Here is a 67,841-nt window from a genome sequence, read left to right on the forward strand (position 1 = left end):
GTGTAAAAATGAGATGGTGGCTAACCCCCCCTCCCCCGATTTCACAAAAGTTAAATTGTCATGCTCTTATGTCAACTAATGGAAAATACATTACAGTCTTCCTTAGCCAAAGTGCGGGAGAAATGTACGTAGGTGGCCTCGGAGGCGTTCCTGGCTACTGACCTACTTGAGCGAGGAAGGAGTTGTGGAGCTAGTTAACCGAGAGTCCCGTTCCAGGGCTGGAGGGCCTGCTTTTAAAGCCCACCTACCAAAGACAGCAGGAAAGGAAAGCAGGCTCTCACAGGTGGTCACCCAGCGTGCCTGTGGGCAACCTGGGATTTGACCTTTCAGGTTGGCCTTTCTCCACTGTCACCTTGACAGAATCACAGCATGAGGGCTGAAAAGGGCCACTTGGGTTCTGGGGAACCCCTGCTCTCCCCCGCAAGATTGTTCCCTCCATCTGAGCAGGAAGGGCTGCTCACCCAGGAGGCCCGAGACCGCCTTCGGCCCCACACCTCCTGTGTTCAGAGGCCGGGCTGGCGGGGGCAGCCTGCGCCCTTGCTCCCCCAGAACGCTGTTCTTCCCTGTGTCCCCCGAGCAGCAGGATCATCCCGAGTACCAGTGCTTCCCTCCTTGTGCGTCTGGCTGAAAGCTACAGCGTTGTGAGGGCTGAGGCACGGACCCACGCAGATGGCCTTGCAGGGGCTCCCAGTGTTTGTCCCATCGGCCTCTCCCCACATAGGTGGTCCCCCCCCCAACCAAGTTCATCAGCAACTTTCCCACTGGAACCCCTCCTTAACTAAGAATTTTGTTAAAAGCGCTTTGGTCATGGTCATGCACATTCGAAGACGGGAATGGTTTTCACACAGAAGAACCCAGAGGACAGGCAGGTCTGTGGAGACAGGTCCTCGCGCGTACCTGGCTGCGTGCTGGTGTCCATGAGGGCTTGAGAGACTGGGTCCGAGGGCTCCGCTGCCCCCTCAGCCACACTCCGGCCGTTTGCCCTTGGTGCGGCCCTGGGGAGCGCCCTGGGCTCCGAGAGCAGGCTTGCCACGAGGCAGCCTGGCTCTCCAGGGCCTTTTCTGTCTGCCGTGTTCACGGCCAGCATGGGCAGGAGCAGGGGCAGGGGGCCGCACCATGGCCATGGGTCCCGTTTCCTGGAGCAGTTGCCTTCATCCCCTGTCTTCTTAACTGAAGTCTCCAGGGAGGTTGCGGAGCGTCTCGGACCCACTCTCTGCCTCAGCCTGGAAGTGCTGGCCTGGCTGTCCTCTCGGGGGAAGCGTCCCGTCTTCACTGAGGGCTCACACTTCAGACGTAGCCCACCGTCCACCATGCTGCTGATTGTCACCTTGCCGGCCCCGGGCCTCCGCCCACACAGGCCGAGTGTCGCTCCTGGATGTGAGCTTTCTGTTCTGAAAGGTGTATATATTTTCTTACTGTACATACAGATGTTCCTCGGTCGGGACAGGAAGCACCGCCGCTGCAGGGCGTGCTTGCCGCTCGTCTGCGCCTTCAGACCCAGCCCTCAACCTCCTCCGTGGGACAGGCTGACGTCCGTCTCTCGGGACTCACGGCACCACATAGGCATTACGTTTTTAAACGGGTTCCGAGCCGATGCAGAATACTTAACCAAATCTCTAGCTCACAGAGGTTTCTGTGGCCCATTCGGGGGCTGCCTGGGGCCTGCCCCAGAGGCCGGGAGCTCGGGCTGTGTGGCCCATCTGTGGGGTCAGGCTGCTCTGTCGGATGCCATCGTTTAGGAAAACGGGGAGCCCCCCCCGGAAGGCTGCACCCCCTGCGCGTCTGCACTTTCCCGGCCCAGCTGCCGGCTGTCCAGATCTGAAACTTGGGGTTTGGCCCCTTGTGCGTCTGGCCCTTTAGAGTCGAAAGCCGTGTCCCCACCTATCCCTGAAAGCCCATCTAGAAGCAATGTTCACTTTCAAAGGTACTTTTTAACCGCTCAGTTTTTGACTATTTTAACAGTTTGCTGATAGAAACGTCCTGATAATACTTGCTACCATGTTTTAACTGCTTGTACAGTTAACCTTTAATTTTATTTAGTAAAGTCTATCAAATTAAGACTTTTTGAATTGTAAATAATGTGGTTTTATTAAATAAAAGTCATGTAAAATTGTTACTTACGTTCACTGTAGTTTGGTTTCCAATTGAAGTTCTCACCTTCAAGTGTGGAACAATTCGACTTCGAACATCGTGTTATTTTTTCTTAAAGATTTTATCTGAGAGAACACAGGGAACGGCAGAAGGCGAGGAAGAAGCAGGCTCCCCGCTGAGCAGGGCACCCAACACGGGGACACCGGGCTTGATTCCAGGACCTTGAGACCATGACCTGAGCCGAAGGCGGACGCCCCGCCTTCGCCACCCGGGCGCCCCGAGCATCCCATTATTTTAGAACCCGCTTACTATATTCGGTTACGTTAAAAAGGTGGTGGTTGTGTTAATTCGGTGCAGGGATTTGGGAGCTGAGTGTGTCCCTTGCACATCGAAGGGGGACCACTGACTCGCTGACCCCTTCCCTGCCCCCGATCCCAGCTCTCGAGGTGAGTGCCCGCTCCCCCTGCACCTGGTGGGCCACAGGCTGCCTGCAGTGCCCCATCCAGCCTGCGGGTGACCAGGGGCACCTCTGTACCCAGCTCCGGGGCAGACGTCAGTCTGGCTGTCTCAGCTCGGTGGCAGTGAGCACAACCGGGTCTGAGAGGTCACTTGGCGCCAGTCGGAGCCAGTGCTCGTGTGCACTTGTGTGTCACCCATGCTCGTGCCAGCCGTTCAGCCAAGTGCGGTAGGCCCGGCCAGGAGGTGGGGGCCCTCAGGGCTGCTCCCTCTCTTGTCCCCTGGTCCCCCGGGAGAAGTGGACAGTGCTGCCCTCCTGTGTCATCGAGGCTGGAGGTCTGCACTGGGCCACTCAGTACTGTTGAGCCCGTGACTGGTCTCCCCGCTTCTCTCCCCCAGAGACTGTGCAGCTCCGCTCTGGGCATTTAGCTCCCAGCATGAGGCTTCTGTCTGTCTCACCAGGGATTCCGAGGCTGCTCTCCAGCTGGCACTGGCCGGGAGGTGCTATGGCTGCTATGGCTGGCAAGGGTGGCCGTGCTGGACAGCGGTCGCGTCCCGGGGCTCGCTGCCTACTGCACCCACAGCAGGCCCCAGGCTGAGTTCTGTGAATGGCCTCATTTCTCTCCACAGCAACTCCGTCACTGTCTCCATTCCAAAGGTGTGACGCAGAAAGCGGATCTGCTTAGGCTCCTGTGGCCAGTTAGCCGCGGGGCTGGGAATCTGATGCTTCCCCTGTGGCTCCTGAGCCCTGGCTGACCCCCTCCCCAGGGAACAGGTGTGCTCTGGGGCTTTTGGAAGCCTTTCTCCTCTTGCTTGGTCCTCAACCGCCAAGTGCAAGGTTTGGGGCAAGGCCTGGATTCACTCACCTGGATGCCTCCTGTGTGCGAGGCACGAGCCTGATGGCCGGCTTGAGGAGGACCTCGGGGTTGCCCCAGCTTTGGGGGTGGAAGCTGTGGACCATTTTCCCAAGAGAAACCAGGGAGCCAGCTGTTCAAAAACCCATCCCCGGAGACGTGGAGCCAGCCGCAAAGGCCCAGAGAGGGAACGAAATCTCACAGTCCTAGAGGGCAGGGACCAAGTTGGACCTTGAGAGCAGCCACTGGTCATCAGAGGATGGGCGTGGCCAGCAGAGGGAAACCTCAGAGCCCCGGCAAGTCCTCAGTTGGGGCCACGAAGGAGCTCACTGTCCCCTGGTCCTTCTGAGAGGTCTGAATCGCCGGGCTGGCCCAGGAGCTCGGGTTCCTCCGTGAGCACTGCCTCGCCTGCAGCCAGCTGGCTCAAGGGGGCGGCTGCTCCACGGGCCACGGCCACGCCAAGGCCCCTTCTCTCATAATGCCTGAGCCTGTGGAGGGAGAGGCGGGAGCCTTCTCCGCAGGCAGCACGAGTCACCCACACCCCAGCCTGTCTCTGGTCCTGCGACTTTTTGACCGCACTCCAGAGCACCTGGTAGAAACTGCTCCAGCCAAAAATAACTCCTGTTTCAGCTATCGTTTAGTTACAGGTCAGATCAGGAGTATTTAAATTCTCTGAGCCTTCCGTTTCTTTTCTGTAGCCAGACCTTAAAACAGGTACCAGCATCCATCCACTGGCTTGTGAGGATTAAAAGAAGATGTTGAATTTTGTCATTAAGAGAATCTCCTCACTAGAGATAGAGTCATACCCTTGACATGTGAACTTTTAGTATCTGAACTCTTGAGGAACTTAGGGATTTTGAAAATTGGTATTTTTCCTCTAGTTATTACAACTGCATGTTCATTGTTTGCAATTTGGAAATACAAAAAATAGAAGCCATAATTTCACCACCTAGGGAAGAGATACTTTTTCCATAATGAATAAATTTGTTACCCCATTTTATCAGGGAGCACGTGGAGGTTTAAAGAGGTGGAGTGTGTGTCCCAGGTCACAATCAGAAGAGATCAGAATCCAAGTCAGCCTGATTCCAAGGCCTTATTTGCAAGCACGACACTGTGTCTTCCCCCTAGAGGCACCTTTATATTCAACTTTGGCATCCTTTGGGCAAAATATTAGAAGCCAGCATCAGTTAAAAAGCTGGGGCATGCATAAGTGTATTCATTCAAACCCGCGCCTGTGTAGACAGGGTTCCAGCAGGAGCGGGCATGGTGGCCAAGCAGGAGGTGTGGACCAGGAGCAGTGCCCAGCCTGCGGGCCCCCGTGCCCACCAGCCGCTCAGCTCAGCCGTAGGCCCGCCTAGAGTCCTTGCCGATCATGCCCCTTGTGTGACTCTTCCTTCTCCCATGAAGACGGTCCTCAAGTTTAAAACCCACGTTGCAGATCAGGGTGCATTAACTCCGATAGGATTTGATCAGATAGGCATTCCTGACCAATGGCAAACACCTAAATTATGGCTGCAGACCCACTTACAAAAAAAGAAGGCATGTTTCTCAGCTTACGTCATTGAAAAACCTCAAATGCAGTTTGAAGCCACCAGCAAGGATGTCCCCCTATGCATGAAAAGCATTTCCTTTTCGATGCCTTGTACTCTACGCACAGGGGGTGCCCGATTCCCTCCTGCCTGTGCTGCCCAACCACCCAAGCCACCTGTGACACGGAAGGGGACACTTCTGACCCCAACCCATTTAGAAAGAAGTCGTGTTGCATAACATCTTAGATTGTATTGTGCCTGCATTTTGCAGGCCCTCCTTTTTGACAAGCTCTTTTTTTTTCAGATTTTATTTATTTGACAGAGATCACAAGTAGGCAGAGAAGCAGGCAGAGAGAGAGGAGAAAGCAGGCTCCCCGCTGAGCAGAGAGCCCGACGAGGGGCTCGATCCCAGGACCCTGGGATCACCACCCGAGCCGAAGGCAGAGGCCTTAACCCACCGAGCCATCCAGGCGCCCCTTGACAAGCTCTTTAAAAGCCTTTGAGGTCAGAGGTCTCTGATCCACCCTGGGCGCCCCCTCTTCGTCTTCCTAGAGGGAGGGAGGCTGCCTGGAGGTGGTCTCCGTCCCCTGCTAGAAGGGACCATTATGTTCCTCAACGCTTCTACTTCTAGAAAGCTCCTCTTTCTGGCCTCTGCTTATTTTCGAGTCTGCTATAGGACTTAGCAGCGTCTGCTTCTCCTAGGCATCCGAGCAACACTTATTGCCCGAAAATGAGAATGCTGTGATGTTGGTACATTAATAACCCAACAGACTGAACGTCGATTATGGGCTAGGTAGGCATCGTGCTGGCACTGAGGGAGGATGACAGTCTCCCTGGGGTCCAGAGAACTGGAGTTGGGTTGGGGGTCAGGGGCTGGAATGGGGCCCGTCAGTAAGACTGGGCGGGTGGGGGTGGTCTGTAGCTTTCTTCCTCGGAGGCGAGATGAAGAAACACTCCCGGAATGGGTTGCTATTTCGTGATCGAGAGCTCTCCTGTAATTCAATTAGAAGGAACCTCGTTGTGAAGTCATCAGCGGAAGATTATTTATCTTCTAATGAACTGTAACACTCTCTAGAGGGGGAGAGTGTAATTTGCAAGAACATGGGCAACTTTGCAGCTTAAAGCAACACTAGCAACATTGATCTGCATCTTGCGCTCTCAAGAGGCCTGTCTACCTGGTTCAATGCTGGTGAGGGAGTGCTTGGTGCAGCCTGGGGAACTGCCAGTGGGTCAAAGTCAGCTGAAACTACCCACGCTCCTGTTGGGGAGCCGAAGGGACACTCTGGCCACGAAAGCTGCTTAGCTGGGAGAGGCACGGAACACAGGGTGTCAGGTTCACTCGGAAGCTTTCCCAACCACCGAAGACACCAGGGGTCCTGTGCTGCTCTTAGCACAAGGCACAAAGAGAATGAAGTTGTGCTTGCTGGTGATGGACTAACCCTCTCTGGCCTTGATGAACGGGGCAGAGGGAAGACAACAAGTGTAGAAGGTAAGGAGGATTGGAAGAGGAAGCAGGAAGTGAATGCTTTTTATTCCCCTGATTTTACATTTGTGTGGTTTGACAAGTATGGTCTCATAAGAGTGTATCCAAGCTGTAAAAGTTAGAAAAGGAATTTTAATCGACCTTTATTGGCTTCAAAGGGAACACACCTTAGAAAACAGCCACACCCCCAAAAGTTAAAGTCATCGTGACCTTCTTGTGACCAACTGAGTCATCTGCCTTAGAGGGAGGGGTTTCTACCCTTCCTTACGGGTATTCGGCACCAAAAACTAACTCACTCCGCCCCCCCTTTTTAAAGGGTTATTTATTTATTTATTTGACAGAGATCACAGGTAGGCAGAGAGGCAGGCGGGGGGCGGGGGGCAGTGGGGACAGGCTCCCTGCTGAGCAGAGAGCCCGATGTGGGGCTCGATCCCAGGACCCTGGGATCATGACCTAGGCCGAAGGCACAGGCTTTAACCCACTGAGCCACCCAGTCACCCCCTAACTCATCCTTATGACCTACTTAAACTTGGGGACGGGAGAATACTTCTAACCCCAAATCTGCACATTTCAAAACTCAATTTAAAATTAAGAAGAAATAAAACCAAGCCCCTAGCTTCAAAACCACCAAAGTAAGTTGGAAATGGAATCCCCAATTCTGGATGAAAGAGGTAGGCCTATCAGGTGTTTCTTACATTAACACAAGGAATAGTAGACACTTTTACATTTGATACAGAAAAATCACATGCACAGTAAGGGTCCTCTTGCCAAGATCCAAAAATACCTTGCCGAGAACAAAAGGCTTATGGGCATTCTGGCCAGACACACTGTGCAATCATCATTTCGTCCTCACTGGAAAACAAAATTTCATGTTTTTGTATTTCTTTAGAGGATCCCAGGAAACATTTCATTAGAATTGCAGACTGTCGTTGAGCCAGAAGAAAACGTTAATGGTCAAGCAGACTGAGCCTCCTCTCATGGAAAGAGGAAAGAGGACAGAACATCAGCTCCTTCTCCTAGTTACCATTTCTCCTGTTTCCCTCCTCTTGTTTATTACCCAGAAGCCTGTGCTGCTTACATACGAAACAAGTTTAGATTCATCGAAGGAAACTACTGAGCTTCATGTTGAGGATGTGACTCAGAATGACACAGTTTAATATGTTCAAAGGGGATTTAATAATTAGCTTATATAAGCACAGGACATTTCTTGCTCCCCCACCTGTTTGTTGAGCCCTCTGATATATGGAAGAGGAACAGTTTTCCACAGGATCAAGTCTTTGAAATTACGGACTTTCTCAGATACAACAAGGCTTCTGACAGCTTTTTTTATGAGAAGTCAGGTACAGTAAGTCGTCACGTCTCTGGGCCTGACTTCACCCTGTGTAAAATGGACGGCTAACCCAATTGTGCTCAGGACTAATTTAGGAGCTGACAATGATGAGATTAATACAAAATACAGCTTCATCCCCAATACCGGAAGCCTTTTAAAGAATGGCCACAAGCAGAGACTTAAGAATTAATGAAGGCTAGAAAAAGTTGCTGACATTGAAGATGTCCTGCAGATACTTCCCGTCGTGGGGGTTAAGACGGGAGAAAGGCTTTGGCTTCCCTGATCTTCTGCCTCACGCCTCTGCAGGACATAGTAAGGCCAGCGTGATGGCGCTTCAGGGACTCGATACGCTGGTTGAGGGCTTCTGTCCTGTCCACTTTCTCCTCCATGTCCCGGAGCAGGAGCTCCTTGCCCAGGAGCCCACACTTCTGATTCAGCTTGATGTTGTCAGCCCGCAGGCTGTCCCGGGCCTGCTTCGTCCTGGTCAGGATGTCCCTCTTCAGGGCCACCTGAGCCTCAGTTTCCAAAAGCTGTGTCTTTTTGCACATGTTTTCTATGTCCACGAAGTGTAACTTCTCCTTCACGTGGGTTATGATCTGTACGTTGTTGGTCACTTTGTTGTGCAGTTTTAAAAGTTCCTCGTTCCGCTCCTCCACTTTTTCGTTGAAGGTCTGGTTCTCGATCTTCAGCTGTTCAAAATCGATGAGGAGCAGCCCCTCCGTCAGGTCCTCCTGGGCCTTCATCCGCGTCTCAAAGTGCACCAAGCTCTGCTTCAGCTGCACGTTCTCTAGCCTCACGGCGCTCATCTCCTTCTCCTTCTTATCCTCCAGCGCCTGGATCTGCTCCACCTCTCGCAGGCCAGCCTGGCGGCCGCCGCGCACCCAACAGGTGCCCATGGCCTGCATCACCACCTGCTTCTTGAGTGCCTGGAAGCCGGCCCACTCCTTCTCCACCCTGGACAGCACCTCCCTGCACTGCTCCTGCAGCTGCTCCAGCTCCTGGTGGTACCACTCCAGGTCGTCCGCCTGCTGCTTCCTCAGCTCCTCCAGCAAGGCCAGGTGGCGGAGGTATGCTTGCTCTTTCTCGGGGGCATCGGGCTCCGGGCCCTTGTCGGGCACCTCGGCGGCGTCCAGGCCCTTCTTCTTGCGCAGCGCCTCGGAGATCTTGTGCTGCAAGTAGTTGTTGTAGCGTTGGTAGTTGCCGCGCTCGACCACCAGCGACCGGTACTGTTCCAGGAGCTCCTCGCGCAGCTGCTGCTCCTGCAGCTTCTGCATCTCCTCCGTCCATTCCTCGTCCTCGAGATCCCATCGCTCGCCTTCCTCCCTTTGCTGGCTATTCGCTGGGCTTCCTTGCGCACCCCTCTCCTTGATTTCCTCGCTCTCCTCCCCCTCCTCCCCCTCCACCTGCTCAGCCTCCCGGGTCGGCGGAGCCTCTTCCCGGCCAGGGGTGGACGGCCGCCCCGAGGCGGCCGAGGGCGCTTTCTTCCTCCTCCACTTGAGCGCAGCTGCCGCGGCCTCCTCCTCCTCCTCCTCCGACTCCTCCCCCTCTTCTTCCTCCTCGTCCTTCGCCTCCTCCCGCTCCTCCTCCGCCCGCTCCTCCGGTTCCGTGGACCAGCCTCCGGGCTCCGGCGGGGCGGCCTCCTCAGGCCCCGCGTCGGCCGCCTCCCGGGGTTCCAGCTGGGTCTCAGCCTCGGTCGGCGGCTCCGGCTCCCCGGGTCCCGCCTGGTCCACAGCCTCGGGGACCTCCGGCGCTTCCCGGGCCTCCGCGGCCTCGTCCCCGGCGGCGCCTCCCTCCGAAGACTCTACGGCCCCCTGCTCCGGCTCTACGGCCCCCGGCTCTGGCTCCGGCTCGAGCGGTTCGGCCAGGGAGTGGGGGCCGGAGGCGGCCTTGGTCCCGGACAGTCTGGAGGACAGGTTGGTCCCATCTCCGTCTTCCCCCTCGGGGTCTCCACGGTGCTCGGAGCTGCCGTCCATGTCTCTCGGGGTCAGCGGGCGCTGCGGAGTCCTGACGCCGGCTGTTGGGTTTCCAGGGGCAACCAGGGGCGCGCGCGGTGGGCCCGGCGATTGGCCGAGAGGCACGCAGACGCCCAGCCCCTTCTCCCCGCCTCCGGGGAGAACGGACCAATGGGAAGCCGCGAGCGGGAGACGGGCGGCACTGATTGGAAGGGGGCGCGGGCTCGCGCCGCGAGGCCTTCCCGCCCATTTCCAGGCTCAGGGCCTGGGGCGGGGTGGCCGGGAGGCGCTAGGAGGGACGGGCGGCCGGCGCGAGCAGCGCGCAGGCGCAGGGCGGCGGGCCGGGTCCCCGAGGTGGCGCGCGCGGAGCGCCTGCGCGGTGCGGCCGGCGGCGGCGGCGGCGGCGGCGGCAGCCGGGCCGGGCCCGAGGGCGCCTGCGTGCTGAGGCGGGACGCGGCCCGGCTGGCCGGCTCCGGCGGCGCCTGGGCGGGGCGGCGCGGTGGCGGCGGGCGCGGGCGGCGGTTGCTCGAGCGCGGCGGCGGGCGCGGGCGGCGGCGCGCTGACGGCGGGCGCGGGCGCGGGCGGCGGGCCGGGGGAAGATGGCGGAGCTCGGTAAGAAGTACTGCGTGTACTGCCTGGCCGAGGTGAGCCCGCTGCGCTTCCGCTGCACCGAGTGCCAGGACATCGAGCTGTGCCCCGAGTGCTTCTCGGCCGGCGCCGAGATCGGCCACCACCGGCGCTATCACGGCTACCAGCTGGTGGACGGCGGGCGCTTCACGCTGTGGGGGCCCGAGGCCGAGGGCGGCTGGACCAGCCGCGAGGAGCAGCTGCTGCTGGATGCCATCGAGCAGTTCGGCTTCGGAAACTGGGTGAGCGGCCGGCTCGACGCGCACCTGCTCGCCCCGGGCCCGCGGCGGCGGGGAGGCGGGCGGCGGTGGGGAGGCGGGTGCGGTCGGCGCCGGGTGGGTTCCGCGCCGGGTGGGCTCCGGGAGCTGGAGCGATGTGCCCAAGGGCACACAGCCGGGAAGTAGCCAGGTGGGGCTCGGGGCTGCGGCTCGGCGCCCCTGGGGCCCTCGTCCCGGCCTCAGGAGCCGTTGCATGGTGTTTGCCGAGTGCAGGCGCTTTGGGCAGGAGCGCGCTGAGCCCGAGTGCCCTTGCTGGACGGTGGCAGGTCCGCAGACTTGACAGAGGCGCCTTGAGGAACGACTTGGCTCTGCCGGGGGTACAGGGGTGCTGAAGGCCAGGCAGGCTTCCCACGCGCCCTCCGGCCGCTCCGCCGTCTCAGTGCACTTGGCTTTGTATGCGGCCCCGTGGGCTCTGCGCTCTTGTGCCCTGGGTCTCCTGGCAGGGGCCTCTTTATCGTGGGGTCCCTGCAAGGCCCAGGACGTGGTGTGAGGAGCGCTGGGTAAGTACTGAACAAAGGAGCACAGACCCGGAGGCGTTGGTCCTGGGCTCTTGCTCTTATCAGAAGGGTTGTGTGGAGACTGAGCTGAGTGGAAAAGGTGAGAGCCAGGGTCCCTTTAGGCTTGAGGGCCCCTCGGGGGAGAGTGGGTGCTCTGCTCTGGACAGTCTCTGGGGAGCTCTCTTTCCACTGGGGAGCAGGAAGCTTTCCTCCGTGTTAGAAAGGTCTCTGGCTGGATTCTGGGCCGTCTCTGCCAAGAGCTTCTGTCCACCTACAGGCATCCGGGGAAACAGGGAGGGGGCGCATGACCCCAGCTCCCCCATCTTTCTAGACCCTTCTACATGAGGTCCTCCTACTTCCCTGAACCAGTATTACATCTTGCTGCCATTTCTCCAGCAGTACACTTCTCCTGGGCTTCTCCCCTCATTCCCAAACCTGGCCTGCTTTCCTTTCCAAAAAGTGAGCCAGCCTTCAGGGACCAACACCCATGCTGCATCCCAGGGAATCCTTACTCCTTAGAGACGCACTGCTCCCCAGAGTCTCACCTAAGTGCCAACATGGTGATCACCATCCTCCGAAAACCTCATTTTGTCTTGAAGTGCACTGATGTGCACTGAGCCTCTGCTCTCTGCCGAAGGACTTTGTAGGAGGGAAAGGCTTCTCTCTGTCTTCAAGGGTCTTAAAGTGTTGTAATCCTTTGAGCCTGGGCCAGGACCTCTTGCCTAAGTTTCAGTGAGTCGACGGTGAGCCACTGGTGGACTTCCTCCCTGTTTATCTTGTGGACATCTTGACCCTCTGTGACCCAGATCTCCTACCACCTCACTCTGTTCCTCGGGCTGCTGGAACTTGGTCCTTGGTCCTTGTAGGCCCAGTCCAGCCGCAGCTGCATGTCCAACATATTTTTAGAATCTAACCACTGGTCGCAACCTTAGTCCAGGCTGGTGCTTATCTCTCGCCTTGACCACCTCTGGGGCCTCCCAGCCGGTCTTCCTGCTTCATTCTTGTGCCCTCCAGCCCATTCTGTACGCCATCATCAGAGTGATCTTTGCAGACATGCCGCATGTCATCAGCCTCCAGTGGCTTCCAGGCCTACTTAGATTCAATATCATGGCCAAAGGGGATCTCAGCTGCTACCCCCTCGATCATTTTTTATTTCTATTGCTCAGAGCACTCTTCCTCCAGATCCTGGGTCGTGACTGGTCTTTCTGCTTCCATGTCAGTGCTCCAAAAGACTTCTCCCCTCTCCACTCCATTCCCAGAGCACTTATCTCCACAGCTGTTGCTAAAAATAGCCAAGGTGGACCCCGAGCCTTGCGGAGTGCCAGGCACTGTGCTGAGGACTTTTTGTTTCCTGGGATCTCTCCCAGCAGCTCTGTGCAGCCGGCTTTGAGCTAGAGTTTGATGTCTGAGTCTGTGCTCTGGGCAGTGCTGCTTCCTAGTGTGCATCGCCTTCTCCGCCACACTGGGGGGGACACACAAGGACCAGGCCACGTGGGGTGTGTTGGAGGAAGCATGGGGGCAGGAAGCGGGCTGTTCTCTAAAGCAGTGCTTTAGAAGCTGGCGTGTGCCCAGGAATTACCTGGGCAGCTTGTTCCCATGCAGATTCCTGCTCCAAGCAGCCAGCAGTCTCAGCTGTTACAGGAGACAAAGCCGCAGGAGGAGGGGCGCCGAGGGTCCTCTTCCTGCTGAACCCCTTGTGGGGGCGGGATGGGGGCAGGGATTTTGCATCCTAACCACTCCTGGCGCGCAGCCAGGCTGCAGGCACTAGTGTGTCTCGGGCCACCTGCTCTGCCCACTAGACTTCCCCGTGCTTCACCTGAGGCTCTCCGCAGCTCCGAGACGTGCAGTGTCCTTCTGAGCAGACTCCGTGGCTGTGTGTGCAGAAGGGATGTGCCCCATGTATGCTCCATCTGGCCTGTGCTAGCTTGGATGGAGTGCACACCTGATCTTGGGCTCCTCCCCACAGCTCCAGGGCTGGGTCTGCAGTTTACAGCTGCAGAACAGCGGCTCGGAGGGTTTCAGATGCTTGTGGGGGCTGCCTCGGCTTTTCTCATGGTGAAGCCAGGGCTCAGATGCAGGCCCGGCTGACTGCAGAGTCTGGGCTTTAACCTCTGGGTATAAGAGCATTAAGTGCTGCAGGGCAGGGGCTGGGAGCTTAGGGCTGCGGCTAAAGGCATGGCTGGCCTGCAGAGCTTCTCGGAGGTGCAGGGTCTTGACCTGGCTCAGCGGGAAGCAGGGAGAGGACCCAGGGAGGGCGGGAGCTCGGTGTCGAGGGCTGGGCTGCATTGTGGGGAGTGGCAGCACACATATCAGTGGCAGCGATGCATTCGAAGGTGAGGCCGGTCGCTGTCATTTTTCAGATGGCACGTGTGATCTGTCACCTCTGGGTGGCACTGCTTTGTGTGGGATTCAAGGGGTGGGGTGATGGCAGCCAACCTGTTGGGGGGAGGCTGCTCCTGAAGTCTGGTGCTGTTGCTCCCATTCGTCCTGGCTGCGGGGTGCTTGCTGAGACGCTGGGGGGCTTGGGGGCGAGCTGTGTAGCTAGGCTTGGACACTGGGCCCCGGCCTTCGAGGGTGGGTGGGGAGTTGCCTGGGAATGCGACAGCGGGGAAGGGGGGCAGGTGGTTGGCGAGCCAGAGTGCCGTCACCAGGGGCTTCCAGAGCCTCGAAGCAGCCGGTTTTGTGGTGGGTGCTAGTTGTGTTCCGAGTCAGCAGACATAGATTTTGCTGGAAGCCGCTGTGGCTGATGAAGGAATGTGGCAGAGCTGGAAGCTGACCCCGGTATTCTGACTCCATGCCCTGAACCTCACTGAGCACGGGCAGAGTCCTGGATTCTACGGGGTCTGGGAATCCCAGGGGCCCCCAGATCTCCTGAACTGGCATCTGTTTGGGGGAGGTCTGGAAATAGATGTTGCTGGCGTGAGTTCCGGTGTGGCCCATGGGGCCACATTGGGGAACCGCGGGAACGGTCACCTCACCGAGGTAGAGACCTGTGTGTGTCGGTGGGAACGGGTAAACCCGTCCCTTGAGCATCCTTTCGGTGGGTTCTTACTTGCGGTTGAGGATGGAGAGGCTAAGGGAGGAGCCTGGGTGGAGAAGGCTGCCAGAAGTGATGGGTCTACAGGGCGGTGGTTCCAGAACACCCTGGAGGGCTTGCTAAAACACACACGCCCTCGGGTGCCTGGGTGGCTCAGTGGGTTAAAGCCTCTGCCTTCGGCTCAGGTCGTGATCCCAGGGTCCTGGGATCGAGCCCCACGCTGGGCTCTCTGCTCGGCGGGGAGTCTGCTTCCTCCTCGCTCTCTCTGCCTGCCTCTGCCTACTTGTGATCTCTCTCTGTCAAATAAATAAATAAAATATTAAACACACACACACACACACACACACACACACACACACCCAGCACCCCCTCTGGGCTCTGTATCTGTAGGTCCCTTCTGGGGTCCGGATAGAATTTGCATTTTTAACAACTTCTTGGGTGATGCCGGTGAGGCTGGGGGTTCATATCCACCACCCGAGATCGAGTTGCAGGCTCTGCTGACCGAGCCAGCCGGGTGCCCCTGGTTTTAGCCATCTTTAAGTGCCCAGTTCCGTGACATTAAGTACGTTCATGTCATTGGGTGACATCACCACCATCCATCTCCAGAACTTTCCCATCACAGACAGCAACTGCCTGTTACTTAACACCTCCTGGCTTCCCCCACCCCAGCTCTGGACACCCACCATCCTGCTTTCTATCTCTGTGAATTTGACTACTCTGGGGACCTCGTAGAGAGAAACGCTGCAACATTTGTCCTTTTATGACTAGTTCATGTTCCTCCGCGTAACCCTCTTGAGGTTCGTTCATGTAGCGGGCGTCACCGTGTCCTGTGAGTGTAAGGCTGACGGCCATCCCACTGTCCATCTGTCTGGTCAGGAGCCTGGGCTGCTACTACTGTTGGCTGCTGGGGGTCCTCCGCAGTGAATGTAGGTGTGCAGACCTCTGTTGAAGTCCGCACTTGTCATCCTTTTATTTATTTTAATTTTTATTTTTTTAAAGATTTTATTTATTTATTTGACAGAGAAATATCAGAAGTAGGCAGAGAGGCAGGCAGAGAGAGAAGGGGAAGCAGGCTCCTCACTGAGCGGAGAGCCCGATGCGGCGCTCGATCCCAGGACCTTGAGATTATGACCTGAGCCGAAGGCAGAGGCTTAACCACTGAACCACCCAGGTCCCCCTTGTCATCCTTTTAGATCAATACCTTGTGGCACAGCAGGGTCATCTGGTTATGTTTTGAGGCCGTGCCCTGCTGTTAGCCCCCCTGTGAGGCTTGCTCTCAGGTTTAACTTGATCCGGAAGTCTCCGTCCCCTTGAAGGCCGGTCACAGCTGTGTGGGCTGCTTAGTTCTCTTGAGTGGAGACAGGAGGACAGGGCACCTGGAACTGAGGCCTGCGGAACTTTCCATGTGCACGAATCAGTGAACAGGAGCAGGGGCCAAGGGAAATAGGGTCCCTGGAATGGCTGGGGATCTTGTAAGGATAGACGACAAGCTGCTGTTAGTGCTTGGCCTCTGATGTGGGCGGTAGCACCGACCACCAGCTTGTCTGCGGGAGAGGGGGCCGCGCTGGGGGTGGTGGCAGCTTTTGTTCCAGACCGGTGAGTGCCCCATCCTTCCAGCCCCTGCGAGGCAGGCGGCCCTTCTGTTCCCTTGGAGGATGACCGAAAAAGGCTGGAGCAGGCAAACCCGAACCACACCCAAAGCCTTGTGGGGTCAGCTGGGAGTGGAGGCCCCAGGTGGCCAGGCCGGCAAAGGGTGAGGTGACGCTGGGCCCGCGGGTGCATGTGTCCAGCTCAGGAGGAGCAGACAGGTATCCCACTGTATGGGCTTTCCCTCCACTTTCCTCTGGGCCTGAGCAGCCTCCTTGTCCCTTAGATGAAAGCTCATCCATTGGCCCTTCGTCCTTCCCTGGCCCTGTGCAGGCCTTTGCTCCATCCTGCTGCTCCTGGGGACTTTGCTCCCTGGGTGGCTCTGCCTGCACAGCCTGCTCCCCCGGGGCGCCCCAGGTTTGTGAGCTGGGCCTTCGGGCTGCTTCTGTCCCTTTGAAGCTTCTTGCCTTGAGGAAGAAGGAAGCCCCGCCTCAGAGTCTGGATCCCCAGTGCTGGGGAGGAAAGAGCCCAAGCCTCCTGAGGTGGTGCTTGGTGCTCTCGGGGGAAGGTGAAGGCCACCCGAGTTCTGGGGGCGGAGCTGGTTTGGCCGTGGGCCCCAGAGGCTGGAGGTGGACTGGCCCAGCTGAGGTGTCAGGGGCATGGGGCCTATGGTCTGGCCCTGTTCTGTTTTAAAGGGCCAGGAAGCGTTTGACTGCAGAGGTCTCCCCGCGGTGTGTACTGAGCCAGCACCCCGCCAGAGGCCCCGTGGTGACAGGGCCGCGTGCCCCGGAGCAGGACTGTCTGCTGTGGGAGCCCCAGGGGGCCTCTGGGGGACCACACCAGATGCTGCATGCTGAAGCACTTACCTCACTGTGACGGGCCTTATGTTGTCCCTGAGAGGGGAGGGACCACAGGCCCAGAAGCAGGAGGGGAGAGGATGAGGATTGTAGTCTGGGGGTGGTTGAGCTACAACCTGCACCCCCTGCAGGCTCCGGCGGGGACGAGCTGGGCATGGGATAAGAACGCGTTGTGGGAGTGACACCCACAGCTTTCCCGTGGTGGCGATCGTGCGTGTGTGTCCTCTCTGCTGTGACCTGTCGTGATATAGGGACCAGCGATTGTGTGACTCACGTGAGGAGCCGGAGGCAGAGAGGTGAAGTCACTTGTTCGGGGTCCTCGGCCATGAGGGGTGGAGCCAGGTCTGGGACCCAAGCCTGTGCACACAGAGAAAGGGAGCATCTGGCAAGGGTTTGGGGCCGCTGGCCTGGATGGCGGGGCAGGTCGTGTGCGGTCTGGCGGGGGCCAAGCAGGGGTCTGAGACTCCGTGTCATGGACCCCCGACAGGTCAGGCCTCCCACACGCTCAGACTTTGGAAACTATGCTGTTGAAAACAGTGTATCAAAGGCTAACCCAGAGTTGCTGACTTCAAGTCTGCCAAATAAGGATATTAATATCCGATCCGATTAATACTCTCTCACCATTTTCCAGAAAGACTATCTTAGTACTCTCCAAACAAGAACGACATCATCTGGGAATGAAGAACTGTCCTTTAAATGCAAAAGTTTAGCTCTAAGGGAAAGCCTTAGTTGTCCCGAGGTTTTCAGAGTTTCCCCTCAGTCATGGGCCAGTCTGGTGGGAGCTGTAGTGGACTCCCTGATAGGGGCCTTTGAAGGTTTGTCATCGGCGGGAGTGACCCCGCGGGGCACCTGTCGGGGCATGTGTGCACAGAGCAGTGGGCGGGCAGCCGTTCTGGGGGGAAAGGAGGAGACGGCTGCGGGTGCCCGCAGGCCACGGCACAGGGGTGGTGTGGGGGGCGGCTGATGCTGCCGACGGTTGCTCTGACTGCCCTCCCCTTCCCGTCCCTGCTCCCGGGCTGGAGGCCTCTCCATGAGCCATGGAAAGGTTGGAAGGAGATCAGACCGCCACAGAAGGCCGCGGAGTCCTGAGTCACTAGGGTGCTCACTTCCTGTCCCTGAGAGCCAGCACCCAGGGGGAGTCTGGTGACCTTGGACTGTAGACGTGAGGGCCGTTCAGTGTCCTAGAGGTGTGTTTTCCTTCATTTCTCTAAGGACTCTGAGGAAGCAGCATATCTAGCCTTACCTTTTTCCAGGGGTGGGTGTCCTTTTCTTAGTGAGGATGAAGGGGCAGAACCTGGGATTCTGTCTCTACTGACTGTGGGCTCCTCACCCCTGTGCTGCCCTGTGTCAGGGAACACCAGCTGCAGGGTACTCTCGTGTCCCTTGTTTAATTGTAGGTGTACTTGAGTTGTCTTTGTCTCTCCAGATCTGTCCCCCCAGACCCACTTTTGTCGCTTCTGCCTGCCCATCCGTGCATCCGTCTGTTCCTCCATCCATCCGTCTTCTAGATTAAGCGGAGACTTCGACCTTGCGCATGTGCTCGGCGGCTGTCGCAGGTGACACCAGGGCAGTGACAGGACACTTGTGCCCCTCGTGGGAGGTGGGCAGGTTTCGCGTGACTGCTGACGCGTGCGGATGGGAGAGGACAGTGTGGCGGGCAGGGGCCAGCGTGGGGTGGGGTGCTGCCGCTCCCGCTGTCTTTAGTCATCTTGTAAAGTGTGTTCCTCACTGTCACCTAGTGCCATGGAACCTGTCCGCTCTCTGTGGATTCTGTTTGGAGCCAGAGCTGTGTCATCTCTCCTGTGTAGACGATTCTCTTGTGATCTTCTCTGTTTCCAGAGCTTTGAGAAATGAGGGTTTTGTGTGTTTTCCTGGGCCTTTCTCGATGGTCATGAAACGAACACGGCGGCCCAGGGGCAGGATTCTCTCTCAGCAGCAGCTTCCGGCCAGTGTAGTGTTGGCCTTGGCCTTTGAGCTGTTGTCGGGCAGTGGGTAAGGGTGATTGGTGACAGATTCCTGGGCTCCTGGTGACGAGGCGCTAGCCACTCTGATTTGGTTCGTGGCTTTGTAAGTACTCATCGCCTGGGTCTGTCCGAGAGCCAGAGTCTGCCTCGACGTGAAGAGGGTCTGTGCACCCAAAGTGTCCACGCGGCTGGCTGGCCTGCGGCCCCAGGAGGGTGCTTGTCTGCCAAGTGCACGTTGCCCTTGTCACTGGCCTGTGACCACAGAGCCACACCGCACCCGCCGTGGACAGGGCAGCTTTCCCACGTGATGGAACAGCCTTCTCTTGAACGCTCTGTGTTTTCTTTTCTAATGTTTGGATGTCAATCTTATACCGCTCAACAAAATTGTGAGGCAGAATTTATCTTTATTTTTTGGCGGCTCGTGGGTGGGCTCAGTCGGTGAAGTGTTCGATTCTTGATTTTGGCTCAGGTTGCCATGATCTCAGGGCCGTGAGGTCGAGCCCCGCGCCGGGCTCTATGCTCAGCGTGCAGTTGGCTTGAGAGCCTCTCTCTCCCCACTGTCTCTCCCCCACCCCACTCTCCCTCTTTCTCTCTCTCTCTCTCTATAAAAAGAAAAAAGAATTTAATTTTATTTTTTAAAAATAACTTTTATTTTCAATTTACCCAAAAAAGTGAAACAGTAGTATGCAGAGTTCCCCCGTATGTTCCTCTCATAACCCTCCCGGAACAGCAGCATTTCGCAGAGGTGTGGTGTGGCTCCAGGAAGCAGGGTGCTGACCTTGACTCAGAGCCCTTCACTCATGCACAGACTGGCCTGGGGTCCCACCCAGGACACAGTGATGTCGCTGATGGGTCTCTTCAGGTCACAGTTCTTTCCTTGTCTTGTGACTGTGACACGCTGGAGGGTGCTGGCTGGTGTTCTGTAGACTGTTCCGTGATTTGGGTCTGGCTGCTGTACTCTGGTGCTGAGGCTGAGATACCTGGGCTGGGCCGTGGGACAGCGTGGGACAGGGTTGCTCTTCAGATGCTCCCTCCTCCCCACTGTGGGATTTCTCCTTATGAGTTAGAATTGGGCACAGTGTTCTTGAGGATGACAATGGTCAGGCCGGAAGCCGGTGTCCAGTGGAATGGCTCCCTCCCCAGCCCCTCTGCCCCGGGGTGCCCTCCAGCCCTTTGGACGACAGCAGCGGCATGCACACACTCATTCCATGTTGTGTTGCCAGCTGCTGGGCGTGTGAGAGGGGACACTAGCTGGGGACAGGAGGTCCTGTATGGCCCTGCTCCGGCCCAGAGCTTTGAAGGCCCTCTGTGGTTTCCATCCCCTGCTCTCGCTCCCACAGTGTCAGAGTTGATGGCAAGAACCTCTAACCAGTAACACACCTTGGTTTGGTCAAGTTAGTCAACTTGACTACTCAGAATCTTTCTGTTTTTCAGGATTTCAGTTTTCTCCGAAACACGTGGGCTCTGCCATCCACTTGTTTTTGAAAGGCAGATTGCTGAGTTTTAGGCTGGGGGGACTTTTGTTAGGGGGGCAGCTGGTGCTTCTGGACGCTGGCTGGGTAGCCCGCTGTGCAGGTCTCACTGGGCCAGGCTGGGGGCAAGGCCTGGGGCCCGACTTCCAACCGGGTGAGCTTGGATGTGCGGCCCAGACCCCCCGAGCCTCTGCTGAAGGGGTCCCCCAGGTCCCTCACCCAGGAGGCTCCCTGGATGCTGGACTCGGAAATTTGTAGCGGCTGCAGGCCCTCACCGAAGCTGTGGTGAGGGATGGTGAAGACCCTGGGCCCGTACAACCTCTGGCTGTGTGCCTGGGCCCTGGAATCTCGGACCGGGAGCATGTGGGCATTTCTGCTATCTGGACACCCTTGTGAGGCTGTGTTTCCCTCCTGAACCCGCAGGTGTCAGGGCGGTATTCTTCCGGCATAGCTCATCAGGGTGGAAGAATGCCCACTGGCTAGCTGGCCCCTCACAGGAGCTCCAAGCCTCTAGGCACTCTGTCCACAGTGCTCGTGGCAGGTGCAGGGTGGGTGCTGGGGCTGACTCCTGTCTCCTTACTGGAAGGAACTCAAGGCCCAGAGATGGGAAGCGATCAGCTTGGGTCATGTGGTGGCCATAGATGCTTGGGATGGTTGTGACTTGGTTTGTTTTTTGGGTTTTTTTCTTTTTTTGGGGTGGGGTGAGGTAAATGGTCCCTAGGAAAATACAAACAGATTTGATGCAAACAGTAACATTTTAAAGAAGTTAATCATGGACACAGTTCTTCCCCAAAAGACCAGAATCTGGTGTTTGCTCTAATCTTCCCTTTTCTCTTAGATTCTCAGAAAGGGTCCTCCTGCATTAGGCCCCAGCATTGTCCTGTCCCCTGTCTTGGAGCCCTGCCCTTGGGACTCAGGCCCCACACAGGTTCTTTTCCCTCTCAGGAGCACTTCCCTCCAATGGTGCCCTATGTGTCCTCAGTCCTCAACCCGAGTGGACTGGCTGGTTTCTTGGAGTCCAGTTTGGCCTTTGGGGCTACAGAGACCAACGTGATCTCACAGGACTAAGGGGCAAGGGCACAGAGCAGTGGCGTTGGGCCCTGGCGGCTGCCGGAACGGCAGAGCTGGGTGCAGGGTGAGTGGAGGCTGGAGGCAGGGGCTGAGCGGCTGCTTGTGAATGAGTGCGCATTTTGGGCAGCTCCTTTGTGAAGTGGCTTTAGCGGTTGACTGAGGAAGAGGCCTCTTGGCAGAAGGAAAAGATTGGGGGAGTTGTATAATTTCCTCTCATTAATAACCCTCGTGTTCATAGGTCACCTCCTACAGGCATGTGTGCTCACAGCCTATGGCAGATTCCAGCTACCTAACTGTGGAGCCTGTCACCGGTGACGGCCCCGCCCCTTGAAAAAGGCACAGCTAGTCCCTGGCACCATCACCCAGGAAGGGGATAGGCTGCCACCCCCCTACACTCCCAGGGGCCGGGTCCTTTTGGTTCCTGGAGGCAGGCAGCACCATACAGCAGGGTCCGTTTTGTGCTGGGAGCTGTGGTTGGGGATCCCTGGTGGGCCTGGGAAAAGGTGGGGCAGCTTGGGTGCTCCCCGACCGGGCCCAGAGTGCAGGGTGTGACGTGTGGCCACGAGGCCACTACAGGTGGGCCCCAGGAGAGCGGAGTCCAAGGGGCAAAGTGGGCCCGGTGTCAGCGCGCTGGCAGGCGGCGCCTCCAGATCGTACCCCTTCAGCCTGTCTAGTGTCCGCAGCCGCGTGCTGTGAGCCCGGCTGCAAAGAGCGCACTGCTTGGGGCCCCTTGGGGGAGGGGGTGACGCAGGCCGGAAGTGGGCACGCGTGCCACGCCGACCGCTGCTTTAACCTGTGGTCCCTGTCGTTGCAGGAGGACATGGCCGCGCACGTGGGAGCTTCCCGCACGCCGCAGGAGGTGATGGAGCATTACGTAAGCATGTACATCCACGGCAACTTGGGGAGAGCCTGCATCCCCGACACCATCCCCAACCGGGTGACCGACCACACGTGCCCCGGCGGAGGGCCCCTGTCCCCCAGCCTCACCACCCCCTTGCCTCCCCTAGACATCTCGGTGGCTGAGCAGCAGCAGCTGGGCTACATGCCGCTGCGTGACGACTACGAGATCGAGTACGACCAGGATGCCGAGACGCTCATCAGCGGGCTCTCGGTCAACTACGACGACGAGGACGTGGAGATCGAGCTCAAGCGCGCGCACGTGGACATGTACGTGCGCAAGCTGCGGGAGAGGCAGCGGCGCAAGAACATCGCGCGTGACTACAACCTGGTGCCCGCCTTCCTGGGCAAGGACAAGAAGGACAAGGAGCGGCCGGCCAAGCGCAAGGTCACAAAGGAGGAGAAGGAGCTGCGGCTCAAGCTGCGCCCGCTCTACCAGTTCATGTCGTGCAAGGAGTTTGACGACCTGTTCGAGGGCATGCACAAGGAGAAGATGCTGCGCGCCAAGATCCGCGAGCTGCAGCGTTACCGGCGCAACGGCATCACCAAGCTGGAGGAGTCGGCCGAGTACGAGGCGGCGCGCCACAAGCGCGAGAAGAGGAAGGAGAACAAGAGTGCGGCCGGCGCCAGGCGGGGCAAGGAAGACGGCAGGGACGGCGAGTTCGCAGCCATCGAGCACCTGCCGGGCTTTGAGCTGCTGTCGGACCGCGAGAAGGTGCTCTGCAGCTCTTTGAACCTGAGCCCAGCGCGCTACGTGACCGTGAAGACCATCATCATCAAGGACCACCTCCAGAAGCGGCAGGGCATCCCCTCCAAAAGCCGCCTTCCGAGCTACTTGGACAAAGTCCTAAAGAAAAGGATTTTAAACTTCCTCACGGAGAGCGGGTGGATATCCAGGGAGGCCTCCTGAAAGCCCGTGGCTCTGCAGGGAGCCTAGAGGACTGTGGGTGTGGGAGGGGGAGGAAGTGCTCTTTTTTAAGCAGATTGAGTTCCTTTCTTTTAGGCTATAAATTCTGCTCATGGTTCTCTGAAAGAAGCAATAGTAACGATTTTATGCCGGATCATGGGGGAAGCCGACACATGTATATTTTAACTTAGTCCTAAAGTCACACCTCCAGATGACGATTTGCCTTTCCATGTTCAGTTTGGGGTATATTATGAGATTGGGTCATTTCCTTTTGTGTCTTTCCTTTGGTATGCAACTCTTGGGCTATGGGTGAAAGGAGCAGCTTTCTGCTGGGCCCGCCACCACCAGCTTGGCCCTGTGATGTGACCTCTGGCTGGCTGCCAGGGACGCCCTTCGGGGGCCCACTGCCAACCCCGCGGACACCCCAGCACGCGGCACTTTACGTGGGGGCAAGGGTGGGGCAGGTGGGAGGTGAGGCTGGAGAACCACAGGAAGTTTCCTTGGGAGCTTTAGAGGAAGAGTGGGTGGGACAGGATGTCCAAAGGAGCTTCCTTTTGACCTCTGCAGCCAGGGTCGCAGCTCATGATGCCAGAGCCCAGAAACGCCCCTGGCCTCTTTGGGGGGGGGGGGGCGATGGAGCCTGTGGGCTCACCTCGGGGCCAGCACGGGATCCCCCTGTGTGTGGGGAGGGGTGCTCTGGAGGAGCTGGGAGGACTAGTGTGGGTGCCAGAATTCTGAGCCAGCCTTTGGGGTGCTGCTGCTTGCTCTTGTACTTGCAGTACTAAGCACCCCATTTACTTGGAAGAACTCGTAGTGGAGGGCTCTGAGTTCTGCAGTTTATTTCCTCCAGAATTCTCATGGTGGTTCCAAGAACCTTTTTCACGGAAACTCTGATCTTGACCGTGCTAGCCAGGCTAAGCGTCCTACTGCAGGTGGCCCCCAGCACTCTGCAGACTGGCCAGGCTGGACCGGGCTGCGCCCACAGCAGGCTTGCACGAGCAGGAGGGAGCCCTCAGGGCGAGGCCCCACAGGGCTTCTCTGGGTCCTGCTCTTGAACCGCCCAGCTTCTGCCCAGCCTTGCTGTCTCCTCAGGGGCCTCGCTTCTGTGGATGGACACGGTGCCTTCTTTCCGGGAACTTGAGTCTGTCATCTGTCTTCCTGCTGCTCAGTGCTGCTTCTACTGGCCAAGGCCCCGCTCTAGGGCCAGGGTGACTGCAGACCCCAGTGCTCCGTTCTTCCTGGCGCTCATCCTGCCTCTCCTGCCCCCATAGCTCCCAAGAGACTGTTGACCTCCCACAATGTTCAGTCTTGCAGTTACATTAAAGTGAAGTTATTTGAAAGACAAAAGAAAAAAAGACCCTCATCATTTCCAAGGACTTAATTACGGTGCCTTTTCCTTTCTTTTTACATCCTTCTGTCCCCCAGGGTAAATTTTTCAGCATTAAATAAAACATTTCAAATATATCGTACGTGGCTTTAGTTGTACTGTGCACGCTGGCCGGTAGTGTTCCCTGTTAGCCAAGCCCCGGGCTTTTGTGACTGTAGAAGGAGCGAGCAGGGGTGGTACTCACGAGGCCTCCTCCTGTTGTCCCCTCTGTGGGCTCACTGCGGGGACAGTCGCACAGCACAGAGCGCAGTTTTGGTCTGCCCCTGAGCAATGATGGGGATGTTGCCTCTCACTTGTGCTTCTGGCCCCTGGAAACCTTCTAGAACTGCGGACCCTCAGGCCTTAGGGGCAAGGCCCTGAGACCAGTCAGGCAGGGCCCTGCCGCTGGCAGGCAAGCTGGTTGGGCAGCTCAGGCTGCAGCTCCTCCCACCTTGAGATTTACTCATTAACTGCACCAGGTTCCTGGTTGGGTGAGGTTCTAAATTTGCTATTATTTTGATATGAAATGGTTGGCAGACTTAAGCGGGAGAAGCAAAAGCCTGTGTCAGCATGTGGCCCAGGCCAACCGGGCTGTCCAGCGGGCAATTCTGTGCTTAAGCAGGTTTTCAGGATGTGTATCTTTCTCAGTGGTAGGAAGAACTTGGTTAGGCTTGACTGTTTTAAAACTGTAAACGCGTGACTAATGTTATAGCATCAGGCTGTCCCGAGAAGACGGCCTGTCCTCACTGGCTGCCTCTGAGCCCATCCCCGCGGGCTGTGCAGCCCGTCAGTCCTCACTGTGGCCACCAGCAAGGGGCCCTTGAACTTCAACATGTCAAATTCATCCCCGCATCCCATGAAATGAGGGTTTTTCCAAATTGAAACTGACTTGAGCCCAAAAAGTTAATTCAGCCATTCAAAATAATGCCCTCTTGGATAGCCAATATCCCAAGGATGTGTAAAAAAGAGAAACTCTACAATTTTTTAGCACTTTTTACACATTCAACAAGTGGGGAACAAAGTGGTGTTGCGGCTGCCCCTCGAGCTGGGGACGGCATGCTTGGGACGTGTTTGGGCTCAGCACTCTGGCGTCAGACCAGTTTTCCCTCCCAGGTAGGAGTTAAACTGGCTACTAAGCAGAAGCCCCTCATACCTGGTCCCTCTGGCTGCCAGCAGCGGATCCCCAGGGACCGTGCGCGTATCTTAAGCAGATCCCGGCCACAAAGGCCCCTCAGGAGCAAATGGTGCCGCCCAGTTGGTGGTGTCTGGCCCGCAGCCCTGCACCCCTGGGCCCTGGGCAGGATGCCGTCAGCAGGTCTCACCTCCAGTGTAGAGAGGCGCTTCCCTTTTAGGGGCAATGCAGGGTGATGGGAACCCACAGCGGAGCCACAATCCATCCCCAGAGTCTCCTGGGGTGCAGCCCCCCCAGTGGTCATACCCCAGCTGACAAGGAAGGGGCTACACACACGTATAGAAATTCGTTTGAAAATTCCTCATGTGGGGGCGCCTAGGTGGTTCAGTGGGTTAAGCCTCTGCCTTCGGCTTAGGTCATGATCTCAGGGTCCTGGGATCGAGCCCCACATCGGGCTCTCTGCTCAAGTGGAGAGCCTGCTTCCCTTCCTCTCTCTCTGCCTGCCTCTCTGTCTACTTGTGATCTATGTCTGTCAAATAAATAAAATAAAATCTTAAAAAAAAAAAAAATTCCTCATGCAGCTTTCAGTTTAGAGAAGTTCCAGGAAGGTGACGCAAGGCCCTCGCAGAGCTCTGACCCTGGTGGGTTTTTTCAGTGCACTACGCTGCCTGCGGCTCTGGGGCAAGTTTGTGACCAACAAACTTATGAAGACTGCTTCACAGAAAAGAGGAAAATACTTTGAAATAGTATAAATTAAATTTTTAATTATTCAAATACTACCTACATCTTTCAAAATTACAAGCAAAGTCGACTGCCCCCCCTTTCTTACGTAGTAAATGAATTAAGAGTGTTGACCTTCGCTCCCAGACCTACCTCTCTGCAGCACAGACAGCGGGAGGCTGGCTTTTGTCTGGTCTGTAACCGCCCACTCTCAACACCCTGTGTGAATGAGCAACAGAGGGGCCTACAGAGTGGTGCGGACCCGTCCCCAGTCCCCTCCCCAGGGCCGTGGATGGCGACATCTGTCCCCAGCCAAGGCCCCGTTCCTCCTGCTCTCCCTTCCCACGGGGAAGCTACCACGTGTGGCATGTCTGAGTGTCAAGCACAAGGCTTCGGGATTTGAGTCGAGAGCGGGAAAGCGAAATCCTGCTCAGTGTAGGTGGGTCTCCTCCACCAAAGTACACAAAACAGTTTCCAGAAAGTAGGAAAATAAACACATTAGGGCTTTAATCCTCTTAAATAAAATCTGAAAATTAAACATTGACATTTAAAATGTACGAAGTATGCAATCCTCGGATTTTGAGCAAGTCCGTCTTTCTAGGGAAAAGACCTTCCGGTCATCAGTAAGTGGCTACTAGAGATCTGAACATTTCTGCAAATAGATGAACAAAAGGGTAAAAGTGACTGATTTTGTCAAATTCAGTAACGGGCAAAATAAGCTGGTGAGACCTGTTCAGGCGCATGTGCTCACTTCCCATCTCCAGAAGGAAGCCGGAAGTTGGGTATTTTCGTTGCTAGACCGTAACGAATTACAAATGAACTCGTATGTTTTTCAGTGAGAGCATGGTGAAACTTTTCTAAGCAGGAAGAACACGCTCAAGCTCTTGCCTTCCCTTCTGCACAGGAAAGTTCGGGCTGAGCGCCCGGGACCCGGTGAGCCACAGCGCGCAGCCCAAGTGGGGTTCCAGAAGGCATTGACTCATTTATGGTACCTGGATGTCGCTAGGCCTTAACCAGCTAGAGCATGATTCCTGACCCTCTAGGGTCCAGTTGTGTCCCGCCGGCCTGTTCTCTAAGCATGTAGAGCGATTAAAGGTGTATTAAAAATCAACGAACAGACTCCCGATTTTAAGTTCATTCACGCATCTGCAACCGGCTTCATTTTCTGTTTAGCCACTGGTTACTAAAGCTTTCCAACAAGGACAGGAAAAGGGTCAAAGGTATTCACAAAGATGAACCTTTCAAGAGCTACAGCACGGGATCGCAAAGAACCCACAGGAGCCCCATGAGGCCATTAAGCTGCCTTCACCACCCCCACCAGCGCAGGTCTCAGGGTGCGCCCGTGCAGCTTGTACCCCACTTTGCTGACCAGCGCCACTGTGCCGGGCTCCTTGCCCTCCACTGGCGTGTGGAACAGGGCCTCGTGCTCGTAGGGGTCGAACCTGGCACCCACGGGGTTCAGCCGCAGCAAGCCGTGTTTGGTGAACACCTTCTGGATCTGGACCTCCGTCATCAGGAGCCCCTCGTAGAGGTTCTTGAGGTGAGGATTGTCGTCTCTGACCTCCTCCTTCGGGACACTCTGCGTTGCCTTCTCCAAGATATCTGCGACCTCCAGCAAGTCCTTACAGAAGCCCTGGATGCCTAAACGAAGAGAAGGACATGGTCACCTGCACCCCCATCGCCATGGGGCACCCCAAGGGCCAGAAGACCGCCGGCCGCGCGCATAGCCTCCCCAACGGTAACCTTTCAAACCATTCACTTGTCCTTGGATTCCAATGGCGTGTTAAAAAACAAAACCCCCACAACCCCCACCACAGCTTCTGGGTTTAGACGAGAGCTCGTTAGGCACAAAGATAAACAGCTCTTGAAGGGCAGAATCATCTCCCCATCAGCCCTTCCCTGGGCTAAAGAACTGCGCTCGCCACCCAACAGAACACCACACCCCGCGGACATGAGGCCAGGGAGGGGCTGCTGTGCTGAGTTCCCAGAACACACCTGAGCTTTAACTTTAATCTAACAAAAGAAATCACGGTAGGAGAAAAGTCCCTCAAAATTCAAGGCAGCATATTATATCGAACTGTTTGTGGTTTTCAAGAGAGTGCTTCAGATGCTGAATGGAAGTCTGGGCCTGACTGGACACAAGGGTACCTTGTACCACAAGGCAGCACCTGTGGGCAACTTCTCACAACACTTTCCCCTCCTGCTGGAAAATAAAATCAAAAACTCTCTACCTATCTGCTAAAAACACGGCATCTATCACGGATTAAGCCTGTGCTGATTCTTGCAGGGCGGTCTGTCCTCGGGGAACACAGAGACAAGACATCCAAGAACTACGAGTGACAAAATTACAGGTCCCACCGAGGGAGCTTTCCTCAGTGCTGAGGAACGATTATACTAAGGGACTTCATCGAGACTGGAGAGTCAGAGGAGAGGTCTGTGAACCAAGGCCTCAAGAGTCATCCAAACATTTGAGGACTGACGGGCAGCCAGAGCACAGGAAGAGGCAGACCCAGGCGAGCTGAAGGTTCCAGAGGGGGCAGCCAAATGGGCGGATGGCGTGGTCATACTGTTGGGGCATCTGGCACAGATACGGTGGTTCAAGCTGCGGACTGCCCCGAAAGGGTAAGGAGCTCAGTAAATGGAGTCAAATGAGTTTTTGGGGTTCTTAATGCATGTAGAAATTACGTTTATGCTGAATCTATGAGGTGTGCAATAGTATTATGTGTAAAACACACATACCTTAAAAAATACATTTTGCTCAAAAATGCTAACCATCTGAGACTCCAACGAGGTGTGGTCACAGGCCACAACAAACACAGTGACAATCAAGTGTTGGAACTGCTGTGAGACTCGCCCGACATGTGACAGAGACAGGAAGTGAGCAGATGCTGGTGGAAAAATGCTTGCGCGACAGAGCGTTGCCATAAACCTTCAACTGGCAAAAACCGCATCATCCATGAAGCGTGGTAAAGCAAGGAATGACTGTATCTTATTGCTTTGGCCCAGGGTGTGGTGGTGTGAGCGCCAAAGCTGGCCACAATCCATCCAGGTAAATGGACAGCTGGGAGGCCAGCCACTCAGTGCCCTTGGGACAGGAGAAGAGAACTTGATTCCTGCCCTTAATAAACACCGGGCAAGATCAGAGGATCATTTAGCAGAATGAGGAAGGACAGCACAGATAAAGGGAAAATGGAGTTTAAAGCACCTGTGAGACACCCAGGTGAAGATGCGGGGTAAACGAAAGGACACACAGGGCCAGAGCTCTGAACAAACGTCTGAGCCACAAAGAACCTGTGCGTGGGCCCGCAGGAGGGTGAGTCGCGCGGGAAGGATGTCAAGAGGAGGGGAGGCCTGACCCCAATCCCTGAAGGACCCAGACTTCTGGAGGCCAGGCAGATGAGAAACCAATGAAGGGCGTTACCAGGAAGAGGAATAAGCAGAATTTCAAGAACAGACTGTTAGCTGCTGCCTGTGGATGAGACTGGACCCTGGCTTCCACCAGGCCGTGCACCTGCCTTCTGTCCTTGGGCAAAGCAGCTCCCATCTGTGAGCCCTAGGTGGTTCTTCCAGAATGCGGGGGAAGGGTGCCTGCCGGTCTGTACAGGAGGTCCCGCGAGTGCTCAAACCGTACCGACATTTAGCGGACACCAGTCGGGGCCACCGGCCTCAGCACAGCCACCGTGACTTCCCAGCCTTGTGAAGCCTCAATGATCTCACATGTAAAATGTAAAGGACAGTGACAAAAACATCCCAATGCTGACAGTGCAGATGGCATCTTCGATCTCTGGCCTGTGCGACTGCAGAGGGAGCCACGGAAATGCCCATCCAGAGGCTGGCCTGCGGGAACCATCTGCAGGCTCAGACGGCCTCAGGTTAACGGAGGTCCACGTGGGGACAGCAATGCACACACACTCCTCACCAAAGGAGTGACACCTGCCATCCTAAGTGTGGGTCACAGCTGCAGCTTCGGCTCCTTGGGGACTCCTCCCCGCTGGAGGGAATGCTCCCGGCCGTCCCCCCGACCCTGGCCTCCTCATCCTGGCCCCCCACCCGCCTGCCCCATACTTTTCTAGGATCAGTGCAAGCAGTGTTGGAAGTTACCATATAATTTTGCCTCCTCCACCAATTTCTGGCTCCTCTGCCTCAAGTTCTCAGTGTCTGCCAAAGCTCGCTTATACTTTTCCTAAAAGATAAAAAAAGGGCAAAGAGGAAATGCGCACAAATAAAAAAGGGAACAGATGCGTAAGAAAACAAATGCAATACGAACAAATCCCAAGTCAAAGTACAAGTAACACGTGTCATTATGTCTGGCGTTTTAGACAGCAGGCAGCGCTGCTTCCTGAGCAGAAAGAAGGTCCACCCATGTCACCACTTCCAAGGAATGACATCAAGGGGTCACGAATCTGTACAGCCCCCAGAGAGCAGCTGGATAAGGATGAGGAAGTCTCATGGTTTTACGGTCTCATCGCCCCTCTAGGACGGCCTGCTCACTCGCATAGAATTTCCCACTTCAGGGAATCCCAGAATGCTGGTTGGGGTGGACGCACCCAGAGCCCACAGCTCCGGGAGGGGTTTAGAACCACCAGCCCACTGAGTGGAGAAAATCCCATCCGTGAACCTCGTCTTTCAACTTCTGCCCAATGGCCCCATCCCAACACTGACTGGGTACCAATCAGCAAATGCTGCACCCTCTCTGTTTCTCACCAACTGTCCTGCCAGGCCGCGCATCTGCACACTTCAGCTCCAGGGCCTCTGTCCTCCACCTGTCCTCCAGTTACAGGTGATTCTAGAACAAGGCTCCCGAGGCTCAAACCTGGGTTCCACCGATCAGTAGCTAAGCAACCTGGGGAAAGTTACCCAACCTTCCCATGCCTCAGTTTCCTCATCTGTAACCGGGGCTCTAACAGGCGACCCACGGGTGTTGTGAAGATTAATGTAAATAAGGTGGTTGAAACAGATCCAGTAGAGTGTGTCTGATAGGAGCGTGTTTTCAATTCTTAAAGAACCTGATTTGTGCCACCTACGCCTTTTCACGTGGAACAATGATCTGTCCTTCCAACTAGTTCCCCGAACTCCTCCCTCCCTGGGAGTGCACCGCAGAACCCACCTCTGGCCCCAGCCCTTGCCTTCCCGTCAGACCCCGCGTAAGTGCCAGGTGCGTGTTCCTCACTTGTAAAGACTGCCTCACATCTTAACTCGGTATCGTCTATGCAGCATGTAAAGAGGATTCTCATGACGGAACTGGAGCCACAGAGGATTTGAGTTCTACTCCCTTCTTCAGCGGGAACTTGCTACAGGAGCCGACCATAGTTTTTGGAAAATGACCCACCTCCTCCGGCCAGAGGTCCTCTGGAGAACCCCACCTGAGCTCAACAGATCACACTTCCCACAAGAGCCCACATGACCTTACCACAGTCTCCTTCAGCTGCTCTTCTAGCTTGACCTTCTCGTCCAGGAGTATCTTCTCTGGGGAAGGAGTATCTGTCTTCTGTTCATTCTGACCCACGTCCTCTTCCAGGTTCTGGCCACTGTTCTTCTGTTTTGTAGCTGTGCACAGCAGCCGAGGAGATGGTCTAAGGCAAATGCATAGCACTGGGAATTAAGACTGGACTTTTGACTTAAAAGACTGATGTATCAGTTTAGAAACTTGAGATAATTTAAAACTATTTGCTACTGACCTGTGAGGGGGAATGAATTTATCTTAGATCTAACAGAGCCAGACAGTACATTATGCACAGAAGGCGCTAACTTACATACAACTTTCCGTGTGTAAGCGGGTTTGTCACTGTGCCAAGGCCGCGGAACTAACCTCTTCTTCCCGTTCCAAACAGCTCCTTCTGAGGTGTGCTCACCCACACCCATCACATATTGAGGGAGTAGCTACTAGGAGAAGTGAGGTCCCGTGCTGATGTTGAGGACAAGGACGGGCTGGGCAGAGATCCTGCCCATAGGGTACTTACTGTCAAAAAAGGCATCTACAGACAAAGTATTATGATTTTGGGTTTAAAAGTGATAAAGAAGGAATCATGCTTTAGGAGGCTCAGAGTAGAATGTTTATAACTTTGGGGAAATGAAAGGCTTTGTACGGAGGAGCTCTGAAGAATAGGTAAGAGTTACACATAAGGAGTCCACACTGGAGATAGGAAAGCAGAGGGATATATAGAGGGAAATAAGGAGCTCTAAACCCAGTACTGGACGTACTCAAAACCTGATCCAATCTGTTCCTCACATGAAAAAGGTTAAGTGATAAGCCCAAGGTCACAAAGTTATTGATGAATGGCAAAATGGTCTTAAACTCAGACTTCTTCACCTGGACCAGATTTCTCCTCTAAGCTTAAAACTCAGATTTCTTCTAAAAGTTCTTCTTCTTCCTCTTCTTTTTTTAAAGATTTTATTTATTTGACAGAGAAAGAGTGACAGTGAGAGAAGGAACAGAAGCAGGGGGGTGGGAGAGGGAGAAGGAGTCTCCCGGAAGAGTAGGGAGCTTGATGTGGGACTTGATCCCAGGACTCTGGGATCGTGACCTGAGCTGCAAGCAGACGCTTAAGGACTGAGCCACCCAGGCGCCCTGCTAAGAGTTCTTCTTAATGGCACCACATTTCAATCTGAAAATAAAGTACAACCTTCTTCCCAGAATAAAGGGAACTGCCTCAAAGAACAGGAGAGCTATCAGTACATAGACTATGTGTACAAGAATGTTTATGGCAACACAATACAGCAACAAGCTGGGGACACTGCTGAACACACTGTCACTTCCACAATCTGGAATATTCTGTGGCTGTGAAAAAGAATGTCAAACTCTCACCTCTGGGATACACTACAGATGTACTGGGAGGTACGAAATGCAATTTAGAGAAATAGACAAAACATGAAGCCTCTCTGTCAGGACAAACCAGAAATCCTGTGTATGTATACCTGTGTCTTAGGCCTGAAGAAGAATGGAAGGATCCACTAGTCTGTGGAGTGCATTAAGCCTTTTATTGTATTTTATTTCTGTGATTTAAAGAGGCTGGTAATTTAACAACTGCATATGCTGTCGTGAGGCCGGTCGTCTTTCTCAGCAGTGCTGATTCCTGGATATGACAGTCACAGCCTCTGTACCTATTCTGCTCCTCAGCCACGGAGGGAATGCAGCTGGGCAGTCAGAGCTTAGCCCCCTCTCAGAGTTCGGACTAGAACTCCACCTGACTCCCCGTTTGAGCCTCTTTCCACAATCAGCTAGTTCTCAAGGACAGAAATTATTGCTACCTTTGTGACTGCTTTCCAATTAGTTCAGATACAAAACCACAGACTACCTGAGCAACCCCGGCAATGCGGGTGCTCAAGGCTCTGTCCGCATGTGTTGCTTTCTGTAATTTCCGAGGCTGGCAATCACAGGGTGACCCCCCAACCACCGGAGGTCATCCTCGCCCCACCCGCCAGGTCTCCCGGTCCACGCGAGCAAGCGCGTCCGAAGAGAAGTCCAGCTCCGGCTCCGCCCGGCTGCTACCCAACGTTTGGCCCGAGCAGCTCCTCCGTGAAGTACACGGTTCGGAGCCGTTCCTCCGGCAAAGGCGACGCTAAGACTTGCCAAATTACCTTTCGAGCTAGGACTTCGAATGGCAGAGGCCGCTAGCTAAAAGAACAAACAGGGGGAGGGCCCGGGACGGTCCACCTAAACTGCTCCCTCCATGGCGGGGCAGCCCTCGCCGCGCTTCTGGCCTGCACTCCGAAAGGAACCGGGCCGAGGTTCGGGACCAGCCCGAACGCCCGACGGACCAAGCCTGGCGCTGCCCGAGCACGCGCACCCGCTCCCGCGCGCGACCTGGCCTTGGGCGGCCCGCCAGATCCCGGGCGCGAGCGCGCGTGGGCCGGTACGCGGGGCCGCTCAGCCCCAGCAGCGGGCCAGGCCCCGGGCGGGGGGTCCGCGTGCCGCGTCGGTGAACCGCGGGGCCCATGACGCCCCTCTCCGGGCCGGACCCCCGGCGCGGCCTCGGTCTGAGTGGAAGCCGCACTGAGGACAACGTCCTTCTTCCGCCACGGGCAGCCGAGCGCGCCTTACCTGAGAGACAGGTAAGCTGGGAGACTTTGCCTCGCCAACCTCACACACCGAGCCGCCATGACTGCCGCCGCCGCCGCCGCCACTGCGCACGCACTGGGCATGCGCCTAGACCGCTGGTCCGCCCCATCGGGGGCGTGGCCACTCGCGGGGACTCCGTGCCTCCGTCCCCGCCCAACCACTTCCCTTCAGCCAGTCAGTAACCGCTTCTCCTCTGATGGACAGACAATAGTAACCAATACTGTGGGCCTCTTCAGAGCACTCCCCACCAACCCCTCTCCCCCCGCCGGGCTCTCAGCTCTTTCCCTCCTGGTGGGCGGGGTCGGAGGCTTCCGGGGCTCGGAAGGTGAGGAGGTGAAAGGTGAAGGGAACCGTGGGAGGAGAAGCTCGTGGGCGGGGCGCGGTCCAGGAAAAACCAATGGGGACGAAGCGTGGGGAGGGCGGGGCGCCGGAAGTGCGGCTCTCGGCCCGGGAGACTCGCGTCCAGCCGACCCTTCGGCGCTTGCGCCGCATATCGCTGTGGGAGCGCGTTCGGCACGCTGCGTGTGCGCGATGGGGCGGTGCGGGCTCTCGGGACGCCGGGCGCGGTGAGAGGCAGTGTGCGGGGTCGGGTCCGCTGTGGGGACCGAGGGGGGGCTCCTGTCAGAGCCGGGGCGGGAACCCAGGGGCTGATGGGCCCTCGTGGACGCTGGAGGGTGGATGGAGACGCGGGCCGACACTGGTTCTCTGCGCTGTGCCTTCGCTTCTCCGAGTAAAACACACATTGTGGCGACGAGCTCGGCGCCTAGGGGGCTCTGGGGACACAGCTGAAGGTCATGAACCCAAGTGGCAACGGCCACTGCTGCTCGATCACCGGCCCCGAGGCACTAACCCTCGGCTGCCGTCCGTCCGGCCGGCGAGGGCCCCGGAACTCTGACCCGGCTCTTGCTCCAGCGCGCCTGGCCGCAACCCAGTGGGCGCCTTGCCGCCTGGGCTGCAGGGGCTGGAGCTGTGGCTTCCTGGAGGGGCAGGGCTGCCCGCAAGTCACGTCGGGGAGGACCAGCTTTTCTCCGCGCGCGCCGCATAAGTAGTGACGGTGTTGAACGGTAGTCTGCGACACCTGCAGGGGGAGGCCAGCCGCCAGATCCGGGATGGGGGCTGTTCTGGGGGAGAATGACCCAGTTTATTAATTAGTTAAGGGGCCGGAGGAAAAGAAAATAAGTAGGACTGTCTGACAAAGCTTAAAAGACACAATTAAATGGATGTGAGGACCTTATGTGGATCATGATGGAAAAAACCAACTGCACAAAAGACATTTGTGACACGGTGAGGGGAAATTTGGATACAAACAGAATGGTAAAGGAGGTCGTGACACTTGTTACAGAGAGAGAATGGTGTGGTGGTTAGGTCAAAATGCCCCATTTGTTGAGGGATGCAAACGGAGTATTGACACTATATTGCCATAGTGTTTGGAATTTGCCTTATACATACTCTTGTAAAAAAAAAAAAAAGATAGGAGAAAATGTTGAAAATGGTTGAGGCTGGATGGTGAATACCGTCCAAATTGTAACTCTTCTTTTGTTTATTTGAAATTTCCTTTAATAAAATGTAGCATGATAATGTCCTTGTTTCTCACCGGCCTTGGGCAAGCCACAATCCTTGATCTGCTCACCTGTAAAACTGAGATCATTTCTTTAAAAAGATTTTTTAATTTTTTGTTTGAGAGAGAAGCAGCACACAAGCAGGGGAAGAGGCGGAAGGAGAGGGAGAAACAGGCTCCCTGCTGAGCAGGGAGCCCGATGGGGAGCTCAATCCCAGGACTCTGGACCATGACCTGAGCTAAAGGGACACGCTTAACCGACTGAGCCACCCAGGCGCCCAAAAACTTGGATTATATTTATTGTGAAGTTTAAAAAGCAAATACTCATTTTCTAACATATTTGGGCTCAGAGGGAGTCCGGGCACCCCAAATAGCTTACAATGCAGCATGAAGACAGTCAGGAGAGAGTTATAGCCACCAGGTCCCGAGACAGAGACGAGCTTGTCACAATGCGAGGCCACGCTGGGGACAGTGAACCACCATTTGGTCCAGGCTTGCCAGGAAGCCATAATCCTGACCATTGTCCCACCCCTTGCAATCTCCCTGAGCAGGGATCTGCCTGTGCTGCCACCTCGTGGCCACACTGGGAACTTCCAAAAGGGAGCTGGGGTGTCCCATACGAAAGGGTCATTTTGCCACTGCTCTTGGGAACCTGCTAAGGTAGTTAGTTCCTTGAGGTCTTCATGAACTTGGTGCAAGTCCTCTCCACATGGAGAGGAAGTTGCTTGTATGAGAAGACTCCTAGATCAGCCCACTGATCACACTTCACAAAGGGCGTGGGTGGCCCTAGGCGGGGATGCAGGAAAAGCAAGCTCAACAGTGCATGGTGCCCCTGACAAGGAGGGGGTGACGTTTAAGAAGGTGTCCCTGGATGAAGGTTCTGCAGATGGCTCAAAGGCATGCGGGCCATGGGTGTGACCCTCCTAACCACTGAGTGCTGGTGGCTGCCAGGCTCTGGGTGGATGTCCTTTTGGGTAAGCACACAATAAGGTGATGAAAGGCCAGAGCCCTGCCAGGTTAGGTGACTTGTTCAAGGTCTCAAAGGCAGAAAAAGGCAGAACTTTCCCTTGTTTTCCTCAACTAATCTCAGCTTCCACCTGACGGTCAGAGGGGAAGCCAGCAGCATGTGTCCATCTCCCCAGAGTGTTGGCTGCCGCCACAAACTGCATTATTATTGTCCCTCAGCGCAGATGTGGGTTTTCCTCCTTTAATCCAACTCTGAAATAAGCCAATTAAAAAAATGGGAGGGACGTCTGGATGGCTCAGTTGGTTCAACGTTCGACTCTCGATTTCAGCTCCAGTCATGATCTCAGGATTGTGGGATCGAGTCCTGCATCGGGCTCCTCACTGAGCATGGAGTCTGCTTAAGGTTCTCTCTTTCCCTTTCCCTCTGCCCTTCCCCTGCTTTCCTTCTCTCTCTCTCTCTCTAAAAAAAAGAGGGGGCATAATGGGTGTGGTAGACAGAATTCTAAAGCTGGGCCTCAAGATACCCATCCTTTGATTATCCAATCCAACACAAATCCCAGTGCTGATCTGAAGGCACTTTGCAGATGTAATGAAAAGCCCAAGGCAGTTGGCCTTCATGGAGATTGTCCGCTGGGCTTGACCTTGATGAGTGGAGAGGTTCCTCCAGCAAGCCACCTCAGAGAGCTTCCAAGTGTGAGAACATGGCCACAGCCACTTTGGAGATGGAAGGGTTGTGGGAGAGGGACGGAAGGGTGTGGACTTCGGGAGCAGAGGGCGGCCTTTAGCTGATGGTCAGCAAGGAAATGAAGATCTCCGACTTTCTGTTGCCAGGAGCCGGACTCCACCAGCAACCTAAAGGAGCCCCCTGGATGCCCAGCCTGCTGGCACCTGCCACTGTGAGACCTGGAGGGGCACTGAGACCCCAAAGAATACCATGAGGTGGGCCTTACATTTACCGGCTTTATTGGATCATGTTTTGGATCTCAGCACATGGGATAGATTGATCTTAGCCCTTGCTCCCTTTTTCAGCACCACCGCTCATTCTTGGCCCACTTTGGACTGTTGCTTTGTTTGGTGGCCGACTCCTCCGCCAAGGGGAAACCAGGGTTCCCAGGCTGGGAGACTTGCCTGGATGAGGGACCTGTCGTCTAGCAGCAGATCTCACCACAACTCGTCTCTGGCACACTGGCTCTAAGCAGAAAGGATGTTCTTGGTAAGAAAATGCCACCAGAAGGGGCCACAGATGTTCCTGTTGAAATTACCTTCTGCAAAAAGAGTCCCATCTGTTGCACAGGGAGACACGAATACAACAGAACTCACAGCATGTCCCTGAGAACTTTGAAAGACAGCAGGCGGTTAGAACCAGCTGTTCCAGGTGCGGTCAAGGGCCCTCCGTGGGCGCAGTTTTCTCTGGGAAGACAGTGGCCTTGGCTTGCCTGAAGGATGGGGAAGGAGGGAGGAGGCGGCAAGCCCCTCGCACCCTGGGGAGAGCTTCTTATGAAGCCTGTGGACATGAGAGATAATTTGAATCTAAGGCTGATTAAATTGTTCCCCACCAGCCCCCTGCGTTTTGAGCCCTCCTGTGTGTTGGTAGAAGTCATCATCGGCCAGAAAAAAGTCAGAACCATGAAAAGCGCTGTGGGAGAGGATTGGCAGGAGGGATGGTTTCTCATTAGAAAAATAACAGAGATTATTACAGAGGCGTTGGAGGGCACGAACAGTAGGGAACCCCTGGCGCATCAGCCTTCCCCTACCTTCTGCAGCTCTCGAATCCCCGTGATGAAGCTGGGTTCTTTGTTTTTCTTGGCTCTGCGCTTGGATGGGTCCCGAGCCCAGAACCAGAACCAGAGCCAGAGGGATCTCGAGGTGATGGCTGTGATCCTGCGGGACCGCAGTGAACAGGGGTGAGGTGGGGCTCTCCCCTGAGTAATGAGGCTAGGGACACTCGTGGTATCGTGAGGAGCACATGGCTGTGCTATCCATCCCCCAGACGATGACCTGTAGCCACCAGAAGCAGTGGATGCCCCTGCTCTCATGCCTAAGCCCTCCTGGGTTCAGGGAACGAAGCAACGGTCGCCAAAGCCAAAGATGCTAATTTCCCCCTATGCAAACATCCAGGGGACGGCAGTCCACAGCTCCCAGGCTGGCTCTGTGGTCCCAGGTTATCAGGGGCCCAGACCTCTTCCCACTTGGGGCTCTGCCCTCCCCCAGTGGTGGCGCTCACCCTCTCTATGAAGATGGAGCTCCGGCCATCACAGCAGCATCCCCAACATTCAACCCATAGAGCTGGGGGAAGGGAAAAGTCACAGTGTAGCAATCCTCAGGGAAGTTCTGTGCAGGGGGGCTGTGAACTGGGAAGCAGGGTCACTGTTGGCCTCCACCTACATTCACCGATTGGACTGCTTTTTCCTTGGATGTGAAAACTTGGAAAACACCTCTCCAAAGGGAGTTTCCAAAATGAAAGATGTTCCTTCCAGAAACAAAGCCAGTGATCTGAGGCCATAGGAAAGCAGACTGAAGCTTGGCCACTGCCAGGGACCCTGGGGAGGTGCCCAGCCACACCCCTGCCAGGTGAATCCCCTCCTGCCGCAGCTCCGTCTGCCCACACCCTGAGCCGCAAAACAGCATCCAAAGAGCCCCACTTGGTGCTACAGATGGCTGGTGCTGGGCTTTGTTTCTGGAATAAGCAGCATCTGAGTAGGAAGCAAATGCACTTCGGTCTGGAATCTGCTCCAAAATTGGGTTTCAAAACATGCATAATGTTTTCAAGAGGTTTTTCGGGATGACTCCTGTTGCTGGTGCTGCTGGTGATGGGGGAAGGGGATCTGCTTTGCTTGTCCTCTCTCAGGACCTTGTCTGGAGTCCCTGCCCACCTCGTTCCAGGGGACTGACCAGCAGAGACACAGGAAGAGGGGCTGGAGACACAGATCCCCATCCCAGAGCCTAAATCCTCCCCCGGAAGCCTTTTCTTCACTCCTGAGGCACGCCAGCACCCATCCCTGCGTGAGGAACCAAGTTAGGAGTGGCTCTGTTTGCTCACGTTGCTTTGCTTTGGTCTTCTGTCACTTACCGTTAAGGTGGTCACCGCAGTGTCCCTTCCTAATCACGTCAGGGACAGATGTCGCCATAACCCCAGTGGACAGAGAAGGTGGCTGCTCGGTGTCCAGGGTCCAGGTCCTACCCTCTCATGCTCTGGACCTCACGCTCTTTCCAGCACCCACTGTTCCAACCTCCAGGAAGTCCCTCGTGGCCCCTGCACTGTGGCTGTTTTGCCACTACCTCGATGATGAACGAGGGGCCCAGGCTTAAGTCAGAGCCGTGTCTATGTGTCTGCATGTCTGTGTGTGTTCCGGCTCTGGGAGCCTCAATCCCCGTGTTATTTCATTTTCAGATACAATGGACATCTGACCCCCACTGTGACTCCCACTGTCCCTGTCACCCCAGGGTCCTTTCCCCAATGTGCTCATGCTGGGCTTTTATTCCAGTGGAGTGTAGCGGGCACTCAGGCAGTGTGAGCGAGTCCTAATGTCCGTCTGACCATGAGACCGTGGGCTTCCCGGATGCAAAACCTCCAGCCCACCCCCAACCATGAGCGCATCACTTGGGAGCATCGGGGGCTCCTGGTGGCTCGGAGGCAGAGTGGGCTAAGCCCAGGACGGAGGCTGGACACCAGGCCTCGGCCTTGCCCTTCCTCCCCTCCCCTCCCCCCGGAGAACTATTGAGCTTCCCTGAGTTTTCCTCCAGAAATCCGTGGTGGGAAGTTTTGGTTTCTACCAACTTATTAGACCATCAGGTAAGATGCAAGTGCGTCATCCTAAAGACTTCTGAAAGTCAGCGTTTCTGGGTAAGAAACGGTACCTGGGGGTCTTTCCCCGAAGGCATCGAGAGCAGGAACCCGGAGATGTCTGTACACTCATGTCCGTGACAGCACTGTCCCCAGGAGCCGAGAGGTCGGAAGTGGTCCTCAGGCCCTCAGATGGAGGGACGGACACACGGTGTGGCCCATCTGTGCGACACGATGTCATTCAACCTTAACAAGGAAGAAGATTCCGACACCTGCTGCAACGCGGATGAGACTTGAAAGCCTTGTTCTCTGTGAAATAAGCCAGACAACAAAAGGTTTGGATTGGGAGACAGGGTCTCTACAGGGTAATTAAGGTAAAATGAGGTCATCAGGGTGGGCCTGGGCTGCCATCCAGGTGTCCTTACAGAGAGGGGCCATTTGGACACACAGGTGCACGGGGAGATGCAGAGATCTGTAGCCCGTCTCTGAGCCAGAGAGAGCGGAGGATGCTGGTAAACCCCGGAGGCTGGGGGAGAGGCAGGGGACGGATTCTCCACCAGGGCCCCAGAAGGAGCCAACCCTGCCGAGACCTTGACCTTGGGCTGCCAGCCTCCAGAACTATGAGACTGTAAATTCCTATTGTGTAAGCAAGCCAGTCCGTGGTGCCCTGTTACATCCCTAGGAAACTCAGATGGTGGCTGGCTTACGACAACAGACGTGTTTTTTTGTTGCTACGTCTGTGTTCAAAATTCTCTCTTTGAAGGGCACCTGCTCGTATCAGAGTAGAGCCCGCTTGACTCCATTATGGCCTCAGCTTCACTAATTACATCTGCAAAGACTTCATTCCCACAAAGGTTCCATTGACGGGCCCTGGGGTTTAGGACATCAACATGCCTTTCGACGGGATACCCCTTAACCCCTGACAGTCTGCCCTCTGGTCCCCCAAATTCATGTCTTCCTCAGAGGCAAAGTATATTCACGTTATCCTGAGAGCCCCCCAAAGTCTTAACCATTCCAGCATTGAAATACCATCAGGTCAGACTCAGATCTTGACTCCTCTCTGTGTCTGAGGCCTGCGCGGGGGACACACTCAGGGAACTCGGGGAACATTGGACAGGATCCCTGAGGCTGGAGGGAAGCCCAAGACAGAAACTCGTGATCAGAATAAAAGGTACTACTGGCCTTCCATCAAGATGCTCGTAACACTGTTTTGTGATTATTTACCTGAAGTGACCTGAAAAACCTCACAAGATTGCATTTTTGTAAAACAAAGGGAAACTGTTTTTACTGACTTTTTTGTTTCTTCTGGCAGAGACTTCTTGTCTGTCCCCGAGGACAAACAGGTCTTTTGTCTTCTCAGAGCTCAGGACCTGTCTCTTCCGGCTGGGCCTCCTCCTCTTCTCTCTCCCAACGGCTAGGCTCCATGGGGTCCTTCCCATTGCTCGCCCCCGCCCCCCGTGGAAGGGACCCCAAATCTCTTCTCCTTTATCATGTGCTGTGCATGCCAAGGCGAGGTCTGGCCACTTCTTTAGGGGAACAACTAAGGAAACGGGCCATTCAAATGCAGGCCGCCATCCCAGATGGTGAGAAGGGAGGGAACAGAAAGAGAAGGTTCTGGGAGGAAGAGCACACGGTGCATGCAAGGCAGTTGTTGGGGAAGCCAGCGAGAAGACGGGCTTGGAGGGGTGGATGTCTGTTTCTGCCTCTACGAGATGTGCTCTCTGAAGGGGTAGTGGTTTCCGTGGAAGGGGGCAGCGCCCCTAGTCTCCAGGGCAACACTCTCCTGACTCTCTGGGCCTCAGTTTTCTCATCTGTGAAATGGGATGAGGAGAACGCATGAAGACATCACACAGTTGCTGTGGTTCATTCGTCATGTGCTGAGCCATTCCAGGGCCCAGGTGGGTATCAGACGCAGGGAGGCCGCCATAGGAGGAAAGCAAGGCTCTCAGTCTGTGGTGAATAGCCATAGTTATCAGTCCACATTGTGCCTTTCAAGTCAAGCTTGCATCATGAACCAGGGCCTGTGGGTAGAAGGGAGGGATTTGGGACCCACATAAAGAATGTGATCACCATAGGTAGTGAGCTTGCTGTCAGCAGAGGAAATCAAGCAGATGCTTGCTGCCCTGGCAATTACAACCAAGGTGATGCGGCTCGTGATGAGGATGTGGAGGGGTCAGGTGACAAAGGGGTCACCTGGATTGGACTCTAATTCTACCCCAAAGTAGTGGGATCTGGAGAGCCACGTGGGCAGACCTCCGGAGTCATCAGGAGGCAAGTAGGTTTTGCAAGGGGGGGGCAGGTGACAGTGGCCTGCAGGGCCCCCTGGAGGGAGAAGAGGCTGCCTTTAGGCTGGGGGAAGGCAGTCCTGGTAGCCTGGTGATGCCTGTTGCCATGGTGGGAGGGAGTGACCGCCCCAGAGACAGTGTTCCCAAAGGGAAGGGCTAAACTGTGTGTTCCACTGGATGGTGGGGTCCTTGAAGGCAGGGATGGGGTCTTCTGTGTTCATTTCTGTTTCCCTAACAGGAGAGGGCTGGGCTCACGTGAGGTCTTGGGCATGGTTCTCTGTGATAGAATCATAGCTAGAACCTTGTGACGGCCAGTTTTCTGGTTCAGCGTGGCTGGGCTCAGGGATGCTGCAGAGGTGGTGGAACATTCTGGGTGCTTCTGCGAGGGCATCTCTGGAAGAGATGAGCGTTGCCAGCAGGTGTGCGCTCCCCCATGTGGGGGGTTCCACCCTGTCCACTGGGGGCTGGAAGAGGACACACCGGTGTGGACGCACTCTGTGCTTGAGCTGAGACCTCCAACCCATGCCCCCGCAGCGCGCACGAATCCCCAGGTTGTGCAAATCCTCAGGGACAGCTGCAGGTGGAAAGAACTGTGGTGGGGGGATCGGGACCTGCGTTCCCAGCTGGCCCTGTCCCTGACTCACTGTGTGATGAGCACAGCGTCTGTTTCTCTCTGACCCTGTTTCCTGTGCTCTAAAACATGGCCCTGGCTTACATGCTGGCTGGAGCCCATTGTCGCTCTTGACAACACACAAGCCCCCGGCATGGTAGAGCAGACCCTAACCCTGGGAGGCTCTCACCTCAGTCCTCCACCCAGCCTGCCTGCTCCTCCAGGACTTAGCAGCTGATGTCACCCCCTCCTGATGTGTCCTTCTCTGGGGGAGGGGCCTCTGGCCCACTCTGGCCAGCCTCCCTCCTGCTCAGGGGAAGAGAGCTCATGGGCGAGGTCTGCTATTAGGGACCCCACATTCTTCTCTGGGCCCTGTGGCCAAGGCCTGCCCATGCTGGGGGGGCTCAGGGTTCAGTGTCTGGAGATCTATTGGCCAACAGATAGAAACCACGTTTTCCGGGACGCCTGGGTGGCTCAGTGGGTTAGGCCGCTGCCTTCGGCTCGGGTCGTGATCCCGGCGTCCTGGGATCGAGTCCCGCGTCGGGCTCCTTGTTCTGTGGGGAGCCTGCTTCTCCCTCTGCCTCTGCCTGCCACTCTGTCTGCCTGTGTTCGTTCTCTCCCTCTCTCTCTCTGACAAATAAATAAATAAAATCTTTAAAAAAAAAAAAAAAAAACACGTTTTCCAAAATCAACTTCCCCAGCCATAAAGGGAATATTCTGGTTTCTCATTGGGGTTTTCCTGGCTTCTCTCCTTGTTCAGAACGGAGAGGAGCCATTGGCTGGCAGGGCCCTTGCAGACAGTCTGATTGCGCAGTTCCTCCTTGCTGCCTCCAGGCGGCTCTCTGCTGCTGCCCGGATCAATGCATGTGCCAGGAAGGCTGGCCCCAGGGACCCCTGCCCTCAGTCCCCCAGCCCCCATAAGCACACTGAACATCTTGCATACCCTCTGTTGTCTAGAGTCTCAGCCTAGAACATTCCTTCTTTTTCTCCTGAACTCCCTGCCCCCAAGTCCTTTTGCCTGGCTAATAACTATCTTTTGACTCATGCTCTAACCTAGCTGTCACCTCCTCCAGGAAGCTTTCCTGGATCGCCCCAAGCTACTTTATCCTTCCTCTATCAGGGCCCTGGCCACACTGGGAGGTCTTTGCTCTTGTCTGGGCTGAGGATGAGGGCTGGGCTTGTCTCCTCTCGGGGCTGTTGAGCAGGACAGAGTGACCAGAGACAGCAGCTACACTGGGAAGTCCGAAGGCACTGTTTCCCCCTCCATCCTTCCCCCATCACTGTTCCCTCCTGGTCCCTTCCTTCACTTTTCGGATTCCCCCATGCACTGGGATAGAGATAGCACTGCAAGGAGGCCTCCTTCTGGGCCCCTGACACCCCCTCCTGAAGGCTGGGCTTCTCTGTGGGCCGCCCCCGCCTCCAGTTCCCTGTGTCCGCCTTGATTTACCGGACATGTCGGGCTGCTTGCCAGGTGTCTGGCCCCGTCTGGAAGTAAGGGTCTACTTCCAGGTGATAAACGGGGCTCACTGGGCCTGGGCCCCCAGCGAGTGCTCCCGGGCACTGCTGTTTTCCCCGACTCTGCTGAGTTCAACCAAGAGAGATGATTTAAATAAGTTGTCCCCGATTTTTCTTTGTTCATTCCTGGAAATATCTTGAACACACTATTTGTGTTTTGAAAAAAATCAATGCAACAAATGGCATTCAGTATGCTCCGTCGCCGGGAAGGCCGGGATCCTTTCTGTCCCTGCGTTTCTAATCTTGCGGATAGGGAAGGCATCTGAGGCAGATAGGTCCCCGCAGGAGAATGCTGGAGGCGTTTGGAATTTGTCCTCACAAAACTGGGAGGAGCAGGGGCTCCAATCTCTTTGCGCGACCAGGGGAAATATCTGTGTCCCTTGCAAAACTCTTAACTGTGGAAACTCGTGTGATGAGCTTTGCATGCTGCTTGGGGCCCCGAGCCAAGGGCTCCACCTGGAAGGCCTGGGGCCTCCGGCCATGCTCCCAGTGCCAGCCTGGCTTCCAGCTGCTCACACCTGCGTCTCTTTGCCCGGCCAGCTATCTACGTGTGCAGTGGCTGCGAATGGGAATCAGGCCATCCCCAGGCCCGCCCTGACCCAGCAGCCGTGTGACCTGCCAGCTCCATGCCCGGCGCTGCTGTGGGCCCTGGCGCTGGAAGTCAGCCTGCTTTGGCCTTCAATGTCTGACCATGCATGGGTGAGACCATTGGAACAGCGGTTTGTAAGGGAGAGATCTTCTCCCGAAGACCTCCTCTTCAGAGTCCATCCATCACGGGTAGGGCCTGCCCCCTTTGTGGGCTCGTTCCCCAGCTGGCCCCATCTACACAACTATCTTTTCTCCACTTTATCCCTCCCCACCCCTCCCTGCCCCTGGTGTCCTGACCTCCAGCCCCCTCAGACTGGCCTCCAGGGCCTTCACAGTTTATGGCGCTCTGGGTTTGCTGTCCGAGGGAAACACTCATTCCTTTTGCTTGGGTGCCTTACTCATCCTTTAAGATGTGGTTCTGGCACTTCCCCCTCCACAAAGCCCTCCTGGGCACCCCCTCTATGGGTCACGTGCCTCTTGGGCCTCCCCAGACCACAGTACTTCTCTGGCCCAGCCCCACCAACCTTCATCAGTGTTGTCTTGTTGCATTTCTATTTCTACTGGCCTGAGCTGCAGCTGCTCCTGCTGCTTTTTTTTTTTTTTAAGATTTTATTTATTTATTTGACAGAGAGAGACACATCGAGAAAGCAGGGGGAGTGGGAGAGGGAGAAGCAGGCTTCCTGCCAAGCAGGGAACCCGATGCAGGACCCTGGGATCGTGACCTGAGCCAAAGGCAGACGCTTAATGACTGAGCCACCAGGCGCCCCCGGCCTGAGCTCCTTGAGGATGGCTCTCAGCACAGAGGAGATGCCTAGTGAAGTAAGTTTTTATGGAGAGAACAGATGGTGCATAGCTGGATGGATGGATGGACGGGTGAATGGATGGACAGTGAACGGATAAATGATGGCTGAGTGGTTGGTGGATGGAAGGATGGATGGATGAATGAATGGACAGAGGGATGCATGAATGGATGCTTGGCTGTATGGTTGAATGGATGGAAGGATGCTTGAAACCACATTTCTGAGCGAATATGCTATCTTTAGTCTCAAGTTTGCATGCTATCTATCTGAGCCATCCCATACTTCCCCTATTTCAGCCCCCCTCTTCCTTCGAACACCCAAGTCGGGGTTTCCCCGGGGGCTTTCCTGGACAGGGCAAGTCCTCTTCGCTGGCTGTCCCAGGAGGCCCTGTTCTGCCGGCCTGGAGTTAGCAGGGTGGGCAGACAGGGGTGCTGGTGGACTCCTGTACTGTTAGCCCCCGTGTTTGGTGACCCACTGAGTCTGGGGGTGCAGTAGAGACAGTGAGAAGGCTGGCTCAACCCATTTTATTTTAAACATGCTGTTTCTTTCTAATGGCAGCCCTGGGGTCTTGGGACAGGCATATGAGTGGAATGGTCATCACGTTGGAGCGGTAGAGGGAGATGATGGAAACAGGAGGGAGGCCGGGAAGGAGGAAAGAAGGAAGCACCATGACATGGACACAGGGAGGACCTCTCAGTCCCTGGGGAGACCAGACAGCACATGCACAATGGACATTCAGCTGGGAAAGTCCTTGGCATCATCCATCCCCTGGCCACGTGTACGGAGAAAGAGCTTAGAGAAGTGTGGCCTGGAAACCTGCCCAGCTGCCTGGGGGCCAGGAGGTCGGATTGTCCAGACCCAGCTTTCAAGTGGTTACAGAGAACATCTCTGCCATGCTCCCTTCCCCTGGCCCCCAGGCTCATCCTTGACCCATGGCTGTAAGGGATGAATCAGATCTAGGTCTTCAGAACACCTCCCTCCCTCTCTCTCTTCTCCCTCTCTTTAAAGCTATGGGAGATACTCAAAAAGCACCTTGAGAATTTCCAGGGCTTGCAAGGGGCTGCCAAGAAAACTACAGACTCTGGGAAACAAATAGATGGCAATGATCCTTCAGCTCAACTGAGGATGGTCTGAGGACAGAATCAGCCTCTGCCTCCTCCCTGACTCCCCACCAAAGATAGAACCTGGCCCCAGGAAGGTCCCAAGGGGGTTGGGCACCAAGGCTTTCCTCAGTGGGGTGCTCGTAGGCTGAGCCGGGCCGGCTTTCCCTGGCCCCAGGTGCCTGGGAAAGGCCATATTGCTCCATGGGGAGGGACCACGAACACCAGAGGAAAGTGTCATCCTTCCCAGCCTCCGGGCCTCTGGGTCTGGTTGCAGGTGGACTGAGGGGTGGCCAGGAGGTGGACAGAGGCCCACAGAATGTCCCAGAGCCAGATCACAGTGTGGACAGGAGCATGAGCTATGACCACATCCCCAGTTGGTCCTTTAAGGCTGGGCGGGGACACCTTCCCCCTTCCCTCCTCCCTGCATCACAGAGTGAATGGTGCGCTGGGATAGTTCTGGGAGCCCCTCCTCGTCTGCCACTTAGCTCCCGGAGCCTTATGTCCTCTTCTCCACATGGGATTATGTTCCCAGTTTAGCGAAATGATGTTATTGCGACCAAGGGCTGCCCAACCCCAGGGGCCTGAAGCAAAGGTTGATTCCTGTTCATATCCCATGCCCCTCATGGGCCAGCTGACAGCTATGTGTGAAGTCTTTCTCATCCTGTGTCTCAGCTCGGGTTCCCCAAAAGTTGGCCTTGAGATAAAGCTTTGACCTTGGTTGTCACCTGCCTAAGCCCTTCCAGGCCTCTCCCCTGCCCTACTCCCTCAATGCCAGGTGCATGGGAGGGCCTTGGGCTCTGCCCCAGGAACCCTTCCCCGCCCCCTTCCTGCCAGATGGGATCCAGCCCCTCTGTGCGGGGCTCTGGCCAGCCTTGCTTGCCCATGAGAGGTGGTGCAGTAGCACGGGGCTGAGACGGGGGGCTTCGGAGCTCGGCTGCTGGCACCCGGACCCCAGCTCTGCAGGAGGTCGAGCTGAGACTTGTCTGCTCCCCTGGTGTGGCCAGAGCCCAGGGAGCCTGTGAGAAGGAGGAGGGACTGTGTTGTTCACATTGGGGCATCCCTGCAGGACTGTCGCTGGAGGATGGGATCCCCCACCCCCACCCCTGCGACTGCACTGGGCTCACTTCATTCTCCTGCCACCACCACAAACCAGTACTTTTTTTTTTTTTTAAAGATTTTATTTATTTATTTATTTGACAGAGAATGCAAGTAGGCAGAGAGGCAGGCAGAGAGAGAGAGAAGCAGGCTCTGCACTGAGCAGAGAGCCCGATGTGGGGCTTGATCCCAGGACCCTGGGATCATGACCTGAGCCGAAGGCAGAGGCTTTAACCCACTGAGCCACCCAGGCGCCCCGCAAACCAGTACTTTTGAGGACAAATTGCTTTTGCCTCAAAGGACTAGCAGTTAGTGGTGGATGTACAAAGCCCCTGCTGGGGTGCCCTGCCCAGTCTCTCCTGGGTCAATACCATGCTGACCATCACCCCCCCCCATCTCGCCCTCTCCCCGGGCTTTGTCCCACCTTCCCCACCCCTCTTTACTTTCCATATTTATTTAAGCACTGGTTTTGGTGTTTGGGGTCAGGGGTCCAGGGGTGGAGGAGACACAGCCCTGCCCCTAGACTGTGGTCTTCCAGGACAGTGAGTCACAGAGAAGTCATCCCCACTGGCTTCTGACGCAGACACCACGTGGTGTGATGGTGCCAGTGAGAGTGGACCGTGGAGGCTGGGAAGGGGAGAGGAGGGAGGGGGCGGGGAGAGGCCTGGCTCAGGGAATTAGGAAGGACAGGTGCTCAGCGGGGTCCAGGCTCTGCTGAACGTGGGTTGCAGACCCTGGGTTGTGCCAGATTCATACCGTACTGGTTGGATGGTAACCTAGGTCTCATCAGCACCCCCTTTCTCATCTCCTGTGTGCCTCCGGGGGTCATTCTAAAGGTCAAAGAAACCAGTGGGCAGGTAAGGTCTCTCTAAATACAAAGGCCTGTACCCATTTTTGATTTTTAGAATCCTACCTTCCCATGTAAATGAAATATCATTGTTTAAACGTGTTTTTCGGTGGCAGAACTAAAACCCACGACTGAAAATAAGTTGAATCACACGCTGATGAAATGTGGAATGTGGAACGTGAAGGGTCTCCCTTGATTTCCAAGTTCACCGCTGTGAACATTGCATATGCTGTCAATGCAGAAACACCTAGAAGGTAAGAAAGCTCCAGCCAGAGGGGCTGGGCTTGGCTGTGCCCTGCTGCCACTCGCTGGCCCAGTGTCCCTGGCGGGTCCCAGAGCTTGGTTTTGCCAAGTTCACAAGTTGGGAGGAGAATTGTCTCTACCTCCCTGTGTTTGTTTGGGGATTAATGGTCTTCACGAGGCCCTGCCTGGCTGCAGCCACTGTCCAAAGCCAGGGCAAGCATTTAGCGGAGCAGGCTTGAGAGGGGACTAGGGCGTTGCAAACGCCAAAAAAATATCATGACTCCTGTCACGATTCCACGATTCCACTCCTGTCCACAATTTTCACGGCTGGTGGACAAGCTGTGTTGTTGGGCTTCCTTGTTTGGTTTGTGGAAGCCCTTTGACGCATCCCATTCAGCAGAATTCAAGTCACACTTCCCAGGTTTTAAAAAACATTGTAAAATCCACATCACCTAAAACCATCTGAGCCAGGGCCGAGCGGCCCATCCAGGGGCACAGAGGGCGTTCAGAGCCAAGTGTCGTGCAGCTGTGCCCACCCTCGAGCTTTCCAAACTGATACCCCGTTCCTAGGGAGTACAGGCTCCCCCTGCCCTCTCCATGGTCCTGGCAGCCACCCCCCTTCCCGCTCTGCCAGCTCCAGAACTCAGAACTGGTCCTTCTGACAGGCTGATGTCACTGGGCTCAGCAATTCATCCGTGGGGTGGCGTGGGGAAGGGTCGCCTTCCTTTACGACTGCGTGATACTCTGTTATCTGGTGGGACATGGTTGCATTTGCCAGTCCGTCCGCATCGATGGGCCCCGGGGCTTCTCCCACCCTTGGCTCTCAGAGCTCTCCTTGGCCCTCTTCTCTTCCCATTTCTTGGGTCTGGCTTTCCTCCCGGCCTTGGCTTCCCTCTGTGGTCCTTCCAGGCAGCTCAGGAAGCTGAATGCCTGAGATCCAGGCTTCTGTGTCCTCAGAACTCAGGTCCCAGGGCAAGAGAGAGCCCCCTCCCCCCCTGGGTCCAGGCAGCCCATCCGTAGAGTCCTTCCAGGTCCAGTGCTGGGCCAGGAGATGGGCTGGGTCCGCATTCAGGTGGCCCAGAGGTCCTGGGAGCAGGTGGGCAGGAGAGGCTTGGATGTCTTCATGGGGCACAGAGGGCTTTGATGGCAGAGCCCCGACAAAATGGAAACCAAGTACAAAACACAGACCCCTGCTGTGTGCCGCAGAGGCCCACGGGCTCTTCATCTGGGGGCACTGAAGCCACTCTGAGGAGACGGGCCGCGGTAGAGGGAGCCACCTTTCAGAGAGCCTCGCAGAAGCTGATCATCCAGAGGGATTTCTGTATGAAAACCTTTCATGTCTTTGGTACAATATTTTAACTTTGGTTTTTCGGTGTGCAGATATGGAATTCTGCCAGCTTTTCTCCAAGCAGAAGGGGCCTCCCACTTCCTTTAGGGACCGTCCCAGCGGGCTGGGCTGGCCTTTCTCCTGGGCAGCTTGCGGCCTGGGGCCCGACTGGCATCCGCCCCCCAGCCAGGCCTGGAGCTGGATCTGTGCCCAGGCGGCTGGCCCGCCTCTGACGTGGGGGTCCTGGTGCTCAGCTCCCTGGGTGAGGTTTTAAATCGGACGCCGATGAGAATGCTTTCTAACTGGAAGGCAGTGGGACTGTGGGGGCGGCCCATTATCCTTCTCTTTTCCCTCTTCCAGCAGGGGTTCCCCCCGCCCCTCCAGGGGCTCTGGCTCTGGCAAACCCCCAGTTGCTGGAGCGAGGAGAGGACTTGGGGGGGGTGACAGGGGTGTTGGGAGCGTGCATAGAGGGAGGTCTCATCTGGGTACCGGGTTAGGTTTGTTATGGTTTAGAGGAGGAGTGAGGCAGAACCCGGGGCTGGTGGTGCCTTGCCTGAGCCACCTGGGGGAAGGGGTGGGAAGCAGGTGGAGGGGAGGGTGCAGATGCCCCTTTCTGAGCTTCCCGGGCCAAGTTTGGATGCCTGTGAGGAGCCAAAGGTACCATCGGATCTCTGAGCTCCTCTGTTTTATTTCTGGGGCTTTCAGATTTTCCTAGTCATTGCCCTGCTCCTTTTGTGGGGGGGGGGTGCTCAGGAACCTCCCCCATCTTCTTCATGCCCCAAATAGGTTTTAAGGTCCCAGTAGGTAGCAGGCACTGTCATAGGTGCTGGGGATCCATCCGTGTGACGCCCATCATGTGGTGCGCATGGTCCAGTGGGGAGAAGGGACAGCCAACAGCACGGGAAGTGAGTGAGCGCATCCCACCCATTGTCTGGGAGAAGACTGGGCAGAAGGGAACATGGAGGAAGGTGAAGGCTGGGCTAACGGGAGGACCTGGGACAAGCCCCCCTCCTTCCCCTGCCGGGGTAGGGCTGTGAGAAGGAGCTAGAAAGCCTGGGGTGGGGCGGGGGGCCACCACCGGGGTGGGGGTGGGGGGAAGCTCAGTCCAGGAAGGGGATAGGTGGTGGGCTAAATGAGGCTGGGGGGAGGGGCTGGGTGACCAGAACACACAGCCCTTCCCAGGACCTCTGCGATCCCCCTCCAGGTGACACAGGGACCATGACATCTTTAAGACAATGAACAACTTTGCTGAGATGTAATTCTCATGCCCAATAACCCGCCCACTTTATAGGCAATTAAATGCTTTTCAGCACATTCAGAGCCACGACCATGACCTTGGGCCATTCTCGAACAGTTTCATCTTGTCAGGAAGTAACCTGGTACTTTGAGCTGTCGCCCGTGTCTCTCCCATTCCCTGGCTGCGGCCCTAAGCAGCCACGAGCCTCCTTTCTGTCCCTCTGGATAGCCGTTCCGGATGTTTCCCATGGACGGAATCACACAGCGTGGTCTTTTGTGGCTTCCTTCCACTGAGGGTCGTGTTCTCGGGGCTCGTCCGGCTGAGGTGTGGGTCGGGTCTCTGTCCCTTCCCAGGGCTGCGGCAGTGTTCTAACGGGAGGACGGACGCGTCAGCGGTTCTTGTTAAAGCTTGTACTTTCATCACGTTGGTGAAGGAGAAAGGGAGTATCAGCCCTAAATTTGAAAGTGGAAGCCAGCGGCTGGCCAGGTGCGGAGAGCTCCGGCACCTGTCACCCGGCACGCAGAGCTCCCCGGGTAACTTGGAAAATAGTTTTGGGAGAGAGCTGAACATCAGCTTTCCCTAATGTTAATATTGAGTCTCATTTTTCAAAATAATTATTTTAGAAATTAAATAAGTAACTGATGGACACAGCACAAAATTCGGAAGGCACAAAGGGTGTGTCCCGAGAGGCAGGCCTCCCTTCTAGCGTGCCTGGCCATGGGGCTCCTGGGCTCTTCTCAGGTCACCCAGTATGGCCAGTCCCAGCTCTTCCGCTGACCCCGCACTCTTGCCCTTGCCTGGGAATAGGATTACCAGGTAAGACACCTAATTACGTCTGAATTCCAGACAGTGAATACTTTTTAGTATAAGTATATCTCAAATAACATATGGGATATACTTACAGTAAAAAAATTAATTTGTTGTTTAATCTGAAATCCCCATTTCACTGGGTGTCCTCTATCTTTGTTTGCTAAAATTGGCAAGCCTGCCAGGGATGAAAAAAGAATAAAATGGCTTTGAGAAATTGAGAGTAAAATTTGGCTTTTGAGAGTAAAACAAGTGACTCACATGCAAAGCTGCTTCTGGGCGGCAGCTGCGTCCCTGAGGATTTTGTTTGGGTTGTTTTATTCACATCTAGCAAATTGTTTCTAAGCGGCCCATCTTATTTTCCGTTTGTTCATTCCTTCTTTCAACCCTAGAAACCTGCTGTGTGTTGGCCATGGGAAAGGTGAGCCAGAGAGCCAGATGCTGAGAGTGCCCCCTCCCGGATGCCCTTGCTACTTCTGCCAAAGCATCAGTCCCTGAGAGCCAGCCCCGTGTGCCAGGCACTGCCGTAGTACCACGGCCCAGGGCCAGGTCTAGGACCCAGGAAGTTGTCAGTCGGTATCTGTGAGCCTGAAAATGTGCACCAGGTGTTAACTGGGTCATGTGACCCTCAGCATGGTGATGGGGGGGGAATGCCGCAACATGCAGAGCACCCCTTTCTTGGGGAAGTTTATAGGACACCCTTGCAGGGCGATGTGTTTCTGACGGCTTGCCTCTCAGTGAGATGACAACAGCTCGGGTTCCCTTGCCATTTTATCCCTGAACACGGTCGGCTGTACCCCGGGGGGATTCCGGAATCTCTTCCAGGCAAACCTATCCTCGCGGGGCCTCCTAAAGGTGTTATACCTCCCGGGTGGTCCCCTTCCCTCCCCTCCCGGGGGGCAGTGGCCTCCACACGGAGTCCTGGGTCCTGAAGGCAAGCGCTTGCCTCACATGTCCAGGTGCACGGGCCGTGAAGAAGGGCAGAGCGGGAGCAGGTGGAGTGACCTTTCTCGGCATTTGCATGGAGCGTGAGATTGGCGCGGGGACGCGGACTGTGCCATGGGCAGGACACGAGGTAACAGCCAGCACTGAGCCTCTGTGTGAGGTCATTACTAGCAGGTGACCCTCTCCGTGCTGTGTGCTTGTGTAGCCACCGTGTCCTCAGCTGGAACTTGGCAAACATCACCTTCAAGTGTGTGGGCAAGGTAAGCTTTCAGGGGAAATGAGAATTTGGCAGTAATGTGGCCGGGTGGGAATTTAATAGGGTGTCCCCAGTGGGGCCCCTGCTGTGCCTTCTTCAGGCCAGCAAGCCCCCTCCAGTCCTGTTTCCCTCCACCCTGTCCTCATTTCCTTCGATGCCTGGGTTCAGAAACCAGTCTCTCTGGAGACTGAAAACCTGGAGGTGTGCCGCCAGCCTGGGGCCGCGGTAAGGGCTTTTCTTTGGGAGAGGGTGACTGTGGTTCTCTCAGAGAACTGGACAAGCTACATGCTGCTCACGATCTCACTCTACAGGCAGGAAGTTCGTTATCCCTGTGACCCCCATGCCAGGGAAACGGGTTCATATGCTCCCTGTTTTGTCTGCCCAGCATCCCTGACTCTTGGGAACTCCCACATCCTTCCACGTGACCCCAGTGGGGCTGTCAGTTGAGGGACTGACACAGGTAGGTCTAAGCGCCTGTTGTCCCGTGTGCAGTGTGACTGGGCCAATGCCGAGGGCAGGACCAAGCAGGCCCAGCATCCTTGTCCCAAGAGGTGGATGTTGAGGCCCAGAGAGTTTAAGTGACCAGCCTTAGGGCATAGAGCTAGACCAGAAGCAAGGAGGCCCCCAAGGCTGTGGCATTTACAGGGGAAAAGCCAGAGACTGAACCCTGGGCCCACAAGCAATGATGGGGTTCTGACTCTGACCTAAGGGCCTTGGAAGTGGGAGATGCGAGCGGGACCCCAAACACAACTGGAACCTTCAGTGAGAGACAGAGGCAGCCTGACAGCTCCCATGGGCCGAGGAGGGTTTGGGTTGCATGGGGGTTGCTGGTGCAGAGTCACTGCCTGGGGAGGCCGCTGAGGTCACTGGCTGGGACCCCCGTCCCTGCACAGGGAGAAGGGCCCACGGGAGGGGACTCCATGGGAGAGGAGTGGCCAGCCCTTCCCTGTCCTGCCTCTCCCCTCCCCTTCCCTGCCGGGTCTTGTGTGAGGAGATGGCTGCGGAGTATGGCCTCAGCAGGACCACTGGGCCACCGCCAGGATGTCCTGGCTGGGTGGAGATGGGCGTGGGAGCATGTGTGGAAGAGGGTGTGTGAGCGTGTGCAGTGTGTGAGTACATGTGCACACGTGTGTGAGTTGTGTGTGAGTGTGTGTCCTTCAGGACTGGGCATGCAGAGGCTTGGACACGGCGGGGCTGCAGGGAGATCCTGGAGGGGTCACGGGGGACAGGACAGAGAAGGAAACTGAGGCAGGCTCAGGCAAGTGCCCATGTTAGGATCTCACTGATGGTGGCATGGGAGGGGCAGGGACAGGGCTCTGGATGGAGAAGACTGCCCAGCTGTCTCCCTGTGGGTGTGGGTGCCACCAGCCACCCAGGCAACACCACGGGGACAGGAGCCGCCTGGGGGCCGGGGCGGTGGGAGGTGCTAAGAATCTCCCCACTGGGCGGCTCCTGTGGTGGAGGTCTTGGCACACGCCTGCCTGGAATTTAAACCTGGGAGGAGATCAAAGAGACAGCCCGCATGCCGCAGCCCTCCAGCCGGAGCTGCTCTAAACCCCGACCACAGTGAAGGGAGCCGGTGGGATTTCTGCCCAAGGAACGTTCCCCAGCACCAACCATAGGGCCCGCTCTGCCTCCCTGGACAGTCCTGTTCAGCCCTCCCCACGGGACCCCTCCTCCCGCCTGGACCTGGGCTGGGCACTGCTCAGGGAGGCGGCGGCGGTGGGGAGGACAGTGGACCCAGGGGGGTCTGGGTGAGGCTGCTGTGACGGGCCCATGGCCCTACAGGCCAGCCCCCCCGCCCAAAGTTTGGGGCTTTGAGACGTCGGACAGCTTGGCCGGGTGGGTGCTTTGTCCAGCCCGCTCCTCCCATAGACCAGGAGGCGGGTAGCCTGGTAGTGGGGTGTGCCAGCCTCTCCTCCCGCCCTGAGGCTCTCTCAGTTCTCCCTAAGTTCTCCCCCTCCCCGGCCTCCTGCCTCCAACCTGATCCTCTCACCCATGGCCATGCAACTATGAGAGGAGGAGTTGCCTAGCCAATATTCCCTTCCCATCCTACATCAGCCAGAACCCTGATTTGGTGTCAGGTAGCACTCTGTCCTGATAAAGGACAGATACCAGGCACACTTGCAGTTTGGGTGGCCATGAGACCCAGTGCTGTCCTTGAAATCTGAGTGCATTTCTGGGACCTACTTAGACTTTGCCTTCTTGCCTGGAATGGTGATGTGGTGCCTGGTGTTCTGGCAACCAGTTTGTGAATATAAGGAAGGAAACTACGTGCTGAGGATCTTAAAGCAAGAAGATAAGAAAAAAGCCTGGGTCCCTGAACAAATTCTGAAACTTTTCAATGAGCTCTGGATTGTTGCTATCTAGCCTGCTTGTTGAAAGGGTGGTGGGAGAGTCTTCTAGAACCTTCCAGCAGAGGGAATTGCCATGAAGAGGAATGGCAATCAGAACATAGCTGGAGGGTCCGAGGGCTGGGACGCATTCTCTTATTCTTTCTGGTTCTTTGTCTGAGTCTTTCTGCTCTGTTCCCTCTGACCCTTGTTCTCCTTGATGGAACCCTGTCTCTGTGCCAACTGCTCCCTCCTCTCCTTCCCTGCACTGCCAGCCTTGCATGGAGCCTGTGCTCTTGGCCCTGGGACCTATCCTTCCTGGTCTGGTCTGGCCCATGAGACCTTCTGGTCCCTTGTGTAGCCCTCGCACTTCTTTCCAAAGTCTGTATTGAGACCTGGCCTCATTCCCCAAGTGTTCACAATGGATGGCTTCCACCACATTTCTTGGTGTGCAAATGACACGTCTTGGTGTCCCAGGCTTGGCTTCCCAGGAAGCCAACTCCAAGGTGAAGTGTAGCATGCTGGGGGTAGGGGATGGGTTTAGGGAGGACCCTTGGGACCCAGCTCCTGAGAAAGGAGGGGAAGGAAGCAGATTCAGCTGAGGAAGGCATCCAGCTGAGATGCAGGTCCAAGGCCAGGCCTGCTCGGCCCTCTGGAGAGCTCTGGAGCCAAAAGACCCTTCAGGTTGTGAAACAGGTCAAAATGATCAGGTCCTTCTACCCCGGGCTGGATCACATTTCAGATGCCGCTCCCCCTGGAAGGGTGTGGCCCGGGCACAGATCCTCCCCGCAGAGGCCATCCCTGAAGGGGGTGCGGATTGAAGGCCACCCACCCCTTTCCTTGTTGGTGTGTCTGGGAGGTGCATCTCCATTCCATCTCGTCAGTCAGCTCTCCAGGCGTGGCTCTTGGAACCCCACCCTCTGATGGGAGCAGAAGGTTCACACATTCCCCAAGTGCGCATCCAGGGGTGGCTTCTCCTCCCGGTTAGGGTCCCAAGGGCCTGGGGTTGTCCAGCGGGAGCAGTGGCCAGCGCAGTGGAGGCCCGTTTGGGGGCCCTGAGCGTGGAAGATGAGGTAGGCTTCCGTGCACCCCCATGAAGGCCTGGTTGCAGCGGACTTCGGTGCCCAGAGGCAGGACGCCATAAGGGTACGCTGCCAGAAATGGGAACTTGGGAGAATGGGAAAGAGAGCCAGGGTGATGTTTAGCGCGGACTTGTGGTAGGTGGGAGAACTGGTGACCCGTGTCGTGCTGCAGCGAGACGTTCTAACTATCCTCTGCTTGGTTTTGGGATGGTGACTGGGGTTGGGCGGTGAGGGGCATGGAGGAAATATTTCGAATACTGGCATATGCGGGTTCCTCATGGAGAAGTTCCACAGGAGACGGCTGAGCTAAGGCTGGACCCAGCCTGTCTCCGAGGACACAGAGCAAGAGGCCTGGCTGGCATTGCCTGTGACCAAGCACTCTGCCCCCCGGGGCTCTCCAGAGCCGAGGGAGCCTGGGTTTTTCAACCCTAGCCCAACACAGAGGTGAGCAGCTCACTGGGCTGCTGCCCCCTCCTTGTCGAGGGCCCTTGAGAGAACCCCACCAGTCACAGCCCAGTTGAGGAGGGAGATATTTCTCTCTGGAACATGGTGTCTTGAATTTTCCCAGGACAAAGGGGACCCGGCCCCGGGGCCAGGGCAGTGGGTGTGGCCCAGGGCAGGAGGTGCTCGGAATCTTTGGGCTTCAAGTCACAGTGTAGACAAGACTGCTGGAGGTGGAGGCAGGCGCATAGACTGGACTGGAGCTTTCTAGATTCTTGAGGGAATTAGATTTCGAAGAAGCTCTGGACCTGTCTGTTCAACCCCCAAGGCCATCCCCAACTCTCCAGGTGGACCCCGCAGGTTTTTTATCAGGCTTGATCCCTGAAAGGCCAGTGGGGCCTGAAGCGTCCTCGGGTTCAGGCAGGCCACCCGTGGGCAGTGCCCAGTGTGTGTGCATGTGGCTGGCACTCCGTGGCACCACTCTCCTTCCTTCTGGTGGCGCCCCTCAGAGCAGAACCCTTCCCAGGCCCCCCCTTCCCCATTTCCCTCTCCGCTCCCACCCAGCTGGCTCACCCCCGCCCTGGCCTCCTTCCCTGCAGGCGGCCGCACGCCTTCCTTCTGAGCGCATCGCTTCTCCTGAATGCCGAGACCCGGTGAACAATGTTGCCAAAAACGCAAGCTGGAAACCAGAGCTGTATTTTTTTTTTTTTCCAAGAGGGAAGAGGATTTAAAAATCTTGGCCTGAGAGTTTTGTTCAAGGAGAAAGTGAATAGCAAGTCTTCCTTTGGAATGTAGCCCCCTCCATCTCCGCTGTTTGAGAAGAGTTTAAAAGGGAGGTTTGTGGGAGGCGTGAAGGGACTCTGCTTTGACCTGCAGCTTTGCCCTCGCCTCTGAGCCTTAGCTCATGCTTTCCCCCTTGCAGGGAAAGACCTTTCCCTGCTCTAAATGCTCCTGGCTCTTACTCACCCTTCAATGCATGGTGTCAATGCCTCCTCCTCCACGAAGCCTCCCTGATCACTTCAGCTTCTCTCTGTCCTCAGTGCTCACTGGTGAGGGGCAAGTGAGTGAGCTTAGACAGTGCTGGGTTTAATCCAGGCCCTGCCAGCCTGCTTTTGCTGCAGCCACCTGCGGAAGCAGAAGCTTCTGGCCTGCCTCCCTGTCCGGGGTCTAAGATCTACCCTGTGTTTCCAAGATCCTGACAAAGTGTGACCTTTCTCCCCGCTTCCACAGAGCGGTAAGATTTCTTCAGCTTATTTTATTACACACAGACAGAGATTGTCATCTGGAAAAGGCTTTATTTGAATTAACGTAGCATAAAAAGATGGAATGTCACTTATTAGCCTTGGCAGCCATGAGACAAGATAGCTTTAAAGCTAGTGACCCAGTTGCTGGGTTTCAAGAACTACAGGAACATTTTGTTGGTTTGTTTAGGGGTCTCCCCCTTCCTGGAGCAGTGTGGGTGATCCTGGGGGGATCACACCGGTGTGCTAACTCCTAATGCTTGGGGTGTCAGGATGCAGTGAAACAGCCCGGGTTTGGTATCCTTTGAATTCCTGCTGTGCTCCTGACCACCTGGGGGCTGGAGCAGTCCCTTCCCTGATTCGTGCCCCAGGACTCATCTAGAAAAGAGAGCACTCGCTCCCTCGGACGGGCGCTGTGGGTACCGGCTGAGATGGGGCGGGCCCTGGCTGGCCCATGGTAGAAGCTTGGAGGATGCAAGGTCTCCCTCTGGGACCCCGAACTACCACATCCAGGCAAACGCCCTGAAGTGACAATTTTGCTAGATAACTCTTTTGGTCAAAGTCTTGTGATGTTAATTATTTTTTATTTTTTTAAGTAGGCTCTGTGACAAATGTGGAGCCCAACACGGGGCTTGAACTCATGACCCGGAGATCAAGACCTGGCTGAGATTAAGAGGCAGATGCTCAGCTGACTGAACCACCCAGGTGCCCCCAAATCTTGTGACTTTAAAAATACTGTCAACAGGGGCACCTGGGTGGCTCAGTGGATTGAGGCCTCTGCCTTCCGCTCGGGTCACGATCTCAGGGTCCTGGGATTGAGCCCCATATCGGGCTCTCTGCTCAATGGGGAGCCTGCTTCCCCCTTTCTCTCTGTCTGCCTTTCTGCCTACTTGTGCTCTCTCTCTCTGTCAAATAAATAAAAATTAAAAAAAAAATACTGTCAACATTCTTCTGCTTGGCATTCAAGTCCCTCTGGGATCTGAGCCCCTCCATGCTCCTGCCCTATGACCTCCGGATCTGACCCCGCTGTGCTCCTGCCCTGTGACCTCCCGATCTGACCCCGCCGTGCTCCTACCCTGTGACCTCCCGATCTGAGCTCCGCCATGCTTCTGCTCTGTGACCTCCAGATCTGACCCCACTATGCTCCTACACTGTCACCTCCGGATCTGAGCCTACCATGTTCCTGTGCTGTGACCTCCTGAGCCCTGCTGGGACCTTGGTGTTCCCACCCATGAGGGGTGGTTATGTCTTGGAGCCCCAGCCCCTGCTCTACCTTCTCTCTCATCTCTGATTCTAAACATTCCCTCATTCCTGTTTTAGCACCATTACTCATTGTCAGGCAGGCCTGAGTTCAGGCTCTCCTCTCTTATCAGGAGAGGAGTCTAATGCAAGAAACTGAAACAAACTCTGGCTGTTTTTGTTTTATTTTAAATTTTATTCATTTATTTGAGAGAGAAAGAGTGAGTGAGCACGAGGTGGGAGAAGGGCAGAGGGAGAAGCAGGCTCCCCGCTGAGCGGGGAGCCAAACTTGGGGCTCCATCCCAGGACCCTGTGATCATGACCTGAGCAGAAGGCAGACGCCTAACTCGCTGAGCCCCCCAGACGCCCCTCAACTCTGGCTGATTATAGCAGAAAATAAGTTTGCTCAAAAGACTGAGCTGCCACGGACTTGCTGGAGAGCTAGCTGGGAGGCAGTCAGGTCACATTTGGCTGAAAAGCAACAGCAAATACAACTCAGAATGACTAAGTAAGGAAACTCACAGTTCCCTGGAATGAGCTTCAGACCGAGGGCAGGGCAGCCCTGACGGTGGTTCATTCAGGGGCTCTGTGACCGAAGCCCAGGGACGGGGCTTTCCATCTCGCTGCTCTGTCCGGCCTGCTGGTGGGCGCAGGGTGGCTGGCGCGCTGTATGCAGACGCAGAGCAGAGCCCGTCAGTCCTGGGAGTCAGGGTGAGGGTGAGGGGTGAGAGCGGGGAGAGGTGAGGTGTGAAGGCCAGGAGTCAGGGTGAGGGGTGAGGGCCGGGACTCATCAGTTCTGGCGTTTAGAGCAGGGGCCGGCCCCCCCCCCCCCCCACCGCCTGGCAGCTCTCTTCTCATTGGTCAGGTGGGCCTCACATGCTTGCACACTGACAAATCACCGGCGGGATGTGGGCCAATCAGAAGGCTTGTGTGTAGCAGGTGCGATTGCGGAAGGGTGCCGCTCCCTGGGCCAGGTCTGGGGAGACCTGGGGCAGGTGGGCGACGGTGGGTCCCCCGGCCCCGGCCGAGCGTCCTAGCGGCTCCTGGATCTCAGATGTCACCTCAGGGGCCCTTGGCCGGGGAGTGGGGGAGCTCGTGCGCTGGCCAGATGGGCCTCGCGGCTCCGCGCCGAGTGGGTGACCTCAGCAGCATGCTATGCGGAGACAAGGTATGTTTAAAGGACCATCAAGGGCTGGAGCGTGTTTACTTCTTACACATCTAAAGACAAAAGATGGACCTTCCAGCAGTGCCTGCGAGTCTCTCTGCGAGGGAAAGCCAGGCAGTGCAGCAGCCACGGGATCGGGTGGGACAGACCCTCCCTGCCGGGCTCCCATTTACGTGCTGCGAAATGGAGCGGAGGGCGCCCAGCTTGGGGTGGGTGTGAGGAGCCAGGGAGGCTGAGTGTGTCCCCCTGGCCAGGGTCAGACTCTCCGAGTCCCCTCTGGTTTGGCTCCACTGGGCTCCCACCTCCAGACCCGTGAGGGGTGATTACTCCTGCTTGCCGCCTCTCCCCCAGGTGACACACCCTCCAGCCAGGCAGGAACCCTCTGGGGAAGGGCCTTGCTCCCCTGGACAAACCCTTCCCCATCCTTTGAGACTCAACTGAAAGGTCATATTCTCTGAGAGAGACTTGTGAGGACGGGGCTTGGGACGGGGCTTGTGATGGGAGGGTCTGGTCTGGCTTTGGGTTTCCAGGGATGTCTTTGGCTGCTGAGTTGAGGACAGACTGTCAGGGGCAGTGAGGAGGTGAGGATAAGATCAAGTCTTGGCCCCGGACTCATGGCTTTGCAGTTGCCAGGCCCCACATCCCTCTCCAGCATCACCTCTTGCCCTCAGCATCTGCACACACTGAGTGTGGATAGAAAGTGCCAGGAACGGGTCACAGTGACCGTGCCTTTGGTGTCCCAGCGAGGGGAGAGCCTTCCATGAGCCGATGCCAGGCCCAGAGGGGCCACGGGAGACAGAGAACGTACGAAGGAGGGAATGACTGAGTGTCGTGCTTGGGCGGACGGTGTCACCGGTGGCAGAGTGTGGCAGAGTTAACAGGAAAGGGGCCGCCTCCCGGTACTGCTCCGCCCCCTGCAGCAGCACTGACGGGCCTGGGGCATGATGCCAGGAGAGATTAACCAGACAGAGAAAAGACAAGCCCTGCACAGTGTCACTTGTACGAGGAATCAGAAACCAAGTCAAACTCCTGGAAACAGCGGGAAGGTGGTTGGGTGGGCTGGGGGCAGCGGAGAAGGGGGAGGTGGGTCTGAGGGCACGAGCTCTGTGCTGTAACATGAGTAAGGCCTGAAGGGCTCACGTGAAAACTATGATTGGAGCAGATGACTCCATACTGGGACACCGTGTTGTGGGACTGACCTTTGCTGAGAGTGGGACTTTGGGGCTCTTGCACACACACACACACACACACACACACACACACACACAAGGTGAGATCATGGATGTATTAGCTGGTCTGACTGGGGAGACGCGGGGGACAGGGGCTGGGGGGAGGCATTTTTCACATCTCACCAGGGCGCATGCTTTAAATAGCTTACATGTTGTCCGTTCTTTCTCAACAAACCTGAACAAACCCCCACATTAAGGGGTGGTTCCTGGGGGAACGCTGGTGAGTAAACCCCCGGGGGGGGGTTGGACCCACCTGTTTGGGGCAAAGCCCCCTGAACCCCGGCTGGAGGCGCTGGGCCGCTTGCAGAGAGCCGCCTGGCTGCTCCGCACTCCTTGACAGGTTCTGGGAGACAGGCCGCCGGCCATCTGAATCACCATGGGGCCTGATTTGAAATTCAGATCCTGGCTAAACAGAACATTAATATGAATTTCATATTCTGTTCTTCTCACAGGCCCAGCTGTGTGTGTGTTGGGCCCGCCCGGGGCGCTGCAGGCCTCGGGGCACAGGACCCCCCCAGCTGCCTCCTCGCCCCGCCGTGACCCTGCCTGAGCCCCAGAGCCAAGGGCGCTGGGGGAGAACGGCTGGTCTCTCTGGATGTTTCTCTTGCAGGGAAACAAAAAGAAGGAATAGAGAAGCGACTGGGGTCAACCTCCACCGGCAAAGGTAAAATGGGGACCTCTGGGATTGGAGGGTCCCAGGTGGTGTTAGCAATACTCTTGGCATTTCAAGGCTGCCTGGAGACCTGGCTTTGAACTTGGGTGGGGGCTCTGGGGAACAACGAAGAAGTGGCACAGGCCGCGCTGGCAACAGAGCTGGGCAGTGCAGTAGGCCTGGGGGCTGCCTGTCCTCATGAGGTCCTCTTGGACGCCCCCCACCATCTCAGGGTTGGCCTGTCTTCCACCATCACTGCAGAACCTGGGTGTTCTGGAGTGATGTGTGGTGTGGCCCAGCTCTGCGGTCCCTGGGCTGCTCCTTCCTATAGTGGGCCAAGCTGTGCCCAGGATTCCACCCCCAGCCTCATCCTCCCCGCTTCCCACCCAACCCCCCACAGACAACCAGCCACTCCCAAACTCAGTAACCTCCCATGACTCCCTGGTGCCAGAGAGGCATTAAGGCCTGGGCTTGGTGAGGGTGAGAGGGGGGTGTCAAATCCTGGCTCAATCAGGACAGTAGCCTGGGGGTCTTAGATGAGTTTCTTAGCCTCTTGTGCCTCAGTTTCTCCCTCTGTACCGGGGGGTAAGATCACTCACATCCCAGGGTTGTTGGAGGCTCAGGTGCATGTGTGGGAAGCACCAGGACCCTGCTGGGCCTCACCTGGGGTCTGCCCACCTCCCCAGCGTCCATGCATGGCCCACCTCCTCGCACTCTGCATGGAGCCAAGGACCTCTGGCCCTGCTCTTCCCCTGCACTCAGCTCCGCCTGGCCTTCCCACCTGCTGTTCCTCTGCCCGCTTTCTCCGGGTTCCCCTCAGCCAGATGCAGCCTTCCAGCATCTGTCCCAGGAAGTGTCCCATCCGTGTCTGTCTGGCTGTGGGCTCCCTTGGGGCTGGGCTGGCCCATCTCTTCTTTACTGTCTCTGCCCCTAGCCCGGCCCTCCGCTGCTCGGTGAATCTCTGGACTTGTGCCTCTGAGCTTGGCTCAGCCCTGCTGACCTTCAGGGGGTACCCACCAAGGGTGGGGTGTCTCTGAGCCTCCTGGAAGCCCACTGGCATTCCCGGTGCCACCCACCCCCAGCCAGGGAATTTGGGCTGGGGACCCATGGCTAAGACTTTCCATGCTGGCCTTGCTTTCTGGGCCCAGTGGCAGAAGGTGGGGCGTCCTCTTGGGGTCCACATGTGACTCTGGGCTCCGTCCTGGGCTCTGTGGTGCAAACTGCAGCCTTTCCCAGAGCTGACGGCCTGTGGTTACCATCATCACCATTGTTAGGCCCCATCGGTGCACGTGAGGAGGGCCGTGTCTGGAGCGGCGCTTGTTGGTATGCTCTGTGAAGCAGTGTCCGTCCCCACTGTGTGCCCATCGCCTGCCCCATGCCAGACACACAGTAGGTGCTCACGGACAGAGGGCTGAAGAAGTCAGCGGGCTTTTCCCAGAAGTTGGCCTTGCTGAGTCTTACCCTGCCTGAGCGCCCCGCCCTACCGCCCAGCTGGCGTCTGGGCCCCATGGGGTGGGCAGAGCTGGCACCTGGCTGCTTCCAAGCTGGAGGGCCTAGACCCTGGCACGTGGGTACAAAGTCGGCTCCGTTCTGGTGTGGTCCCCTCTCCCCTCAGTTGTGCCTCTGTGCTGGGACTGCTGCCCTCAGGGCCCACGTATCTCAAATTCAGGACCCGGGGACCTGCCTCCCTGGGGCTGGCCACCTGCTGTCTCTCCGGTGCTGTGGGCTGCGGCTGCTAGCGGGCAGCAAGGGGCAGCTGGTCATCTGCTGCTCACCGGTCTCTGCCCCAGCACCTTGTCCAGTGTCCCCCACCCCCGAGTTATTTATAGCCCATGCGAGGGGCTTGCTAAACCCTTCCTGGACCAGGCTCCTTTTATCAACTTCATCTGATGGGGCCCGACTAGGGCTGTCCTGGCTTCCCTTCTCCCTGCCTTCCTCCTCCAGCCCTTCCAGGGAAGAACGGGGAGATGGAGGGGAAGGAAGGTTATTTTTATTAATGGCTGGACTAGTGGTAACTTCTTGAGGGCTCATTGTGCACCTTCTGGCATCATCTCTTTCCACCCCCTACGGCCCTACGGCGCGGCCATGAGCATATCCATCCTGTACAGGCAGGTTGCTGGCCTCGCCAATATCACATGGCAAGGAGTCAGGGGCTCAGAGATTTGAGCCCCGGTGGCCTGGTCCACTGTTTGCCTTTCAGCATCTCTGCTCTGCAACTTGTTACCAGACCGAGGCCATGGCGAGGTGACAGAGGGCAGAATCCCTCCCCTGGTCCGTCATTTGGCAGGTGTCTCTGAGACCCTGGGCTGTGGGGACATGGAGATGATACAGTCCATTAGTCTTCTAAAGTAAAATGCACATGAGTAAGGTGCCATGCCCAGCCCCATTTTACAAATATTACATGAGGACCAAAAAAATTTTACAAATGAGGACGGAGGCCCAGAAACGTTTGGAGACCTGCTTAAGGTCACACAGCAAGGAAGTGGGGAAGACAGGGTTTGGGCCCAGCTGTCTCCCACCTTGGAGACACTTGCCCTCTAGTTGGGAAGAGAGGAAGAGTCTGGCTGTCACTACAGGGCTGTGGGATCCCACAGGGATCTGAACACATACCCTGACAGGCCGACCTGAGGAGAGATGGCCATCCCGAGAGGTGAGGGTGGAAAGTTCCCTGCGTGGAGGCCCAAGGGTGCCTACTCCCCACCAGTGACACACACACCCTGCAGACAGGTTCACGGGCCACCGGGGATACAGGGTGAGTGGTCTTGACCCTTGACCTCTGGGGCTCTTCTGGGACCAGGACAGCAGGAAGGGCAGGCCCTGTGTAACACTGGGGCTGGAGTCCTTCACTGCCCCCAAGGACTACCTGTTTCCCTGGTGGAGTGGGCTGGGAACCAGGTACCCCTGCTATTGGGGACGTGGGTGCTTTGGGGACAGAGCCTGGGACTGAGGCCAAGAAAATGTGGCCAAGTCTTTGATGTCCCCATCCCAGCACCTTGTCCAGCCCCAGGCTTTCCCATGGTTCCCGTTTCTGCTCACTCCAGCTGCTGTGGATTCACTACCTTTAATATTGTGTCTGATAGAATTCAGATGTGCCATCGGATGCCTTATTTCTCTGAACCATTTCAAAGTCATTCTTCACTGCTTATGTGATTTCAAACCTCCCCATCCTTCCCCTCCCCTCCCTTATTACCCTCTGTTCATGTCCAGGGCTCTGGGTTGAAGAGAAAGACGGGGAAGAAGAGTTCATGCTGGGGAGAAGGTGTTTGACTTTTGCCACCCATGTGCTGTGTAATTCTAGACACATAACTTGACCTCTCTGTGCACCAGGGCTCTGGGTTGGAGAAAGCAATGGGTGTGGGGAAGGATGTTGGCCTCGCTGTACAGAAACATCCTGACTTCTCTGTGCCTGAGAACACGTGATGGTTTTTATCCAGTAGGGACACATTAGCATGTCAGTGGAACATCTCTCATCTACCCTTGCCTCTGTGACCACTCACCCTGCCCCCTAGCTCAGTGTTTTCCTGAGTATCATACACATCCTACTGGATACACAGAATGCAGAACCAAAGCCGACAGCTTCAGGGACACAGGGAAAATACTTGGGCCGTTGGAACTGGTCTCTATCTTGGCTGTGGAGGTGGTTGCGTGACCACAAGTATTTGTTAAAATTTGTACAAATACGCTAAAAAGGGTGAGTTTAACCGTATGCGTGTTATACCTCAGTTAAAAATATTTTCCTTCAAAAGTCTTGTGCACAATTATTAGAGTTACTTCTAGGTAGTTAACATTTTTTGTTGATATTATGCAAGGTATCTTTTTAAAATTACATTTTATGTTTGTTGCTGATATATAGAAATATAACTGAGTTTTTTACATGTACTTTTGGATTCCCTTAGTACTTTTAATAGTTTGATTGTAGATCCCCCTTTGGATTTTCTATGCAGATATTTGTGAATAATGAGAGTTATACCATGTTATACTTTATTTCTTTTTCTTTCCTCATCGCACTGGCTAGGATCTCTAGTACAACATAACAGGAGCAGGGAGTATCGATTTCTTGTTTTTGGTGCCTACTAGCATTTCTAGTTTTCATCCAGGAAGATGACATTCATCGTAGGCTTTTGGTAGATACACTTTCTCAAGTTAAGAAACCGTCTTTCCATGTCTAGTTTACCAAAATTTTTTATTTTGCTTTGTTTTGTTTCAAATCATCTTGTTGAATTTCATCAGATTTTCGTCTGCATTATTGAGATGACCGTGCTTCCTTGAACCTGATGGCATGGTGACGCACACTGAGGATTCGTATCCTAAAATCATCCGTGCATCC

The 67,841-nt window shown here is 56.0% G+C and overlaps 4 protein-coding genes and 2 long non-coding RNA genes across 12 annotated transcripts in view; 4 read left to right on the top strand and 2 right to left on the bottom strand.

The window, feature by feature from the left end:
• Positions 1 to 2,116, top strand: part of LOC111149332 (TBC1 domain family member 14) — a 102,591-nt gene extending 100,475 nt beyond the window's left edge. For 4 of the 5 annotated variants that reach the window (XM_022506328.1, XM_022506327.1, XM_022506324.1 and 1 more), the window contains one exon: positions 1 to 2,116. This exon is cut by the window's left edge and continues 283 nt beyond it. The gene's annotated coding sequence lies outside the window, so the exon portion shown is untranslated. The other variant, XM_022506329.1, reaches the window with a different exon arrangement.
• Positions 2,117 to 6,898: 4,782 nt separating this feature from the next.
• On the bottom strand, positions 6,899 to 9,716 carry LOC111149372 (coiled-coil domain containing 96). 2 transcript variants are annotated; one of them, XM_022506391.1, is made up of 2 exons: positions 9,252 to 9,716; positions 6,899 to 9,173 (listed from the first exon to the last, which is right to left on the bottom strand). In XM_022506391.1, exons 1-2 carry the CDS (start codon positions 9,714 to 9,716, stop codon positions 7,995 to 7,997), a joined length of 1,644 nt encoding a protein of 547 aa, XP_022362099.1. In that variant the 3' UTR covers positions 6,899 to 7,994. The 2 variants fall into 2 exon arrangements, with proteins under 2 accessions (XP_022362099.1, XP_022362098.1); XM_022506390.1 differs by having other exon boundaries at positions 6,899 to 9,716.
• A 554-nt stretch (positions 9,717 to 10,270) lies between these two features.
• LOC111149035 (transcriptional adaptor 2B) lies at positions 10,271 to 24,353 on the top strand. Its single transcript, XM_022505924.1, has 2 exons — positions 10,271 to 10,564; positions 21,900 to 24,353. Exons 1-2 carry the CDS (start codon positions 10,295 to 10,297, stop codon positions 22,890 to 22,892), a joined length of 1,263 nt encoding a protein of 420 aa, XP_022361632.1. The 5' UTR covers positions 10,271 to 10,294; the 3' UTR covers positions 22,893 to 24,353.
• A 1,778-nt stretch (positions 24,354 to 26,131) lies between these two features.
• LOC111149249 (GrpE like 1, mitochondrial) lies at positions 26,132 to 34,246 on the bottom strand. Its single transcript, XM_022506206.1, has 4 exons — positions 34,149 to 34,246; positions 31,518 to 31,680; positions 30,209 to 30,290; positions 26,132 to 27,748 (listed from the first exon to the last, which is right to left on the bottom strand). The coding sequence occupies exons 1-4, from the start codon at positions 34,205 to 34,207 to the stop codon at positions 27,402 to 27,404; spliced, it is 651 nt and encodes a 216-aa protein (XP_022361914.1). The 5' UTR covers positions 34,208 to 34,246; the 3' UTR covers positions 26,132 to 27,401.
• Positions 34,247 to 34,642: 396 nt separating this feature from the next.
• LOC111149110 lies at positions 34,643 to 38,256 on the top strand. Its single transcript, XR_002640747.1, has 3 exons — positions 34,643 to 34,732; positions 37,522 to 37,629; positions 37,720 to 38,256. It is a non-coding gene; the product is annotated as an uncharacterized LOC111149110 (long non-coding RNA).
• A 7,959-nt stretch (positions 38,257 to 46,215) lies between these two features.
• LOC111148975 lies at positions 46,216 to 59,810 on the top strand. Of its 2 annotated transcripts, XR_002640729.1 has the most exons (4): positions 46,216 to 46,291; positions 49,434 to 49,571; positions 53,891 to 54,136; positions 54,444 to 59,810. It is a non-coding gene; the product is annotated as an uncharacterized LOC111148975 (long non-coding RNA). The 2 variants fall into 2 exon arrangements; XR_002640728.1 differs by lacking the exon at positions 54,444 to 59,810 and having other exon boundaries at positions 53,891 to 54,140.
• The last annotated feature ends 8,031 nt before the right edge of the window (positions 59,811 to 67,841 follow it).

This window comes from Enhydra lutris, unplaced genomic scaffold (assembly GCF_002288905.1).
Source record: "Enhydra lutris kenyoni isolate GAN:26980312 unplaced genomic scaffold, ASM228890v2 scaffoldscaffold21, whole genome shotgun sequence".
Taxonomy (NCBI): Eukaryota; Metazoa; Chordata; class Mammalia; order Carnivora; family Mustelidae; genus Enhydra; species Enhydra lutris.

What these genes read in the sequence shown, in the direction of transcription:
- LOC111149372 (XM_022506390.1), bottom strand. Translation starts at nt 9,716, where the DNA reads ATGGACGGCAGCTCCGAGCACCGTGGAGACCCCGAGGGGGAAGACGGA.
- LOC111149035 (XM_022505924.1), top strand. Translation starts at nt 10,295, where the DNA reads ATGGCGGAGCTCGGTAAGAAGTACTGCGTGTACTGCCTGGCCGAGGTG. An exon ending in AGTTCGGCTTCGGAAACTGG is followed by an intron (nt 10,565 to 21,899) that starts GTGAGCGGCCGG and finishes CTGTCGTTGCAG; the next exon opens with GAGGACATGGCCGCGCACGT.
- LOC111149249 (XM_022506206.1), bottom strand. Translation starts at nt 34,207, where the DNA reads ATGGCGGCTCGGTGTGTGAGGTTGGCGAGGCAAAGTCTCCCAGCTTAC. An exon ending in CCAGCTTACCTGTCTCTCAG is followed by an intron (nt 31,681 to 34,148) that starts GTAAGGCGCGCT and finishes CATTTGCCTTAG; the next exon opens with ACCATCTCCTCGGCTGCTGT. An exon ending in GGAGGAGGCAAAATTATATG is followed by an intron (nt 27,749 to 30,208) that starts GTAACTTCCAAC and finishes CTCTTCGTTTAG; the next exon opens with GCATCCAGGGCTTCTGTAAG.